At 38.1% G+C, this 72,089-nt stretch overlaps 3 protein-coding genes across 3 annotated transcripts in view; 1 reads left to right on the top strand and 2 right to left on the bottom strand.

Moving 5' to 3' along the window:
- Window positions 1-15,269: 15,269 nt before the first annotated feature.
- LOC137177382 (glycophorin-C-like) lies at window positions 15,270-28,896 on the bottom strand. The gene is made up of 5 exons (XM_067583657.1): window positions 28,789-28,896; window positions 25,238-25,499; window positions 22,708-22,831; window positions 17,281-17,322; window positions 15,270-16,461 (listed from the first exon to the last, which is right to left on the bottom strand). The coding sequence occupies exons 3-5, from the start codon at window positions 22,817-22,819 to the stop codon at window positions 16,262-16,264; spliced, it is 354 nt and encodes a 117-aa protein (XP_067439758.1). The 5' UTR covers window positions 22,820-22,831; window positions 25,238-25,499; window positions 28,789-28,896; the 3' UTR covers window positions 15,270-16,261.
- Window positions 28,897-29,460: 564 nt separating this feature from the next.
- Window positions 29,461-32,792, bottom strand: s100b (S100 calcium binding protein, beta (neural)). The gene is made up of 3 exons (XM_067583658.1): window positions 32,707-32,792; window positions 31,990-32,148; window positions 29,461-31,043 (listed from the first exon to the last, which is right to left on the bottom strand). The coding sequence occupies exons 2-3, from the start codon at window positions 32,131-32,133 to the stop codon at window positions 30,897-30,899; spliced, it is 291 nt and encodes a 96-aa protein (XP_067439759.1). The 5' UTR covers window positions 32,134-32,148; window positions 32,707-32,792; the 3' UTR covers window positions 29,461-30,896.
- Window positions 32,793-59,676: 26,884 nt separating this feature from the next.
- The window catches only part of sh3bp4a (SH3-domain binding protein 4a), a 28,422-nt gene continuing 16,009 nt past the window's right edge, over window positions 59,677-72,089 (top strand). The window contains exons 1-3 of the mRNA XM_067583643.1: window positions 59,677-59,958; window positions 69,207-69,373; window positions 70,058-72,089. The exon at window positions 70,058-72,089 is cut by the window's right edge and continues 322 nt beyond it. Of these exons, the coding sequence (XP_067439744.1) occupies window positions 69,250-69,373; window positions 70,058-72,089 (2,156 nt within the window). The 5' untranslated portion in view covers window positions 59,677-59,958; window positions 69,207-69,249. The remainder of the gene's footprint in view (window positions 59,959-69,206; window positions 69,374-70,057) is intronic.

Raw genomic sequence — 72,089 nt, 5'->3', positions numbered from 1 at the left:
TATGTAGAAACACAAAGCTAGAAAAGGTCAGAGTGATGAGTCAGATGCTGGTTAGAAACAGAATCAACAACACCAAAAAGAGCTGGCCATAGATATAAATACAAAGCCCACATTACTCAGGTGGTTGTTATCTGCTTATTGAAACAATCAGAAGAGATCAGAAAAACATCTGGAGGCCAAAACTGTGCTTCAGCAAGAAGATTACAGATTGTTTCTACAGGTCCTTTGATTCTACAACAAATTCCTGGAAATTTTCTGATTAATTAGCAGGTATTTAGCAGTTAATCTGAAAGATGTTTTAAAGAGAGGGTGGTGCAGTTTGATTCAAATTAAAAGAAAAGAATTCATGTGTTTAGCATTCATCATTTAAATTGGGCAAGAACATTATAATTACAATCTTGTGACGTGTTTTCCAGGATATTGTTGTGAAATCAAAGTCTCACCTTGAAAACAGCAGTAAGTGTTATTTAATGACTTTCTGCTATTTTTAAAAAGTCTCTGGAAATTTCCTCTCAGAGTCATCAATGATTAGGTAATGCAATACCGTTATACAAGAGGCACAAATCGGACCATGTGGTAGCAGGAGCTTCGAGGATACATCTTAAAACCTCTCCACATAAAACTATCCGGATGACTGGAAACCACTAATGTGAAGTGAGAAAATCTGTTTTGTTGGGTGAACTGACCCTTTAAGTGAGGAGTAACGCTCTCCAGCCTCAGCAGATACCACAGTCGTGCCCTTGAACAAGACACTTAACATCCAATTAGCTCGGTGGCAGCAGCAGGCTGCGGTCGCGATGAATCACGGCATTGTTGAGAAAGAGCGAACATGCCCGGCAAACCTCCCCTGGATAAATAGGGGTTGAATAAAAACCTCATCACAGACCTGGGAAGTGGAGATTTGTTTTCATGTATTTATTTGGAAGAGCCTTCAATCCATCATGCTGCTATGTAAGTAAGCGAGCATGCTGGGAAACGTTTGTCTCACTTCGTAGGGGATTCAGACAGCGGCGATACTGTCCAAACCCTGAAGTTTTGATGACTTATTCCTGGGAAGCGTAAAGCTGCCCGGAAAATGAAACTGGCATTTTTGGTAAACAATGAAATGAAAGTGTTTCATGACTGCGGAGCGAGGAAAACAACATACTGAGGTAGGGAAGAAAAACTTTAATCCAATCCAAATCCAACCAAAACTAAAAAAAAAAAAAAAAAAAAAAATCAGTTTCAACTAACCTCTGCTGTTTTTTTCTCTGTCAGATTTGGATTTAAGTGAACAAACACAACAAACCGACACCAGTTTTTACATGTTTGGCTGTTGTTTCCTGTCAGCACACAATAAAAACGTCACTTTCCTAATGAACAAAGTATGAAACTACTTTTTATTTAGTGATAGGAAAAGGGAAACGCTGACACATCCAACATGGAATACTATGGTACTTTTAGTCATCCGTCCTGCTGGTTATGATAACTAATGACTCACTGACTTCATGCTGAGATCTGATAACGTGGATACCCACGTAATCACAACCTGATTCACCACATTTAAAGCCCTAATTTGGAGACTTTCAGGTAAAAAAATGACCTAAATGTCTTGGTGAAATCTGGTGTTTTAGATAAACCTCACAAGCATTTTAATGACTATAACTTGCACTAACAACACACTGACATCAACATGTAAACCGGACGTGTTTCGGGTTTGAATTATAGTCATTTAACTGCTGTTGTAACAACGTTTATAATGTTTGCAACCAAGACATCAAAGTGTTTTTTGACCTGCCAAACCGCCGAAGCAATGGCCTCATTTCAGACCTCTGAATCTCCAATTTGGTGTTTTATTGATGGTTGTTTCCCCGGTTGGAAAAGCAACCGAGCCAATCAGAGCTATACAGGCTGTTGTAAGTCAACTTACACAAAAAAACTCTTCATATTTCTTCAATCAATTCAATAAAAAAATCAGTTTTTATACAAGAGACACAAGACAAAAAGGTTGTTTTTTATGAGCTTACGTATTTTTAATGTAATATTTAAACTAAAAGGTAACTAAAGCTGTAGTCAAGTAGAAGTATAACCAAAAATGGAATATTTAAAGTACAAGTACCTGAAAATTGAGTGAATATACTGACCCACCATCACTGAGTAACTCATAGGATTTCCCATTTCTGCAGAAAACTACAAACATGGAGTCTTAACGTCATCAAGTTGTTACTTTTTACTAGCAGCTCATTTCAGCGGTTTGTCCTGTTTGACCTCGAACGCAGCGTGAGTCAGTGATTGTTTTGGTTTAATAATTCAGTGTAAACTGAGAAATGTGTGAGAACGCACAAGGCGAGGCGTCGGGAAACAAGGGCTGTCAGTGAAGGACACACTCCCTCCTCTGAAACACACATACACACACACACACACACACACACACACACACACACACACACACACACACACACGGCGAGCTTCATTCGCACGCAAAGGTGCTGCTTCGGCCCTCGTGTCCCAGCATTCTCAGGTGGTGACTTCAGAGTGTGTGTGTGTGTGTGGTGTGTGTGTGTGTGTGTGTGTGTGTGTGTGTGTAACAGCAGTAATAACAGTCTGGGCTGGCGAGGTTCGTCCCGAGGGCCGGCCCCCCAAAAACTTCGGGTCCGGGGCCGAGACACACACACATATACATACACATACACATACACATACACATACACATACACATACACATACACACACACACACACACACACACACACACACACACACTGACTCGGCTCGTCTGGCCTCTTCGCTCATCTGGGGTTGATTAACATCACCACTTCCCTACACACACACAAGCTGTGGTGTATGACTGTGTAAATTGTGTGTGTGTGTGTGTGTGTGTGTGTTTTGGAGGATTGGGGGGGGTTCTGCAGTTCTGCAGGACTACACACACACACACACACACACACACACACACACACACACACACACACTAGCGATGTGACGACGGCTTCCCATGAACTCAGTCACCCCTTCCAAAGAAAATCTGAGGTTTGGGATTCCATCGCTCTTCTTTCGCTTCCTTCAGATAATTTCCTCGTTGACAGCAGTGGAAGAAGTACTCACATCATTTACTCAAGTAAAAGTAGCAATACCACGATGTAAAAATACTCCATTACAAGTAAAATTCCTGCATTTAAGGTCCTATTTTACTTCAGCTAAGTGTTTGTTTTGCAGAAAAATCAACCTCTGTGACATATATATTAAATCATCCAGGTGTAGGAAAGAAGAAATAAAGTTTGATTGATTTTTAAGACTTTGTTTACCTCTTTTGACCTCAAACAGTTATTTATTTGGTGGAACTGCTAACATAACATCTGTAACATGACAAGGAGCCAGGAGCCTTTTAATGTGGGAACAAAGTTTTGTATTTTACAAGCTTATCATATATTATTTAATGTGAAATCTTAATCTGAAAAGCAACTACAGCTGTCAAATAAATGCAGTGGAGTACCTAAAAATTGTACCACTGCTTGTTGACACTTCTCCGGGACTTTCCAGGACTGGTCTTAAAACTCAAGGGTGCCCCAAATATATCCTGATTTAACTCTGTTTACTCCCTGATGTACTGCATATGGTTCGTTAGTTTTATATCTTCCAAAATTGGAACAATATTGACCATTTTTATTTTCCTCTATTACTCAGAAATGCAGTTTTCTTTACTGGGAGTGTTTGCAGACCTACCTGCATGTTAGTTTAGTCCTCCGAAGACCTTCGTGCATCAGAGTTTTTGCATAAATAAGTAAAAATTTAGGATCCACGTACTAATTACGATGATAACAGAACACTTACTGTAAGTTGTTCCATTTTAACAGGTGCAACAAAACTAACCTGGAGAGTGAAGAAGATGCCCGTCAAGCTCCATCATCTCTGCAGAGTCTCTAATCAGGCTCATTAAGTGAAAACACCTGTGAGTGAATCATGGCTGTTGCATTAAAAAAAAAAATCACTTGTCACCAATACAAGTAAAAAGCTGAAGTTTACAGCTTTGTGGTTGTGATTAATCAATAAAATAATGGATGTAATTAATGTTGAAGGGAAAACAAACACATTTTTTTATGCTTACAGGCTTTATTTTCTCCAAAACTGGAAAAACTTTTCATTTAAAAAGCAGTGGAAATGTGGTACATGCTCCATTTCATGACAATGAAGAAGAGTTTATTTCACAATAAGCTGTTTGCCATTAAAACATCTTCAAAACTGCCACACCATTATGTCCGATTTCAGTATTTCCACAAGCTTATCAACCCTTGGAAATATATTTTTTAAGCCAGTTTTTCCTCTCAGGCTCATTTAATCTATTTCACTTTAACAAAGCTAACGCTAACATGGAAGCTAAAGATTCTGGTTTTTGACTTCAGTGTTTTTTAAATGCTAAAGTGTTTCAGCTAAAAGCTAATGTCACCTGTGGCAGCTTAACAATAGCAGTCAGACTGAATTTCAGCTGGTGAAATTTACTCACTAGCAGTCTACTAACAGCAGTCCACAAAGTTGTAAATTCTTATCAAACACTTACAGTAATATTAACCTCTATTAATGTCCTTTCATTCAGTTCAGTTCAGCCAAGCAGCACACCTCCTTCTCTACTGTTCAGTGTTATTTTTACACACACTTGTATAAACAAGGATATAAAAACCGTATTTCCTGAATTAGAGGTCAGCATCTCTCAAACTGGCTGGAAAACTCTATTCCTGATTGAACGAGGTCTTGATTTCACAGAAATTTATGAGGAAGTTAATCCAAACTGCGACTCCAAAAGCAAGACTTCCAACAGCTAAACAAACATACATTAAAGCTGTATTATACACAGCATTAATCGCTGCTCTTGTCTTTCCTGGAAGGACTATAGCCACATTTGGACAGAATTATCATCACAGGGGGAGATGAGGAATGAAATATTCACTGTGCTCCTCAGTAATTTAACATTTTAGCCATGGGGAAATGACAGGATGCGGTCTGTAATAGAGATGGACATTCAGCGGGACAAAGCCAAAAGCACACACACATGAAACACATATTGATATCATTCAGTGTGACTTACACTTCCCGAGGACATCATTGTTTCCGATGTCCAGTGCCAATAAAACTCCATAAATCCATAAAATCCATAAAAAGAGAATAGCAGTACCTGTTGCTGACATGACAACAGCCCATTTGATGGGGTTTTATGAGGTCTTGCTTTCCTGATTGTTTTATTTTTTTCTGTTTTTCTGTCATATTGGTTCCCAAATTGGCCTGTATGTTGGTGTTTCAACTATCAGATTCACTAGAAAATACAAGGATGTCACTTGTAAAGTTTGCTGTATAACAGGAGGTCATTTTGGCTGTAATTATTACTGAGATAGGGGTGAAAATGACCCAATAGGTTGTTTGACCATGTACCCCAGAATGACCCATTGGAGCGTTTTCTATCGGCAGTAATCAGCAGGACAACATAATATTGTATGTGCTTTCCAAAACCTAATCACTAACCAGCCACCCAACCCGCCACCTCCAAATATGGAAATTTGTCACCTTATATAGACGCCATATGAACTGCATCACCTCTATGTGTCCTGATTACTACCATGCCATGCAAACATAACTATAGGTTGATTTTGACGATGGACATTACAACCTATAGTGTTGTTTTTCATAGAAGGACAGGCTCAAAATTACCCATAAACCCATTCTAGATGGGATTCAAATCACTAGACCATGGCAGGTAATGTTACAGTCACTCCACCTCCCCTAGAGAAATAAATCCAGTCTGAATGGGGCTTCTTTAATATTTATTTTAGAGAATAAAAGAAACTGCTAATTTCTCCAAGAATGATAAAAGTTGATGGAAAACCAGATGAAACTCCAGGAAATCAGTCAAATCGCACTGGAGTCATCTTTATAGACTCAATACCAAGTTAAATAAATCACTTGACCCCGCCAAACCTCTGGAAAAAGACAATAAATTATCCGGCTCTTCAGGGAAATTTTATCTCTTTGATTTCTTCCCTCAAAACAATTTCAGCTCATTCTTTCCTTGGCTGTCGCTGCGCTATTGTTATTGCGAACACCAGCTCAGCGCCCCAAATTGTTTTGACAAACAGCGAGCATGTGACTCACAGATGAAATTTCCCACCTTGGCCGAGCTCCGAGCTTGTTTGTTCCTCGACAGTTGGAGCTTTACTGGACGCAGTTAAGAGCCGTGATGAAGAGGAAAATAAGCTGACTGTCCAAACTTTCCCTCTGAACTTTTTTATTTTTTAATGTCCCCACCTGCTCAGTTCCCAGCCGACTCCCAATAACAGGGATGTTGTCACACACAGAGCCTCGTAAAACTAAATCAACCATCACATTGCTGAGTTCAAAGGTGCAGTCTGAACTCTCTGTTTGTGTCAGTGTGAGTCAGCTCTGTGAGTTTTAGGTAAAAAAAAACATCAGCACTTCAGCAGCTGCTTGGTGTCAAGTCAAGTCCAAATACTGAAGGTGGAAAATGCCGAAAAAATAATTAAAGAAGCTTGAAAGGAAAAATATAACATGCTTCAAGTCTGAAAAATCAGTTTCTGTTGATGCACTTTGAGTTTCTGGCTCATCCAAATATGTTTTATTTTACCTGTGGTGAATCAGGTGTTTTCACTTAATCTGGCTGATAAGACCACGGCTCAGGCTGAAATTAGGGCTTAACTATCCTGGGAAGTAAAGTCAACAAAACCTCAAGCCAAGAATAGTTACATATGGGTTTATTATTATTGCACTCTCAAGTTATCATCATTTTAATGTTGCAGCTGGTCCAGGTGGTCCACTTTTAGGTGGACAGAAACGAGTTTATCATTAGTATATAAAACATTAATTTACCATGTGTCAAATAAATAGTAAACATTAAATACTGGTAACACTTTAAGTGCCCCTAATGAAGATGTAACACACTATAATGTAGTTATAAGCAGATATAATCATTGGGAAAGGAATGTTTACACCGGCATTGACCGGTGACCTCGTCCAGGAGCAGCTGGTCCTTTGTTACAGTGCTGTTGTGGCTACAAGAAATCAAGAAAAAACACATTCACTGTCTGAGGAGGTAAGATCTGGCATCAAGCCACTGGAGAGAAGAAAGAAGGGCAATAAGTCAGATCCTTCAAGAGCGAAACAAAAGCCTGGCCAGCACCTCTCCAGAAAGGAAGATCTGTGGAGGAAGATATTTGCGGAAAGGCCGTATGGTGAAGAGAGACTGAGAGATCTCATCGCCAGAAAGGAAGAGGTTGACCGTGGGCACAGAGGAGAGAGGCACAGAGCTACCGAGCACCTCTAAAAAGACTCCTTTCTCTCAGACCCAGTTCATATCCCTGGAAAGGAAAGAGAGTGACACCCACAATGAAGACATCACGTCTACCAAAAAGAAAAAGTGTCATCAGGGGACAGAGAAAGTGGCAACAGTCTGGATCATCGGGGACAGTTATGTTCAACGAGGGGAGGAGGCAGCGCACAAGAAGTCTGGCAAGAACTTCGGACTCAATGCCAAAGCTCTTTGGTTTGGCAAAGCAGGAATGCGCTGGCGTGGTGTCCCTTCCTGTTTTTATGCTGAATTGAGCACACAGAGTCCCCCCAGACATTTTGGTGATCCACGCCAGTGACAACGATCTCGGGCTGACACCCAGCCAGGAACTTGCATCTGTAATGCAGAGGGAGTTGACGCAGCTGCATGCAGAATTTCCTTCCATGAGGATCGCATTTTCCTGCATTAATGAGCGGCAAGTGTGGAGAGCTGGACGGCCAGGCAAGGTCAACCATCGCAGGAAGACTGTCAACACGTTCATCAGGAAGAACACTGGTAACCTTGGTGGTTAAGTGGTTGAACATCCACTCTTTCAATTCTATGGGAAGAGAATACTTCTGCCAGATGGAGCGCACTTCACCAGGGAGGGAAACCAAGTCTTCCTGTCCAGCATCCACTGCACCTTTTTCCAGAGGTCTTCTTCAATGAAGAGTGCTTGACTTTGCTGACTGCCCCTCTGGCTCGGAATAATGAGCCACCCTGAACTGACCAAAGGTGTGAATGTGAGTGTGATTGTTGTTTGTGTGTGTAAGCCTGATAAAAAAACATAAATAAAAAGTTGAAAAGTGACTCTGTATGGTGGTGCAATATCTGTACAGACAAAACTGAGTAATAAATCTTAACCACCAACAACTGTGCTGTATATTCACACATCGTATATTCATTAAGATTAACTGAACTGTCAGAGTTGCTGAAAGAAGACTCCCATAAATCTAAGGAACTGTGGGAGGACGATCTTGGCTCTTCAATAGATGATTGTGACTGGGATATCATGTGGTCAGAACTAGGTGGTTACTTGGGAACCAATAAAGCCTCTGAAATACAATTTAAAATACTACATCAGCTTCATATTACCCCAGTAAAAATGTAATAAAACAAATCCCTAATTGTCAAAGACCTGCTCTAAATTAACTCTTAGTCTTGCCATTCGCAACTCATCAATTCTTCCAAGGTTCAGTTGCTTCAGTAACTGGTTTGGTTGGTTTGAGTAGTCTGCTGTGGACGGATAACCTGTTAATTAATTTCTGTTAGTTATTAACTCTGTAAGACTTAAGGACCTTTCTGACTAGCAGTAGTCTTTGTTTTATGTAACCCACTGTTTCTTCTCTTGATTATGGATCAATAAAATAAACATTAACAACTGCCATTTCGGGTCCATATGGGGGTGACATGAAGTCAAACTTTGATGGCAAATATCATATTGATCCAAAAGCAGGAAATTATTGGATGAGTTTTCGGCCCTCAGGCCTTCAAGATTTTCATGATTGTTGATCTTGAAGGGCCGAAACGTCATCCAAATGAAAGAAAAATACATATGGAGCCAGAGTGTGCTACACTTTTTTCCTCTGAGTCTGCTTCCAGTGATCAGCACCTCACTGCAACCCTTGGTGTGCGTTACTTTTCCACTAAATATTATGCGGATATCAGCAAAATATTGCTGCTTTGATGTGCATCAAGGTTTTACAATGTTGTTTGCTTATTTTAAATTTGGGAAAACTTCATTTGTGAGAAGAGGCCACAAATATGAAAGCTCCACCGAAGTTCACATAAGTAAATTCAAATCTCTAAGTCAGACATTTGGGTAGTGTCAATGATAAGGGTTGTGGTTTATAAAGTATCTATGGATTTTTTTTTTTCGGTTTTATGTTTTTGTCACTTACTTTCTGTGACAGAGTGGGTGAGAACACACCATTTGTTCTGGTAACACTTTCACTTTCTTTCATACTTGCCATTTGTTTGTTTCAGCCAGTTTAACATCTATTTGTAGCATTGCTTTAGCGTACTATCCCGGCTTTTGTTTGTGTTTAGCATTGTTTTGTTACATTCACATCTGCTTTTCTAGTTTAATCAAGACAGACAAGTTTTTTAAATTCAGTTATTATATTGATTTAAGAGTTTCTTGAGTTATATAATGGTATGTTTTGTTACTTACCATAACAACCATGCTGCCTAGGAGATAAAAGGGGAGTCACCCAACCTCTTCCTACTTTAAAACTCTCGCTGACATCAGCATGATGTCAAGGGTTGGACCAAGTATGGTGGGAGGATTTATTGTATTTACTTAAATGTTTGGTTTAATATTTGTGGGATTTGAACTCAGTTTTTTGTCTCATGGTGAGGAGTATTTAGTGGATAAAGTGTGTAAACAATGTTAACTGATACAAGCAACATTGTCAGGTACCAGTTGTTGGTAGAAAGGGAGGGACACCCCTGAGAGACAGATGGTCCTGTCTGGACAGAGAGACATTATTTAAGGTGTTTTCTTGATTTAAGCCAGTTAAGATTACTTTGATTTGCTTGTTTTCATTTTGTTTTTTGGTCACACTGGTCAGAAAAAAATCACCTTTCTTAGTCATTGAACAAGTCTCTGAGTCTAAAGTGCATTATATAGAAATTATGACACATTCCAAACCTATTTGATGTATTTTAACTGAATCAACCAATTTAACCTTTATTATTACTTTTAATTCAGTTTTTAATAGCAGATCTCAGTTTTGATAACCACTGCTGCAAATAGTAAGGTTTCATGTGTTCAGATCAGGTGTTTTTGGTTATTTACAGTTAAATACATAGATTTTTGCTCTACTAAATGTCCAAACTGCCTTTTCATATTGAGCAGACTCATATTTGACAAACAACAGACAATGACTGTTCTGTTTGGCTGAACAGATGTGAAGAAAACAGCCAAATTGCGATTAGAAAAACACTTTAATACTTTAATGTTTTGTCTCCAAAATGACCAGCACTCAGCAGTCATTTTCTGCCTGCTAAGCTGTTATATGTCTGCTCTGGTGTGTGTTTGTTTGGGTCTGTGTGTGTGTGTGTTGTTTTTTTGTTTTTTTTTGTTTAAAGGCAGTTCATTAAAAGGCGTCACACGGCTTTAATTTGCAGGTTTTTATTAGCCGATAAACACACAGACACATTATGTTTTCTCTGCCACTCAGGCTTTGTTTAGTGTGTTTAAATATTTAATGAGGTAACATGATCGGACTGCTGTTCTTAAAACAAACAGAATTAGATGATAAGATCACATTAATTCACCCTTTTATATATTTACTTTACTATCTTCTATTGCTTTTCTTTCTATCCTCTAGTATATGCGTCCAGATTTTTTCCCTTTTCTTCCTCCCCACCTTATTCTGTTCTGTTTTCTCTCCTCTTCATTGGTTATTGATGACAGATTGAACTGATAATTGATTGTTGTCAGTGACAGTTTTCTTCTGTTTGCTGTGAAGCTCCGTTTTGGTCCAACAGTACCACTTGCAGGCCAGCAATGGTACTGCAGCCACATTTTCTTCACATTCTGGGCTGAAATGAATTAATCATTAAATTTTAAAATATATCATCACACTATTTTATATAATCTCACACTGGAATCAAAATTATTCATTTTTTACCCAGAAAAGGTATATTTTTTAAAGAAAATCAGAAAGGATATTGATATAAGTTGTACATTTTGTTGTATTTCCACTGGTTTATTTTGGTACTTTTTGGTTCTTTTTGTAAGATTTTTATCAACAGCCATATTGACGAAAATGTAAAATTATTTATGAGACATAAACGTTTTGGTGTACTTCAAAATAACACTAATTTGAATTTTTGAACTTTTATCTGTATATTACTAATCTTTTCATTTTACTGGCTAAATTTCATATTCATAAAGGCAAATTTACAGGCAAAGGAGGTCAAACAGTAACTTGACTTGATTTGTTTTTCTTCCAACCCAAATTCGTATTAATTATTCATTATTATAATATATTATTAAACTATGAATACTTGTTTTTTTGTTTAAAATCTTCGTATGAAATGTAACTGCTCCCATAGCTTTTGATAGTTTTAGTTTTTGATTGTGAACAGTATGATGTATATTTTATGAATTTGTAATTGTTGTTTATGTCACTAAAAAGGTTGAAAATTAAGTCTGGCTTCAACTTCTTTAAATTTATGAGCTATAGAAACAACAAATATGATAAAAACATTAGAAATATGAGGAATATACTGTAATGTTTAACTGCACATCATAAAAACTGATTTCCCAAATTATCATTCTGACTATTTAAATGTACTGCAAAGGTACAACACAATGAAATCACCTATATTAGAAAAAAAAAAAGATATTTTACACATGTAAAATAAACTTTCAAACTAATCTTTAAGCAAACATTGACAAGAAAGTGCTCAGAAAAAGTGAGAGTTTGAACTTGACATGTTTAAAATGTCTAGATTAGCTCCTAAATGAACCTTGTGGTGGGATTGTTCTGCCACATTTTCACAAATATTTTAATATTTTTGACAATTAACTGCAAATAAACTCATCATACAGTAAATCTGTTCCACAAAAATGATGAAAAACTAACACATCATGCAACAATTATATAAAAATGACATAATTTTTTGTCCTTATACCATTAGTGAGTATTTAGAAGTGTTTATTATGCACTTTGTCAGTTGGTAACTGTGGACATGAGGATGTGTTTATGGCTAAATCTGTCAGTTAACATGGTGAGAGCTCTTTAGTTTTTCCTTTCCCTCCTCTCTGTTGTTGCTTTGCCTCACTTTCAGCTCATCATGATTTCCCTGTGATTACCAGAAGTCCAGAATGAATCCCAGACACCTTGGCAAGATGTTTGCATCCAAACCAGCTCAGATCGATGTCTGAGAGAAGACTCAGAGGAATATTTTGGCGTCAGGGTCGAGAGGCTCGGCGGTAGCTTTCCAGCTGAAAGTGAAACCGGCAGGACCACACACATTTTGAGATCATCCATCCTTTAATGAGCGTCTGGCTGCACCAACAGGACCAAAAATTGAAGCTTTGGATGGAGATGATCTCTGTTACCCGAAATATTACTCATCAGGACTGTGACTTCTCAAACATTAATGACTGGATCAAGAAGACAGATAGAGGAAAAACAAAACATTTTGTACTTTTTCCACTATGACGCATCTCATCGCTGGTCAGATAGGAACAAAGGAATAGATTCATTATTAAATGGCAAGTACAAGTGATTACAGTTTTTCTCGATTGCGTACTCACTATAACTGAGCCTATTAACTAAACATCCCAAACCATGATGCCATCTACTAAAAGACAGATTTCCCAAAACTATAAACACTACTCCCCTGTTTTTACTCAGGTGCTCATTTATAAAGCATTCAATATCATTAACTCAAGTCATCACAGCTGGAACCCAATTAACACATAATTCCCCAGGTGGAAACACCAATCAGAACATCTGGATAAATATATAAAAAGGTCATGGGTCAGTTCACTTGCTTGAATGTGATTTCTTCCTTTATGTACAAACTGTTTTTTTTTCAATGGTTTATATTGTTAAATACATGGAAATTATTTTACTGTGTTCTACGCTCTTTATCAGTTGCATATTTTTACAGTACCTTTGCTTTTTCACTCAATTTCAGTTTATTTTACTACAATGAGGAATTAAAAATGTTTGAAAATGTATACATGTGTTGCGTCTTTATATTATGTTTATCATGTGAACCATGAGCACCGTTGTTAATTGCAGTATCAGGTTTTTACAGAAGTGTTTTGAATTGATCTCGCCAGTGTAATGGCTGTTTCATAGAGTGTGTGTGTAACAGGGTCAACTGTGCAGCATATGTATTATAATTACACAAAATTTGTAAATAGTTAAACCCCAACGTGCTACTCCTCCAGGGTCAACAGGTGGAACATTTAAGGCTCAGTTCATTGTACCCCTACGTTCACTTTTGTGGGTGCCCCCCCTATAAATGATGTCCCCCGCCTTTACCTCTCCCCTTTTGTTGTCATACTTCATGGGAGAGGTAAGCGACGTTGTGCACTCCTTTTTGAAGTTTGTTTATCAGTTTGGACTTATTGTACAGTATGGTAACAAAATTCTGTTATTTAATTTGTGTAGGATCCTGAGTTAGAGTCACAATTGACCGGAGGATATTTTCTTTTCATTTACTTCTGTCAGTTGCCGGAATAAATGGTGGCCTCCAACGAAACACTCATCTGAGCCTCTTCCTTATGACACAACGCAGAGTCAACCAGTTACATGTGTGTGTATTTGATGACTTTTGTGTGACGTCTGAAGGCAAAGTTTGGTTTAGATGTAAGATTACATGGTTCTGAGTGGAGAGTTTGGTTTGATTTTGAAGATGAGTGTACGGTTATGCATTTGAGTTTTGGGAAATGGAGCATAATTTCAAGAAATGTTTGTGGTATAGACCAGTCTTCTCATACTTATAGGTATGAATGAAATTCACAAGTGGTGCAGAGCTGTCCTCCAAGTCATAAGCAACTTTCTCAGCTGGGGTAAAACATTCATTTGACTTGAAATCATAGTGTCGTAATCTGACTGAATTTGGAGTTTATGATGCCAGAATGAATTCCTGAATTCCGCTGTGCCGTAGACATCTGTTATTGCCCAAAAACGATAACAAAAAAAAACCACATCAGTGAGCCACACTGCTACACTGGGTGACATATTCCTTCATCATGAAGAGCTTGGTCACGTTAGTTTGTTTAGAAACGGCTCCAAAGACTAAAGACTAATAACAGCAATCACATTTTCAGTCTCTGGAGAGTAGTTCTGTGTTATGACGCTACTGAGCATGTGCAGGAACGCGGTTCTGTTTACAGCTTCACTAGCTTGTTGTGCTACGAATCACAACCTCTTGACTTTGTACTGAAGATCTTTGATATATTTACAATGTAGAACAAAGTCAAGAGGTTGTGATATGTAAGCTGGTGTTCTATGAAATTGTATTGGGACTATCATTGAGAGATTTTGAGAAATATTTTGAGAGGAAAGTCATAACCTTTGAAAAAAAAACCCTCCTCTTCTCTACTCATGACATTTTATCAAAACAGTCTCATAATCTTGTAGATTCTTATTTAGAGATAACTTTTTATTTCTCTTGCCGACAAGAGAGGAAAAGTTTGTTTTGACTGAAAGTTAGAGGGTTTATTCTTCCTGTGAAGTTGATTATTTACAGCACTTTTTTAGATTAGTTGATTAATTGATTGGTTGCCAACTGTGAAAATCAATCTCTATCACTATTTTGATAATCCATTAGTTGTTTTGAGTCATTTTTAAGAAAAAAATGTCCAAATACTCTGGTTCCAGCTTCTTAAATGAGAATATTTTCTGGTTTCTTTAGTCCTCTATGACAGTAAACGGAATATCTTTGAGATGTGGACAAAACAAGATATTTGAGGACGTCACCTTGGGCTTTGGGAAACACTGAATGACATTTTTCATTATTTTCTGACATTTTATAGAACACACAATTAATCAATGAATCAAAAAATAATCGACAGATTAATCGATAATAAAAAATAATCATTGGTTGCAGCACTAATTATCTTTTTACTATTTTATCTAGTTATTATTTAAAATTTATCTTAGTTCTATTTCTTGATTTTATGATTACATTTATTATTACTTCTGTCTTATTTTCAGCTTGTCAGTCACCTGTAAAGCACTTTTTTGCACTAACCTGAAGTTTGATTAATTTACACACATCTATTTTTTTTAAACTGCATATTTGGATGTTGTATATATTGTTGAGAAACAACACAGGTGTCTGTCACACACAGAAGCATCAAAAATCACTTTTTTGTAAAGAGTGCAGTACATCTTTCCGGCCACTAGATGGAGCATTTCAATTCACTTTGATGAGGCACCTTCATCAAACTGAGTCACTGAAATCACAAAAATCAAGACCATGATGTGTCAAAAAGTGTCAAATTTATTCTTATAAAAGTGTAAGTATGCAGAATTTAAACAAATTACTTTGTAAAAAAAGATAAGCTACTAAAATTCTTCTTCTTCTACACTATTTTTAACTGTAGAAAACGGATCTTTCTTTCTTTCTTTGACCTCTAAAAGCCTTTTCAGCTTTTTTTAACTATTCTATCATCATGTCTTTCTATTTAGCAAAAAAATGTAAGAAAAATAGACAGAAATGCAGAAAAGCATCACTGAAGGCTGCATTCAAGTTGGAAAATCACCACATAAACTCTCCTGGCTTAGTGTTTACATGACGCACACACACACACACATTTCACTTAGCTGATTCAGAGCTATGTGGTGTGTTAGTCAGAGTCCAGCCTTCAACCAGTTGGTCATTGGAACAAGCTTCAATTATTACAACAACCAGGGTGGGAATTCACCGGTTAAAATGCCGGTAAATGTTTATCCGCATGTGGTAGCTTCTCCTCCTCCTTTGGCCGGAGGTTTGCTCTGCTGTGAAAGTCAGATTTGTCTGGTGGAGGAGTCACAGGAGCTGTTTGGAAAAGGTTCAGAAATCTAGAAACCAGCAGCATCGTCAGGTGGAGTTTTTCTTTTTTAAGATATGATGTCCAAGAAATTGTGAAAATACATGAAAAATTCAAGATTTGAAGCAGATTTCTTTGCAAATTGGGAGATATGTGAGATATGACACTGTTTTAAAAGGGAAGTGCAATAAAAATCTTATTCTATTATTGCTATTCTGCCAAACTAGACTTTTTCCTTTAATAGTTTGGAGTTATTTAAAGCTGCACTGGGTGTATTTTCATGAAAAATTCTGCTGTTTTAGGAAGTTCGACAAAGCTGACAAGATTTCAGGGTTCTCTGATTGCACATTTGGCGGTTACTTTTGGAAAATAACAACCCTGAAAAACATTTCCACGTCACGTTTCAAAGCTACAATGGTCCATATTTTACATGTTTTCCTCCTCTACTCCTCCTCTTTAATCTGCAGAGGTTCTTTGCTTTGAAGAGCCGTATCAGAGCGGACAGATTCATCATCGTCCTCGTCCTCATCATCGCCATAGCCGTCTGTCTCGTTGGTGACATATGAGCCTTTATGTCTGGACAGACACCACAGCAGCACAGCTAAAGCGACGATCAGCAACAGCAGCACTACACAGACGATTCCTAAAGAAGATGGAGGACAAATGAATATAATATCAATATAAATATTTAAAAAAAAGAATGTATAGTAAGATCTGAAAATCCTAAAAACCATCACATTTATCACATTTAATCACTGAAAGAAACTTTGTGGTGGTTCAAACTACAAGATGACATATTGACATCTCCACATATAAAAATGGTTGTTTTGACCTCAAATACGGAGGCTGGAGTGTGCCACTTCATCACAATTTAATTATAATCAGATAATGAACTGATATATTTAAATTAATTATTCAATTTCCATTAAGTGTTGCATTAAAAAAGTTGGTTCAAAATGTATTAATTCTATTTCCTTTAGTTTGTCTTTAAATTAACTAAAAAGGAAATTATATTTGATAATTTAATAATTTACTTCTAAAATAACTGTAAATTAATCTAATTTTTAAAAAAAATTCTGTTCATTCATATGTTTCCATATAATATCTTTTCCATCTCACTTATTGTAATTAAACACTGAAAAGGTCTATCGTTTTTTAATCATTTTTACAGCGCCACCCTCGAGCCTCCATACATGACTGGTCTCAATCCGGAAGCAACATATTTGAATATTTGAACTCCTGAACTCTATAAGATAAACCGTAATTTAGAAGACATTTATGCAGCGATCATGTGTTGAATAGTTGGAAGCGGTCCAAAATCTCTGACATCTTCAAAATAAGTTGCCATGGCAACAGTCACGGCTGCAGACAACCTTTATCTTTGACTTCATGATGAAAACTATTTAAAAACTGAGAATTCAGCTACTACTGTAATACTGAAGGTAAAAAAAATTAAACTTACCTCCAATTAAGGCTGCAAAATCTCCATTATCAGTGTGATTGCCTGTAAATAAAACACAATTAGATTAATTCATTCTTTTAAAACATCAAGTTGTTATCAAATTGTTAATTGTTAATTGTCTTGGCTCCATTTATACAAACACCTGATGACGCCAAGAAAAAGCTTTCGTTTCCAACAACATCAAATATGTCAGACTGAATTTTTAGAGAAATATGAACAGATTGGCATCATTTTAAGTATTATATAGTGTTGGAACAAGCAGAAAATGCATATTTGTTAAGTATTTTCCAACAATGTGGAAGAAACACGGTTCATTTCAGTTGAAAGAAACTTTATTTAAAGCATTTAAGATGTTAGAAAACAAAATCCTCGACTACATCCTGTATTTGCAGGAAACAGATTGATGCACTCCTCGAAAGCAGAAGTCAAATTATAAATGTTCCTGCAGAAATAGTAATGTATATCAACTTTTTTTCTTTTTTTTTTTTTAAAAAGCACTTTTCTTAACAAAGTTACAAAGCGATTTACAGAAAAAGCACAGAATTAACATATAAGGAGACACCACAGCCATGCAGTGTTAAGCTCACACAGTAAAGTCAGAGGACACATGGCAGCTCATGATCCAACCATGCATGGTATTCAAACACCCCTCCGCCTATTTTAGAGCTGCAGTGTGTGCAGAGAGGAGGTGACAACGGCTGCAAGGCTCCACTCAGAAAAACTCTGCTCATTTACACATCACAGTCTCCCAAAATGTCACAAAACATCCTACAAAACTCTTCTTCTTATGTCTAAAAACGAGAAAACTAAAACCACAGCTCTTCCATCTGATGAAATGAGAAGGTTATAAGATAATAAAAGCAAGATTATTGATAGATATTTCAAGAAAACAACATAATAAAACAGTTATTTTGGCATAAAGGGCTTAAAAAATGACATAAGAACATGATTTATCTTGAAATAAGAAGATAACAGCCCTAAAAAAATAATAAGCAGCAACCACAGCTGGTCTTGATTATTAAAGAAGTGTGTGAGTTTGTAAAAATGATAATAAAAAACATCCAGCTGCCTTCATGTCACTCTGAGATGTTTTAATAGTGATTTTGGAAGTTAAAAAGAAAACAAAACGGTGCTTTTAGGTGATTTTGTTCAGAAAACCCTTAAAGTGGTCTTTTTGTACATTTTTACTGCTGTTGTTAATATTTAAATTTTTATTTTTTTTTTGCCATGTTTTATATCTTCATTGGACAGTGACAGTTTTTAGAGGTGACAGGAAATGAGCAGAGAAAGAGACTCACATGCAACAAGTGTCCACTGCTGGAACTGAACTGCAGATGTTGTAGTTATGTGTCAAACTTTTTCATGTAAAAGACCCCCAAACTGACACAGATTAGACCAGGGACCCCTGTCTGATAACATTTTTGCTCTTAGATGTCCCCGGGATCAGTGAAGCAGCGAGGGCAACAGATATTTTGTACTTCAGTGATAAAATAAAGAAGATTGTACAGTTGTTGGCCATAAATCTGACCTGATTTAATCCTAATCTGTAATATCTTTGTACCCTTTATTAATATATTGTAATATAGTCTGGGTGAGTACATTTAACCTGAACTCTTCACGAAATGTTTGTCAGATTTTCAACAAATCTTTGCTTCCCATCGGCTTCTCTGTTTCAGGAAACTCAACATCTGACAATATATGATATGAATGTTTTCCAGATGTGAACTTTTATATAAAGATACAATTCAAGGAGGGAAATCATCCAGATTAAGGTGCGGTCACATGACGTTTCCTTTCACCAGAATTTCCCAGCAACTGGCTTCAAAAGCGATGTGATGTCATGTTTCTGATGCGGGTAATAAATAAATATTAAAAACAGACAAACTTACTGTAAACATTGTATAAAAGTAACGCTACAGTTTGCAGTCTGGTAATGTGATAATGGACTAAAAATGGTGATGAAACACATGAGAATGAGAGTCATCTAATCTTAATTTTCAAGCAGAGATTTCAGTCTGATACAGATGTTCTAACTTGTTGCTCTTTCTTAAAATCCATCAGAGCGTATTTAAAAAACACTTTAATCTAAATGTTAGAGTGCTATTTTTAGGAGTGTGAATTGTTTTGCTTATATGTGGTAGAGGTAATAAACTCATCTGGACTTTTTTCACATATTTGCATATTCAGTTTTTATTGTTAGTTGTGTCTTTGTTTAATCTGTGCATTGTTTTTCTCATATATATATTTATATAATCTAGGTAGGGTTAATCAATGAGCTCGTTGGGACTTTTTTCATACATTTGCACATTAACCTGCAAATAAACTAAAACTCAAACAAACTCAATATTTAATCTGGTGTTTTATTAAAGCTATAATATGTAACTTTTCCTCATTAAAATATCTAAAAACGACTAAACATATGTTATATATTTTGTTGAGTTGTGTACTTAAACGCACAATATGTAATTTCAGCTAAAATCCTTCTTCCGGCTAAAAGATATAGTTAAAAACCACCTAAATTTATCATGAAAATGTGGCTTAAAACTGAATAAAAGTCAATTTATAACAGTTTGTGTGGAACAACCACAACGCCGATGTATTATCTTGTATGTGTGTAAGTTACTCTTTGGTAGACGCCATTGTAGCAGACAAACACAGCGCCGCCGTATGAATCTTGTGCATAAGGCGGCGAGGAGGTATGACGCCATCGACAGGCGACCAAATGAAACGGTCTGTTACTTTGATTAAATTACAGATTTTCTCTGAGTTTGAAAATTGTTGGAAACATTTGGGATAATGTAAGAACACAACTCAACAACATATGTTGTTTTTAGACATTTTAATGTGGAATAATTACATATTACACCTTTAAAGCTATAATATGTAACTTTTCCTCATTAAAATATCTAAAAACGACTAAACCTATAATATATATTTTGTTGAGTTGTGTACTTTTTTATGATACATTTTTTTGATCTTGGTAATCTAACATCTGGATCTTACATTGTCAGAGAAACAAGCTCGGCTCGTGGCCCCTCCGGACGTCCTCTGTCCACCAAACAGTGTCGGAGAAACACTAACTTTTAACGTGAAACTGTTTTATTCAGTGTTTTTCTCGGGTCTCCTGAACGATAAACACTGAAGGAATCCTAACTGGGAGAAGCTGGTTGTTTAACAGTGAAGACAACAATTCCCATGATCCCACGCTACTTTATGACATCATCAGACGCTGTTATTTGTTGTTGTGTTGATTGAGAGACCCCTAGTGACAGAAATTACGTATTGTGCATCTAAGTTATTAAGGCAAAAACAGCAGAATAACTGCTAAAAGCTTAAAATTCAATAATCACTGACAGCATCTGATACTTTGCAATCAGACTGCAATACAACCTATTCAAAATTAAATTATTTATGTATCAGAAAGTGTCAGAAATCAGGACACTTTCTCTTAATTCTGACTTTTTGGGTCACTCTTGTTCTCAAATCCATATTTTTTGACCTAAGCAGAGAGCTCATAGTTAAGTTTAATGTGCAAAAAAAAAAGTGCCTTATAAACGGGAAATAAAAATGAAATTCAGTCACAGCTCTGGCCCTGTTTGGCCCCGTTTGGCCCTGCTGTGGAAACCAGGGCCAGCGGGTATCAGTGTGTCGGCTCTTATCTCCACGGCGACAGACCCTGGAGGCGTCACACTCGCTCCTTCCCATGCTCCTCTCTGACATCAGGCTGATAAGACACTCCCTGCTAAACACACACACACACCTCGGCTGTGTGTTAACATCCTGCTAAGATTAGCCCAGACTGTTTTTGATCACGTGTCAATTACAGAATTGATCAATACTACACTGCAACAGCTGCAACGATTAGTCTATTAGTCAGTCGACTAAATTAATCACCAAATATTTTGATAATTGATTAATTGTTCTGAGTATTTTTTTAAGAAACAAATGTAGAAATTCTTTGGTTACAACTTCTTAATTTGGATTTTTTTTTGTTTTTTTTAGTCCTCTATGACAAAACAAGACATTTCAAGTCTATTTAAAAGAACAAACAACTTGATTAATTGAGAAAGTAACTGACAGATTAATTGGAAATTGTTAGTTGCAGCCCTAAAACAGTTTCTTCCACACAATCTAAAAATATAATCAAAAGATTTCATCTTTCCGCTACGCAAATCCAAAAATATTAGTATCTGTACTGAACTTGGGTCTGCAATCAATAACAGAGACAATTAGGCAAATATATATATATAGATAAACTATAAATGGATAAATATTCAAATGTCAAAGTTGAAAACAAAACAATTACACAACATGAAGATTTCTGCAGACAGAGAAAGGTGCAGACTGGAGCTACAACTTATTGTACTGAAGCTTTTTACAATATAAATCATATTTGACACCACAAGGTATCATCAGGCAGCAAATTCACAATATTTTGCACTATCACACTCATGCCAATGTTCAATTCTGATCTCACAATTTTATATTTGTTCAGTAAATTATTCTAAAACGTTATTTTTCCTCACTACAGCTCTTCCATAAATCCACCCATTTAACTGAAATACAATGATTTTTAACATTAATCCTCACAATTTGTTTTTTAAACATGTAATTTTCTTTTGGGTACTTTCAGGTAATTTGAGGTCATTGATTTTTATCTCCATACATGATTTGAACCATTTTAACTTGTGGAAAACAGTAGTTTTCTTTTTTTTTTGTTGTAATTGTTGTGTAGTTCTAGTTTGCATTTGTGGTTAATCAAGTTGACAGATTTGACTAACCCTGTCTCCTAAACTACAGTTAATTTACAGCTAATTTGTTTTGTCAAGTACATTTTTTTAGGGAAATGAGTCGAGTAAAGGAAGTGTATGTGTTTTTTATACTGCATGCATGTCGTGTCATACAAAGTGAAGAGACTGAAACCGGGGTTGTTATTAAGTTTAGACAACAAATGCACATTTCAGGCAAATGTAAACTCGTCCAGTCTCGTGCTTCAAATCATTGTTGAGTTTTTCAGTATTTCATCGAGAGCGCAGTGTTTCCTGAAACTTAACCAAGTACTGTGAATGTCTTAATATAACCATAAAAAAGTTTTTATCATGCTTTGGTAGCTATGATGCCAACATTTTGCAGATATGTTTTGTATGAACATTTTGCAACATTGAGATGTTATTTCATTAAGTTAACAAAAAACATAAAGCAGGTGGCATCATGTTTTTGCAAAAACATATATATATGCTGTATTATACAAATATAATTTCTAGAAGAAAATGTTTATTTCACGGTTTTTACATCCACAAATCAAAATTCAAACCGCTTTTCTCCAGAATAATCCCAAACTGGAAGTGGAAAGTAGTAGACAATAGTTCTCGTTAATTTTTTTTCAACTCTCTTACAGGACTCACATGACCACATTCCTGCACGTACCAATTACTAACATCTCCGTCGTGACCTCTGGAAGATGAGTCTCGGTTTGTGAGGGATGTTCAGTTGCCGGGGTAGGTGTGAGGGGAGGAAGAGGAATCGTGATAGCTTCCATGTTTACGTCAACCTGAGCAGATAAAAAAAACAAGACATGCTGCTGATCAGATATGTATAAAAACTAGGGGACATGCAGGAATGAATAAAAAAATCTTAGTTTGTCTTTCGCAATGGATTTAGCGGATATTCCAGAAATAAATTAATGGATACATGAATAATTGTATCAAAACAACAATAAAACCGTTCACTGTGATGGATTAAGTCTCTCCAAAATGTTCTTATAGAAGTGATCTACAGTAAAAACCAATGCTTTGAACTGGCTGCATGTTGAAGGAAAAGATCTGCAGTGATGTAAAGTTTGTAGAATTGGTAGTAAGTGGAGATTAAATATACATAATCCTTTAAATGTTAAAGTGGATAAGCAGCTCCAAACATGTCCAACAAGATTAATTCTTTCTTGCAAAAATTTAAGGAATAATGGACTTTTAAAAAGACAGCAGGAAACTTAAAGACACCATGTGGAGGTTTTTTTTTTAACCTCTAGTAGCTCTATTGAGCAGTTTTTCTTTTTTAAATGAGTGGATCACCAGTTTGTTTGTTGTGTTTGTATTCTGTGTGGTGACTTGATACACATTCCTACCAACGCTATACACAGAAACGCAACAACAAAGGCAGAGAAGAAGAAGACTGCAAGCTAGTAAACACGGATGTAAACACTGTAAACTTTTCTCGGCTTTACAAATATTTTATGAGAAAGACACTTTTGTTGTGGTGTGTTCAGACAGAATATGAAGTAATTTTTCTTTCTTTCTGTTAATTTCTTGATGAAGCACATTCATTGCGTCTAACTGTGTTTTTTAATTGACTTTGTAATGTAATCACACTACGTCTAAAATTCAGTTTGCATTCTGTCTGAACACACAGTTAGACCAACATACCATGTGGTTTGGTGATTAACTCTATCCACAGGTTGCTTTTAAGTCTACAGACTCTCTATAAAGCATTGAAGTAAAAATTCAGCAAATTTTCTCCAAAATTTATGAGAAAAATTTGATGGAAGTTTAGAGGGAAAAAACATTTTCAAAGCTGATTTGCTTTTCCCAAAAAAAAAAAAAGCATGCTCGTAGACCCGCCCCTTAGAAATCAGATTGTTAATGAGCGCAGAGAAACTTTCCACTTTCAGCGGATGAATGTGAAAACAAACTCTGCACATACATCATCCTGCACAGTGAAGCTCAAACATTCAACTGTAGGAACGAGAGAAAAAACGTATTTTGGAGCGGAGCGGGATTTAACTGTACTAGCTTGCTTCTTCTTCTTCTTTCCTGCCTTTGCTGGCACATTTCTATGTTTCTTGGTGCATTGCCGCCACCTGTAAGTCAGTGGTAGAGCCCGTCCTCCCAAGAAAAATAACACTATAGGTTGTAATATCAGTCGCCAAAAACGACCGATAGTTAGGTTTGAGGCCATCTAGCGGCTGTAGTAATTAAGTTCAGATGACGTCTATATAAGGTGAAGAATTTCCATATTCAGAGGTGGTGGGTTGGGTGGAAGGTTAGATCCTAACTGAGACCGTTGTTCACTTCCTGTTTCCAACTGCAAGTCAGGACAGTTTTTTAAAAACTGTAACTACGATTGTTGTGGTGTTTACTGTAAGGAAGTAGTAACTTTAAACCACATCACGTTTCCAGTGATCACTTTAATACCAAACCATGATCTTTCCCTAAACCTAACCAAGTTGTTTTTGTGCCTAAACCTAACCAGACCTGAACCACAGTGTTGTCACACCATAAAACATAATTATTTTTTAACAGCGATGAGTAACAATTTTGGAAAGCACAGACAATGATGTCCTGCCGATTTCTGCTGACAGAGGCGCCAGATTAGAAAACGTTCCTATGTGTTGCTCTGGGGTGTGATCAAACAAACTTGAGGACTTGTTGTAGAAGAATAGCGTGAAATAATTGGCAACAGCAACTGTGTATTGCATCCAGTGTCATCGTGTTCATGCTCGAAACAAACAAAACGGGGACCCACTCATAAAAAAACATCTCTATAGCACTACTAGAAGTCAGAAACTGCACAGGGAACCTTCAGTTTTTCACACTCTGAATCATGAACTCGAGGGAATGGATTTAAAGTGTCAGTGTTTGTCTGTATAACAAGAGTCATGTTTCACAAAACTATCTGTGAGCTGCAGAGCATTAAGGTAAAACAGAGAAATGTTGTTGTTATTTATTATTATATAGGAATGTAGCAGAAGTGTATTTGTACATACAAAGTTTATGAAACAAATATATGCAGAACACGCATGTAAAGTTATATTTAACCAGGATATGTGACGTTATCAGCATCATTCCAGACAGTCTTGGTTGATTACTAAAGATAACATGGTGCAACAACTTAGTTTGGATGCTACATTATAAAAAATTAAAAAAATATATAAAAAATATATGAAAAGCAAAACAAAACTCACCAGTTCTGAGAGTCTGCAGGCAGATCTTCATTCGCAAAGAACAAGAAGAAGAAGAAATACAACAGAGCGTATGCTGGACAACACACACACACTCACACACACACACACACACACACACACATACACAGATGGGTGTGGTGTCAGTCCCCAGGGTCGGGATCTGTTCCCCCTCCGGCCAATAGCGAAGCAGACTCCACCTCTCTGGTGCTAAACAGCCTGCAGATGTCTGAAACTGTGCAGCTGACAACGCCTCTTACATCATCTGTTAACACACACACACCCACACACACACACACACACACACACACACTGGATTTCCGAAGTGGTGGAATAAGTACTCCTTTAGTTAAGTAAAAGTACCAATACTACAATGTAAAAATACTCTGTTGCAAGTAAAAGTCCTGCATGAAAAACCTACTACAGTAAAAGTACAGCTTATTATAGTTTCAGTATTGCAGTAAAAGTAGTGGTTTAGTCCCTCTGACTGATATATTATTATATTTGACTGAAGCATCAGTGTGTCTTTCGAGGTATATTTATTAAAAGTAAGTGTGGGAAAGTACAAATAGATACCTTGCACAAGTTACATTTTTCCTATTAACCCAACCCTAAGAACCCTGCTGACATACGGCAAACACAAGCGTACAACTCAAACCTACACAAGCAGATAAATATTAATCCACAAATAACAATGATCAAAAAGGTTGTATATGAAAGTTGCCAACAGAAATGTAATTAAAAGAAAGACCCAGAGCAAAAGGAACTTGCAGTCAAGTAATAATAGTAATCTCAGGTTTCTCTAAAAAGGATAGGAAAGGGCCCCATACTCTATATAGAACTTATTCACTGACCTTTCAGTGGAATAACTCATTTTTTCAAGTTTCTAACATAGCATAATGTCCCTAATCCAGTGAGAGTGAGAGGGAGGGACAGTGTCTCTCCATTTGAGTAGTACGGTGCATTTTAATCACCAGTAAGGAAGTGAAGGATTGTAAGATTTCAGAGAGAGTTTGGAACACTAATTTCCAAAATTCAGCCAGGCAATGGCATGACCAGAACATATGAGGAAGTGAGGCAGGGGCACATTTACATCTGTCACAAATACCATCTACCTCGGAGTTAATTTTAGCTAGTTTTGTTTTGGAAATATGAATACGATGTACCACTTTAAACTGTATAAGTGCATGACGCACACAAATAGAAAAGGAATGTGTGTATATATATATATATATATATATATATATATATATATACATATATAAGAACAAGCTCTCAAATGTCATCTTCCCATGCAGTTCTAATTTGAAATGGAAGAATATAGAGTTGACCGGCGACCCAGACAGTTGTAAGCGGCTTTAGCATCATCCAGTAATGAATAAAAGCAAGTGGCACAATTTGGCCACTTGGAGACGTTTTGGAGAGGTTTGGGGACACCAATGACACCACAAACTAAAAACTTCATAAATCCGATAAGGTTAGGTCTAGTGGTCTAGAATTTTATACAGGCGTGGTTGACAGGATGTAGAAGGGACGTGGTGATTTGCATAGTTCTGGCATGAAGTTTGTCCTAGTTACTTTTATTCATATATGACTCATTTTGACACCCTTTTTTGAGTCATATTTGAACTGATGTAGATTTGCTTTTGTTTTAGCCACATGCTAAATATCCAGAAACTAGAAGATGTAACCTTATACATGCATTTTGGCCTCACAGTTCTTCTGTTATAAGCTTTTCCATTGGGGTATGTTAAGAGGCTACAGACAAAAATGTATCTATAGGGTTGTACGGGGGGGGGGTTCTGGGAACTGGGGTATAAGACGTTGCACAAAATGACTGACTTGTAAGTATTTAAAATACTAGTAGTTAGTTGTGAGAAAGATGCGAAACAATTATTAATACAAACTAAACATTTCAAGCCCTTATTATGGAAAAACCAGTATGAGCTGTCAAGAGTGGATGGAACAAACAAGTGGTTTCCTGCAATTGGACTATGAAGAGAGGAAGCCTGAGAACCAAAGTTCTTCTGACATTGGATGAAATTGGCAGGGCCTGACTAATTACTGGAAGGCCTTTTGTGTGTCTGAGGTGGAGGTAAGTGCTGCAATCAGAAGTTCTGATACACAAATCTGTTTTCAGTTTCTGGACTTTTTCTCTAAATATTGGATCATTTGAACATTTATTGAAATGAAAGCATGTGAGAATCATTACTCGGTGGAGCTGTTAACAACTCATAGACATCTGAAATGTGACCCCGACTACACACTGCTTTTTGTAAGACGTCAAAAGCCAAAAAGGTTGGAAACCACTGGTTTCATCTTTAATAATGCTCCCAATGGGAAAATCATCCAATGATTTCATCTTTTTTCACTGCTACACAGATGATACTCAGATCCACCTCCCCCTCAATTCCCAAAATCAGGCCAAAGTAACCAAATTACAAAACTGTCTCCAAGACGTCAAAGACTGGTAAACTCATAACTTCCTTCAGTTAAATGAGGACAAGACAGAGATCATACTCTTTTGCCCCCCACATCATAGCACTGTTACTGCTCAGAACCTCAATCACCTTCCCGCCTACATCAGACCTCACGCTAAGAAGCTGGATGTTATATTTGATAGCAATCTAAATTTCAACAGGCAGGTAAATTCTGTTCTTCTAACTCAGAATCATCTCCAGAATTAGGCACTTCCTCTCACCCTCTGACCTAGATCCAACACCCTTTACCTAGGCATCTCTAAGGCTATCATTTCCTGTTTACAACTAATCCAAAACGCTGCTGCCCGGTCATTAACAAGGTCCAAGAAACGAGACCACATCAACCCTATCCTTGCATCCTGACACTGGCTTCATTTCAGGATAAATTTTAAAAAATCCTCTAATTGTTAATAAATCTCTTCATGGTCTCACCCCTACATATATCTCAGAGCTTCTCACCCCTTACAGCACCAGCAGACCCTTCAGATCCTCCCACCGTGGCATGTTGGCTGTGCCCCGTTCATGGAAAACAAAGGTCTGGAACAGGGCTTTATCTGTAGTGGCTCTAGAACAGCCTGCTGGAGGCCATTTGACAGGCTGAGTCTGTTGGTGCTTTTAAGATGCACTTTAAGACCCACTTTTATTCTCTGGCTTTTAATTGTATTTAATCTGTTTTTATTTCTACTTGATTTCTTGGGTTTTAAAGTGGATTTAAACTTGTTTCTACATCTGTTAAACACATATATGTCCATGGTACAAAACCTGTTTGCGTTTTAAAGTGCTCTACAAATAAAATAAACTTTAAACTAAGTAAATGTTTCTTTCCACCGCTGCTCGTAGGCCTAGTCGGTGAACTACTGACTAACTAACTACTGCACCAGCTAACGGATGATGATCATAGTGATCATGAACTGTGCATAAAAGTGATGCTACAATTTGTAGTCTGGTAGTGTAATAATATACTAAAAAATGATGAGTAATAACCTCTCTATTTCCAAACACAGAGAAGCAGTATTTCCATTGGCCGACTGAGCAAATCCGCCAGCTCAAAGTTGAACAAAAGTGAACTCTGACCTTCAAATCCACCGGAGTCGACAGGACATTGCAACGAAACAAATGCTTGAATTTTTCCTTCGGACGGGTTTCAGTTGAAGTGAATGGGAAACGGAGCGAATGTATGACGGAAATATGATGTGACCACACCTTTAGGCTCAGTCTTCCTACAGGTGAGTCTAATCATCCTGTTAATTAGGTCTAGTTCAGTACTTTTACTTACCTCACTTCTGATTGATTGAGCTGCAAATCAGTCAAAAGATTAGAAAACAATCCACTGTTTCCTTTTAGTTTTTAGTCATTTTAAGTTTCAAACTCATAATATTAGAGCTGTAATATGGAGTTACAGCTACAGTTTTGTGTCACATAACAAAGACTAATGAGGGAAAATCACATCACCTTGCATATAACCTGAAGGGTTCCATGTCTATATGTGTATCTTTGTAGGAAAGATGATAAAAAATTAGATTAGTGCAAGAAAATACCGTCTCTCTTGTCTTTTTGGGAGTTCAGAGTTTCACATAAATCCTAATTTCTTCAATTTTGTGAGTTCTGTAATCACCAACCACGAAAAACCTGAAGCCCAGTGTAGAAATGAGACATTTTAAGCAACAGAAAAAGAAGCATTTTAATCACAAAATATGTTATCTCTAATCTATAACTGCTTCCATCATTAAAATCTCAGATGCAGAGTCACATATTGATAATTTATTTCATTTCATATAACCAACAAAAACCAGTGCCCCCAACATTTCATAATACACATTGTCACAACATTGCAGACAAACTGTCCCACATATTTTTTACCGTTTTGTCTCATTTATATTTTTCTTTGCATGAAGAGAAGAGTTACAAACTAAATGTTTTATTCTAACAGCTTCGTTCAGATTGTTTGACAGTTTCTACTGCGCTGAATATAAACTCTAACAGGATCAAACCTGCAGCAGAAGCAGGGAAGGAAACTATATACCAACATTTCATCATTATTTTAGCAGCCAATTAGCAATTTTGAATATATTATAACTCATAATAATGATTTACTAGCCACTTAAATGTTAGCAACTAGCAAACAAGAGTTAAGCCCAGTGGTTTTTTTGTTTTTTTTTACAGCATCAAAAAATGTGTCACATCCAAATTTTACCAGTAAGATGTTTTTGTTATGAACAGATAGATAATGACTCCAAACGATGGTTGGCTTTCTAGCAAACTGGCTGCTAAAGCATTTTACAAGCCAATTAAACGATTGTAACTTCAAGACACAACACATCATTTTTTAAATTTAATAGTCAACTAGATTTTTAAAAATGTTGTCAATTGTACACCTGAATCTAACGAAGTGTCTTCTAGAGTAGAAAATACTCACAGGCCATTTTGAAACTTTTACAAGCCAAATGTCAAAATGTTTTAAAAGGTTACTAGTCATTTTCAACGTTTGAACACAGTTCTTCCAACGTGGCTATATGAGTTAACTTGTTAGCCACATTCATAATTTTTCATATATAAAATCTCAAAAAGAATGATTGGTGGCTGCTTGACTGATTAATGGCCACATTTGAAATCTATCAGCCACAATCTAACAGTTTTTAGAAAATGTTCCCGTTCCCGTTTTAAGAGAAGAACCTCAAATTAATGACTAAAAACTTGGCATAAATCTAGTCAACATTTTCCAAAATTTACCCGCCAGTTTGATTTTTAGGATTTAGTCAGAAAGCGGCTGTACAGAAACAGAAACTTACTCGCCAATTTCTGCAGCAAGCTTCTAAAAATCTGTTTGACTTGCCAAAATGTTGTTAAAGCTGTTCAACTATTTACTTTACTTTTATTTTAAAAATCAGTGGCTAGTTTTGTTAAAACTTTGTGGCCACACCAAAATCTCAGAGCTGTTTTTTAGACTTTACAAGCCACCTAGAAAAGGACAGAATCTCTAAAACATGTTAGATTTCAGTCAAAATGACAAACTAACTGGACTAGTTGGCAGCCAGCAGCCAAACTTTACCAGCAATGTTTTGGCTGCTGGCTGCAGTTTCCCACCCTGCGCTGCTCTCACGGCATCGACAGGTTGTGTGTTGCTAGGCTTCTGCTTCTTTATAATTTACTGTAGCTCCCTCCTTCTTTGTCCTCCCTCCTCCTTACTCGTCCTCGTGCTCAAAGAACTCATGGCAACAGACGGTAACCATAGAGATGAATGTCATGAACTCCTGGAAGTCACACTCGGCGTCGCCGTCCGTGTCCAGGCTTTCCATCAGGCCGTCCAGCGTGGCCTGGTCTTTCACATGCTGCAGGGAGGACAGAAAGTTCACATCAGGACATCAACAAAGATGACTTTCTACTTTTCCTACACTGCATTTTTAGACTTCCTCTCTTATCTTTCGCCCTTGCTTCTTTCATTCTTTCTCAACTTCATTTATTCCTTTCCTTCCTTCTTCAACTGTTTAGAAAAGACAGACCTGAAATGGGGATTTAAAGTTTTACCTTACAGCAAAACTTAACTCAGTATTTCCACTGATTTAGTTGTTTTTACTAAAGTCAGGATATGAGTACTGGTCTTTTCAACTACAGTACTTTCGCAGTAGATCTATGTTCCTTTTGCTCCAATTTAATACCAGTGCACCAGTGGGGAAGGGGAAATATTGTGGAGTAGCTCAGTTAATTTGATAACATACAATTTACAATTTCATTTAGAAAATATATCCACATATTGAATCAGCTATAACAGCTGAACGATGCTGCAATTAAGAGTAAATGATAAATAGTTGGCAAAAGTTATGTAAAAATGATGAATACATGGTGGAAATAGTGAGCTAAAAGTATTAACAGTTGAAAAAGATAGCTAAAAGTAACCAATAAACAGATTAAATAGTTTTAATTAATGCACAAATGGTTGAAATAGTTAAAAGTTAATAAACTATCAAAATAATTCTCAAAATAAACAGTTGAAACAGTTAGCTAAATGTTATGTATAAATGGTTTAATATCCAGCTTCTGCCACTTGAACGTGACAAATGTAAACTGACATAAAAACTGACAGTTAAACTCTATGAAAACATCTATTATATAATGAACACATTTGGAAAATGATGAGTCTGTGTTGATAAATGGGGTACTTAAGTTCATCTGACAGGACTGTGGGTGCGAGTCTGACAAATAAAGGTCGGCACTGTTCTACTCTGTCAGTATTTTCTCCTGAGGTCGACATCTCTTTGTGCTGAGTTTGTGTCTCACCGCCATCAGATCTGGCAGCTCGTCATGAAGCAGATCCTTCAGCTCGCTCTTCTTCAGTTTGTGCTTGTCGCCTTCTCTCTCTGAATACTTCTGAAACACTGCAATGATGGTCGCCATTGAAGTCTCCAGGTCAGTCATCGTCATCTGCAGGCTTTTCACCTATTCAGTAAAAAATACATGAATACTTAAAGTATTGATAGTACAGTATCTGATATATTTTAACACAGCAGAAAGAACTTTGCTTTGGACTTTTATCATATGCTGATGAGAACATGATAAAAAGTCATTTCTTTAAACAAAGACAGATGATGAAACAATCAGTATGTCAATTTTTTATTATTTAAAATTAATCACTAATATTCAAATTCTTATTAGATGCATTAGAAATAACAGTACTGCCTATTTGAATACAAATCAGATTAATAAAAAGACAAAACAAGATATTTCTATTTTTGCATCTTTACCATTCAGTAAAAGTATATGAAACCACTGCAACAGTGCATGCTTGAAAATACAAAATACTTGATATATAGTATTAAAAATGAGAAATAAAGCACAGATTTTAGTTGAAACTGATGTTTATTTACATTGTTGTTCCCTGAAATTGCATTTTTAAAAAGCTTTTCTTCTTGTAGCTCATATTTTAAGAAGTAACTAAGCTTATGCATGAATATTTATCCAGGCAAAAAAAAAAAAGACTGTTGACGGTAAACTTACCTCAGCGTGAGTCTGGACAGAAGATGTTTGTTGTGAATCCAGAGAGTGGAGGCTGAGGATGAACAGCAGACTTTATACTGGGGCAGTTTGGTGGGAGGGTGCAGAGCTGAGGTCAGCCGGCCTGTCAGTCAAACCGCTGACCAATCCCGTCTGTCCACCTCCCCTCACTCCACTGCAGCCCTGCACTAACCAGCAATGATGGGGCATATCTGGCCCTCACACTTTTATTTTAACACAAACTACTCTCCCTTCAGCAATGCAGAATCTGCTTCACATCTTTATGCTCACACTGTACGGATCAATCGATCAGCCACAAAACCTTTGGTCGCTGTTGTGCAGTGACTTTTCCAGTAAAGTTTATTCGAACAAGGCGACTGCATCCTCAAGAATGCTGACAAAAAGAGAGAAAGGCAGCATTACTTTGTGCAATTCTACTATGAATGTAAAGTAAGAAAGTTGCAGACAATAAACCGTTCAGTTTTCAGTCCAGACTACAGTTTTACCCACAACATGTATTAGCAGTTTCTCCATAAATATTAAAACAAACTCTCTACAGTTTTAAATGCATCTTTTGTCAGCAGCCATGTAGGAGATCAGACTGTGGAACTGTGAAGTGCAGGACAGCCGTCCAAACTTTCTGACCTGCCAGAAATCCAACTGATCATGTGACAGTCAGGGGCCAGTTTCAATGAAGCGGTTCACGAGCACCGCTTACACACAGATAGTAAATGGTGCCACTGTCCCGTTTCACAAATGATCGTCAACTCTCAAATTGCAGATAAACTTGCGAGTCCTACAGTCCTCTTGCATGTCTCTGCACAGGTTGCGAGTATTGTGATTCTTTTGTTTAGTTAAATGTGTTAAAATTAACACGAGAAGAAATAAGAACGAAAAGTCGTAGCTTTGCATGTTGTAAATTTGGTGAAACGGGCCCCTTGATCGCTGATCTTTCACGTAGTTAATCACGGTCACCTCAAGCTGCTCGTCCAACAACAATCGATCTGGCAGAAATTCGGCCTGATTGTAAAATTAGTTGATGGCGACCAATTCGTGGTTAAAATCGGTAAAGTGTCTGCCCAGTTTAACATGCTGGAGATAACGGCTCTCCTGATTAACGTCCTATGTCCTCTTATATGTTGTGTTTGTGTTTTTACCCTCTACTGCAAATCAAATTTCTCCTCAAGGGACAATAAAGATCATAACCGCTGTGTGATGCTACGAATATGACAAAAAATACTGAAGCTAAGCTACTACGCATTGGCTTCACTGGGATGTCACTGTTGCAGTTTGATTAATAGTTGATAGACATACATTTCTGTTATATTTCGGAGTTGTTTTGTCGACATTTTTTGTATTTTACAGGCATAAATAGATGTTTTCAGCTTGTTTAGATGTGGTAATAGAGTGGCGCAGGTGCTTTGGAATAACTGATAGTCAACACAGTATTTATGTTCCAATATTTGACAACAGAAACAGAAAAATGTATAAATAGAACAACTATATCTTGAATTTGGTCACTTCAAACCTCAATCTATCGAGGTTTAATGGCCATCTCCCTTCCTCGCCACACTCTCACCAACTACATACATGGAAAACTAGTGAGAAACAATTAAATTGCATCATTAAAAATAATTGTAAGTAATTGCCAGTAAATACAGTAATTTATATACATTTATAAGTGAATTTCTTTGTTAATTTATCATTTAATACTGTTCGGTTGAATCCACATGCACAGACAGCCAATAACCATGCATGGTTTACCAATCCATTCCCTCTGTCTTTTAATGTGTTTGTACAGATTTCCACAGCAGTATTTTTTTGTTGTTGTTGTTTTTACCACATGACCCTTGGGGGCCTCCGTACGCATCTCTAGCAGGTTGATATTTTTGGTTCAAAGTGATATCTCGGTAACTATTGGATGGATTATCATGAAATTTGGTGCCAGCATTCTTATCCCCTGCAGGATGAAGTGTAATAACTTTGGTGATCCTGGGAGTTTCCGTGTTGCACCATCATAAGGTCAAAATTTACATCTGTCCCATATTTTTATTGTTGTCTTGCAGTTGTACTTTGCCTTTAGTGCTAATTAGAAAATGTGAGGATGCTAAAATAAGACGAGGAACATTGTAAACATAATACCTGCAAACAGTCAGCATGTAAGCATCGTCATTGTGAGCATGTTAGCATGCTGACCTTAACATTTAGCTCATAGTGCTACGCCGCCAAAGTACAGCCTCAATGAGCTTGAAAAATATATTTATCTTTGTGTTTAACCAGCAAATGAACAAGCATAATAGCCTCAGAAAACATTAGGAAAACTGTGAATGGTTCTATAATATAACACAACAACAAAACATAACATGCAACAGCACAAAACTCAACATAAATCAGTGGGTAAGAAAGTCACTTTAATATGGAGATTTAAACCAACAATCCTGTCAGTTTTAACTTGCTCTGTTTGTTTAAACATGCAGGAACCTGTTTATTAATGTAACTTCATTTATCTCTACAAAATGATAAATGGATAAATTACAGGGGGTGCAGCAGGTCTTTTCCACTTGAAGTACATTCACAGAATCTTGCCAAGCACCTCTGAACTAATTAAGATGAAGTGAGATGAACAAACAAAGTGTAACAATGCCAAACCCCTCCCTCTGCGTATCTCTCTCTGGTCATCGTGGATCGTATAACATCTATCTGCGTTCTCCCTTTGATCCGGATCTGCTTCTCCTCGTTTGTGCTCGGGCATCTGCGAGGCGACAAAGGCCCGTTTCAGAGGAAGCGGATGGCCGTGCATGTTAATGAAGACGTTCTTTTCACTGTTGAAGTTGGCCAGACGTGTGCCCTCCGCAGCCCAGAGAGAGAACTTAAACACTGCATCTGCTGCAGCCAAATAGGCAGAAGTTGAGTCGTCCGGATGCCAAGTTTTTACTCTAAATTGCTGTAAACAAACTTCAGACTTTTGGGGGAAAATATACACACATTCAAACCAGAGTGATCAGTTTGTATTCCAAAAATATGTAGCATCCTATAAAGCTTTCTACTATATCTTTTATACTTTTGATATGTTTTCGTAAATTTCCTGTGTAGTACTGTGTAATTTGGTACAAGGAAATAATATGTAACCATAATTTTTTCAAAAATGTTCTCACTTGCTATATTATTATGGTATATAAATGTGTTAGATTTGACAAACCAAACCATGGCCTTCATAGAATGGAAGTATTAAAAACCCGGGTTTTCAGATTTTGATAAAATCTTCAGTTTTGGGTCGTAGTTTGGTATGTTTTCGGTGCAGTGTAAGTGGGTCAAACTCACACTTGAAACACTTTTTTTACGTTCCTCAAGTGCTCAGACGTAGACTGAGTGTATTCAACTAATTAGATGGTAATTATTGGGTTCTCAAGGCGTACCAAAGTTGATAAAGTCGTGTACTGAACTGTATTTTAACACCATCATACAACAGATGAAAACAATCCGGCATGAGATAAAATCCCCCCCAAAACACTGGATTTTATGCATGTATGAATAAAGGCAAAACAGGAAATGTAAATCAAAATGAAAATGGACGTTTTAATACTAATGTTTTGTGCACTTTGTTGTTCTCAACATTTTCAGCTTCTGATAAATTCATCAAAAATGTGAGATATTATGAAGAATGGTGAGTATACTTGCAAAGCCTTACAGTACATAATGAGGGTCAAAACATAAGATATGTAAGATTTTATTTTTGTCTTGAGTGTTTAGACTTTCAGCTGCAATAAAAAGCCTTCACATACTGTTTTTTACTGTATTATTATGACACAGCAGGTATATCTCGTCACCAATAATCTCTACAATGTGCTGAATTCCCCAGCGCCCCCTCTGACCTCTGACCTCCCTCCACTCTTTGTATTTTCGGTCAGGCAGCATGCTGGAGAACAGAGGCATTTATTACATGATAAACTGTGTCTTTGTTTGATGATAAATACACTCCTCACGCGGACCACGACAGACTGGTTCATTGTTCGCCTCAAACACTGAAACTCTGTGCAGCCGAACAGGCCGAAACACAACGAGAGAAACTGCAAAAAAAAAAAAAAAAGCCTTATCATCGGTCACATCTCTCAGTATTTATCTGTCAATCTGACTGCTGGTGTGTCAGATGTGAGATTCACTGTCAGCTGGCGTCAAACTGAGAAATCTCAACTATTGGACGGATTACCATAAAAATTTCTACAAACTTTCATGTTTCCTGGAGGATGAAACCTTACTATAACTTTGGTGATCCTCTAAATTTTAAATGTTATACTTTTATATCTGTAGACTCTTGTTTTAGTATAAACATATTTAATGAATAAATTCAAAATGATAAGTCCATTGACCAGGTAAGTAATCATTTTGGTCAAAAATGTCAGTTATTGTATTTGTATAGCACAGTGCAACGTGCTTTACATAATAATAAATAAAAAATAACGTACATAATTATAAAAATTATCCAATCAAAATTACATTATACATGTTATAAGCTTTTTATTATAATATTAATAATTATACAATGATTCAATAAAAATACATTTACATTATAATAAATAAAATATATATTATTATAAAATTATTATAATATCTATATGAGATATAATTATAAAAGTATTCAGTAAAAATACATTTACATGATACTACATAAAAATATGGTATTACAAAATATTTATTAAGTACTAAACAAAAAAATATTTACATTATAATGAATAAAAATTATGACTTTTTGAGTTTTAAGATACAGATGGAAATTAGATTTTTGCTGTATCTGGTGCAGTATTGTGTAACTATTATAAATAATAAATAAATAAATATTCAAATATTAAATATTATATTTTTATGTAAAATATTTTACATAAAAACTCAAAATGTTGACATTACTTCATAGTAATTGTTATTTATTTTTTTGTATTTTTTTTTACTCTTTACATTTCACCGTTTCTCACCTGCAGCAAAACTCCTGACAGATTTCACATCTCAGTCGTCTATTTCATGATCAACCCGTCTCTCTCCTCCTCCTCCTCTGTTGTGTCTCCTCCAGCATTTTTTCTCCCGGGAGACGAGCATCCAAACGGCCTGAGGAGCCAGCGGGGGTCCCAGAGCTGTGCCGTCACCGTGGCAACAGGTCAGCGCCTCCTCCTGCTGAGCTGGAAAAGGTTTGCCAGGCCGCTGAGTCATCACCTGGCAGCCAATGTACACACACACACACACACATTAGTAAACTGGTTTTTGTTTCTTCACCTTTTTCCTCCTTAATTTTTGCTTTTTTTCCCCATTTTTTCATTTAGTTTTAAGCGTTTCTAAGCTCAAATAAGTTGCTGTATTTACTGTCAGCATGCTGTGACCTCTGACCTTTGACCTCCTCATTATCAGGCCTGTGTTTTCAGCTGGTTAGGAATTTCTGGCGCCCTCAGTTCAACTCTTTCTGGGAGGAAAAAAACAGGTCTAAAGAGTAAAAAAAAAAAAAAAAACTAAATCATGCTGTATTCTGTTTCTACTTGTCATTCTGGTGATTCACCATTAGAGAGCAGCAGCACTTCATGTACAAGCATGAAGCTCCCAGCAACCTCATTCTTTCATTAACAATCACATCAAGTTTACTGATAATCAGACTAAATTACCAACTATATTGGTGATCGGTTAATCGTTTTGAGTTTCTTTTTTAAAGAAAAAATAACAAATTTCTCTGGCTTCAGATTCTCAGATGTGAGTTTTTCTGGTTTCTTTGTCTTCTGTGACAGTAAAACAAGTATCATTGTGTTGTGAACTGTTGATTGGGATGTCATCTTGATCTTTGGGAAGAATTGATCAAGTATTTTCTAAGATTATATTGACCAAATGACCAAATAATTGATCAATTAATAATGAATATAATCATCAGCTGCAGCCCTAATCAAGATCTCACTATATGAACAAAACCACATTATTTTATCCCATATAATTGCCATAATTTTTCTAATAAATCATTATTATCTGATTTCATCCAAGAAAAGCCACAGTCTTAAAAACTTAGGGTCAGTTTTATGGGTTTTTTTTTTTTTTTTAATGGATTCATTTATTCATGGATTGAATCATGGAGGCAAAAGTAATTAAGGGGTTTTATTGTACCTCTTGTGGATGATTAGTAGGTTTAATAACAGGTTATTAAAGTGAAAAAAAATGTATGACTAGTGTAAAGTCTATATTATCTTATAATGAGAATTTGAAAATAATTTTACTTAATTAAAGACGTGACAAAGGGTCGGTTATAAAAGTTTAATTGGCTTTTAATTTTACAAGGCATTTGGCATTCATTTGGAGCAAATATAACATGTAAAGTGAGTTTGTAGTTTTGCTGGTGAACCCTTCCTCTTAGAGATGAAATTTGGCAAAGCAAATTTTTACAGAAGGACCACCAATCACAGAGCTCCCCAACATATTTTCTGCCTAGTAACTAGCCAAAGTAAAATCCTGATTGGGTGGGAAACAGGAGGATTTATTTTCTGTTTTCTGTTCTTGCCAATAAAGACAAATTATAGAGATGTTTGGGAAGGTTAATTTTGACTTAGAAACATTTAGATTGTATAGTTAATGACTTTGAAAATACAGTATATATACAATAAATATAAAATGGGGAGAAATGCTTTTAAAAATTAGATTTTGCCTCATTTTTCCCAACTGGTTTGAAGTATATTCTAGAAACAAGTGTCTTGTGTATCTTAAAGAGAAAATTCTTTAAACAGAAACAAAGAAAAATACAGCTTGTCAACTTGTTTAGAAGGTAGACAGCTAGAAACTGTGACATCACGGCAGAGCTAAAGGTGAGTCAGAGCATCTTCAAACTGATGAGGATTCATGTCTGCTCCACATGTCTGGCAGGTTTTTATCTCTTTCGTTTCACTGAGTTGTAACAAGCTTCTGACGGAAACATGAAGTCCTGGTTGCATCTTGGCCCTAGCACTGTTGACATCATGCCCGGCCGTATCATGGCGCCCACCCTGGCTGGTGTTTCCCTCTGCTGGATTATTTCCTGGCAGTGCGCGCCTGGCTGCTGATCACAGCGTAATCTGGACAGATCCTCAATCTGTCAGCCAAACCCAAATCCAATCTGGCTCATTTTGTTATTCACCTTGCAGCGGCTGGCAAACGGTCGTAAACCTGGATAACCCGGAGGAGGAAAAGTGTTTTCTGAAGGGTCATGGCCGCTGTGAGTGTGACTGTGACGGGCATTAGACTGAGTTATGGCTGCAATTGAGCCACTCAGGTGATTCGTGAAGGACGGCGGTTGTCGCCTGGAGCTCGGAGGAGATGATTTTCTGTCGCCTTGTGCATCTCCAACACGCTCTCACTACAAAACAACATTCATCTTGACAAGTCACTGAGTCTCACATTTACCCTTCAAATCTGATTTTTGTTAAAGCAAGAGAAACATGAAGGGGCATAATTTAATTTTTTACCAGTGAGGTTCTTTCAAATATTTTCTTGAAAGAAAGACCTTTATCTCTTTATTTAAGTCTCAAAAACAGATAAAGATGGACTGTTTTTATAAGATGAGTTATTTCAACACGTATATTGCACTCTGATCTGATTTAAACAACCTTTTTTCACATGTTTAATTTCATAAATCTGAAGGTTTTGGTGTTGTGGTGGTGATGTTTTCACTTCATAATGAGCATCGTACATGGACACTTGGCTGATTTCATGAATTTAACTGATAATTACTAACCAGTTAATGCCTGGAAACACGGCTGAGGAGCTACAGACGCCAACATTTTACAGTTGCAGACCAGTTTAATAACACACACAGAGCTTATTCACTTATCAAATAGTACAAGGCAAAAAAAAAGCTTCCAACACTTTAGTTATTCATATTTGTAAATTATTTGCTGTTCTTAAGTTAAACAAAGCCTTTATCTTAACCCAAAGGTGTAAAGCCAAACAGCTTGTAGTTATTACCAAAATTCACAAAGATAAGAAAACTTGTGTTTGACCATACAATAATCCATACTGTACATGGCGTCGATTATGTCACCCTTTATTTATTGAGAGAAAAACCAAGTTTGGACAAAGGCAAACCATCATGGCTGTCTAAAACAGGTTGTAAACACCTGTCAATCAAGCAGACATGCATAAAAACAAGACATAACATTGTGTTAAAGGAAATTTCTTAATAATTTTCCTGAAAAGAGCTACTAGGTATGGTGGAAATAGACTGTTCAAAGACAGTACAGTATTTTTTTTCTAACATTTTTTTTTGAAAATAAATAGCCAGACAATTGTACAGTAGTTGTATAGCAGATGTTGATTTGGAGTTTTACAGTTTGAGAGTTTCTCTAAAACAACTGCTCAAATCTAAATAACTGGAAAACCTGACAGAAATCTAGAGTAAATATTATTTCCATATTTGTTGATTTGTGTGCTTAACTGTAATTAACAATTACACAGAGAAGAAAGAAAGAAAGATAGATTTTACATTTTCACATGTTCAGCTGATCTGCTGTGCACCAAATTGAATTAAAAGCATTTTGAACTAAATCTGGTTACACTTCCAGTTAATTGGAATTAGCTGAAAATGACAAAGACTGTATTGTTTGTATTGATTGTATTGGATGGAAATTAACAACAAGAAAAGCTGCAATAAATGTTCATATCTTAATATCTAAGAACACTTCAGTATGCAGACGACATTAAATTATATTTTAATTATAGAAAGTGACAGATTTAAGCTTCAGCAGACACTTTTAAACTGTCTGAAGGTCTTTTTTTAGCATCATATCGAGCTACTGCATGCGGCAGATTTGAACCGGCGCCCTCTCTCCGTCGCCATGGCGACCTCGAACGTGCCAGCGCGCGGGGCTACAGCTGCAGCAGCCAGAGTGGCCATCTCATGTCACATCTTTCCCTCCCTAATCCCATAATCCTCTCCTGCCTCCACTCTCACCCCCCCCGATCCGATTAGAGGCTCCTGGATCAGAGCGCCCTGTCCTGCACACACACACACATACACACACCTCTGATGGCCTACATATCCACTTCCTCTTTCCAGTTTGGGCTAATTGGACAGACGGGTAAACGAACTAGGAGACAACATATAGGTTTACAGGATGAGCACAACAGACTGTAGGCTGAATAAAGGTCTGTGATGACTCACAACGAACAACAACAACATCCATCCTAAGCTGTTTAGTCTCGTACTGATCCTTTAAATCTTATTTTTCCCACAAAATCTGTCTGTTGGGTGAAAGAGAGACTCACTTGTTTCAAATACAAATCAACCTGGTTCAAGATTTTTCTTGAAACAGTGACATTTTCTTCATACACCGCGATTAATCCATGAACTGCCTCTATTTCACAGCTAGAACTTGAAACGATATTTATACAAAAAGTGAGTCTCCATCCACCTGTTTTTATTTGCATTTTCAATTTATGCATCTCCTAATATTCACATAACGTTAGCAGTTTTCTTTTTGTCGATTTTCTGGAAATCAGGTGAAAACTTCAACTTAGACGTTCCCCTGTTGCCATGAAAACGTGAGGTTGAATGAAACGACGGCTGCAAGCTAGTTCAGCCTCCATGTGAGTTGGCTGACTGAACTGAACTTAAGTTGGATAATTAGTTCAAAGTTGTCCCGTGAGTTGTGAAGATATAAAACTAAGTGAGATAAGTCAACTCAACTAGAGATAACGAGTTCAATCAACTGGAGGTATTAAGTTGATTCAACAACTGTTCAGTCACACTGACAAAAGTTCACAGTCAAATTTGCTATAGGCCCCTTCTCATGTCAGCTGATATTGTGCTTTAGTGGAGGATACACTTAAAATGATCCCAATTAAATAAGCAAAAACCTCTTCTTCATTCTTGAAATGATGCAAATAATTGACTGTTTAAGCACTTTAAAAACAACAGAACAAGGAAAAATTCATGATTTATGATTGCCTCAAACCAGCCATTATTATTCCATCCCAGTAAATCCTGTTTCAGACATATTTTCATTGATTTTTCAGCAATTACACCCAAGAAGAAAGAATCTTTTTGCAGCACATGAATCAAGCAAGCATTTTGACATTTAATAGATGCTGATTCAGGTCTACTCCGTTGCAGAAAATCTCTTAAAAATCCTTTCAAAAGTAGAGAAAGAATAGAGTTCCATGATTGCTGGCCATGTCAGACATACTTTAGCACAGTTTTTAGGTTCTCCACCTCCTGCACATCACTGTCTGTCCAGCACTGGCTGGGTCATCAGAGCCAATTGTAGCTTGTTAGTCAGTTAATTAATTGAATTAGATCACAGACAAATCACACAGCTGGTGGAAGTCCTGCCGCCTAGGAAGGAAGCATCATGTGTGGAGAAAAGCTCCCTCTTCCTTTTAGCCTCGATAAAAAGACACCGCGTCTTCAGACAGACCTGATTTATTTGTCCCAGACAGTGTTTTCAGGTCCGAGGTGAACGTGTCTGAGCTGAGCCGTCGCTTGTTACGTCTCAGTGAGTCAGAAAGTTTGACTTAGTCTGCAACACTAAATGTAGGTCAAGATATTCAAAGAAAAAGTTTGAGAAGCTCATGAGAAAATTATAAAGTTTGAATTCAGGATTTAATTTATCATCAGTAGCTAAGTACATTTACTCAGATGCTGTACTTCAGTATAATTTTGAGGTACTTGTACTTTACTTGAGTATTTCCATGTGATGCTACTTTCTACATTTCAGAGGGAAATATTGTACTTTCTACTCCACTACATTTATTTGACAGCTTTAGTTACTTTTCGGATGAAGATTTGACACAATGGATAATATAACAAGCTTTTAAAATACAACACATTGTTAAAGATGAAACCAGTGGTTTCCAACCTTTTTGGCTTTTGACGTCTTACAAAAAGCAGTGTGTAGTCGGGGTCACATTTCACATGTCTATGAGTTGTTAACAGCTCCACCAAATAGTGATTTTTCCCTCTAAACTTCTCACATGCTTTCATTTCAATAAATGTTCAAATGATCCAATATTTCAGCAAAAATCAAAGATTAGAGAAAAAGTCCAAAAACTGAAAACAGATTTGTGTATCAGAACTTTGTTTTTTCTTCTTTCCTCTCCCATTAATCATCTCACCACCCCTCAGATTTATCTGCTGACCCTTTGGAGGGGCCCGACCCCTAGGTTGGGAACCAGTGGACTAAACTAGCTAACTGTATATAAAGTAGTGTAAACTAGCTCCACCTCCAGCAGCTACAACAGTAACATGCTGCTCTAACACTGATGCTTCACTATTAATAATCTAATGATGTCATATATAATAATATATCAGTCAGAGGGACCAAACCGCTACTTTAAAGATCTGAATACTTCTTCCACCCTGTCTATCACCATCTATCTCTAATTTTCTCTCATTCTTTGCTCTGCCATGTCTGCACCATTAAACTACAGGATAGAAAGTCAATCTATGAAGCGGTGTAGACATCTTGTATGTTTTGACAGCCTTGTAGTGAGTACCCAGCATGACAGCGACCACACAGAGCTAATCTTCCAGCGAAACCTCCCCCGCACACACAAAAAGAGCTCCTGACAACCACAACACCATATGTTGAAGTACTAAGCTCCCGTCAGGTCATAACAGCAAAGCTTCAAACTCTCAGCGAGGCCGGCACGTCGTTGCTGTCAGAGAGGATTACTGTTGTCGAAGAAACGATGAACTACTGTACACCTCAACGAGCCACGACTTCTCACTGAATAAAATAACTGACACAGTTTAAAGAAGCAATCCTGTTTTTGACAGGATCAGAGATGCTTAAAATTTGGACACTTTTACAGTCTTTTATATTTTGTAGATTAAAGATCGGATGAAGTCATAATTTTACATTTCAGCTATTAAGTTGATGGTGATAAATGTTGCAGTCAGAACAGAAAGGATTTATCTAATGCTCTTGGTCTGACAGGAAAGACTTTTAAGCAGCTAAAAGGTCATATCCAAAGATCTGTAGTGACTGATGTTGTTGAAGACTCAAGTTATGTAATGAAGCTAATGTCAATATATCCTTTCCCATGCTCCGACAACATCACATATTTCAACAAATAAGTCATAAACAGGTTTATTTGAGCTGGAAAAGAGTCAGACTTTCTCAAAGAGGAACTAATAACACTCATTAAAGATCCAAAAACGCTTCAAAGCTGCTGCTTCTCAACAGTTTATGGCTTTTATTATAATAATGAGCTTAATTATCCAACAGAAAATGTAAAATCAACTCTGTTTGAAAGCAAGGGGTGTTAGATTTTCTTGTCTGCACAATAATACATCCTAATAATTACAGCTAAAAGCTAAAAATGATCTTGCTGCACTCATTCCAACTTAAAGCATGATGTATCTCATCTCTTTTCAAATATAAAACTATTCATCAGAGCAAATCCCAGGACTGGATGACTGTTGATATAAGTAAATACTAAAATTTTGGAAGATTTCCTTCTAGGACTTTGCACATACAACATACAATAAATGGAATTACAAAAGGAGATTAAAACATGAAAATCTCATCCCACTGGACAAATTTAAATGTTTGATTTCTAACATTTTTAGAGATGTCTGTGATTGTGAGCATTTTTCCTTCCTTTTAATAATAAAAAGCTATTGAAGATTCCCCCAGATGTGTTTTAAGATAAAAAAAAATACTTTATTAAAATTAAATTTTTAGCCAGAAGCTGCATATTCTGGCTGAAACTTTTCAGGACTTTCTCAAGGACGTCAATGTCTGTTTTACTCGGGTTGAAAATTCAACCTCTTAGCAACAGGAAGTGACCTCCATCGCAGCGCAGCTCTGATGTGAATGCTCAAACAGCTGGTGCGGCGAGGACTTGAAACAGAAACGAGGGAGCTCATTATGATAATATGAATCGGCCGGGGTGCTTTTCAACTAGAGATTAAAAACAACTTGATTAACCCGTCTGTCAGTCACGTAGCCCCGCTGTAAGTTATCCTACTTTGAAATCCTGTGAGTGAAATGAGAATCGCAGCGTTCATAGATGGAAACTTGATCAAGAAAATCTGCTCCTGAAACATGACAGGAAGTGTTAACAAGTCGCTTTGAACAAGTCGCCATGAAGTAACTGTTTGTAACTCTGCAAACATTAAACTGAGAAGATGTTATGGTGCAAATCATTTAAAAAGATATTCAAATGTAAGTGTCAAGTTAGATAAGTTTGTCATCTGATACAGACAGACTGCAGACAGACAGACTTTTATTCATACCCAAAGAAAAATCAGTATGTAGAGAAGATTAAGGAGCCACAGCAAAATTTTTCTTTAGTATCATAGTTTCAGATTTTATGAATACTAGAAAAGAAGAGTATGATGTTTCCCCCCCAAATGTGAATGTGGAGCATTCGTCCCACACTTATCAGTGTCAGAAATCTACTTGCTGAGTGAGCAAGGTCTTATCACCAAACATCAGCGGCCGACTTCACTAATGCTCGGATCAGAGGCGTCTTATTTCTTTGTGGTACAGGAGGGTCATACGGGACTCTAACCTCTTGCTCTACTTGTTGAGTAACACGTCAGCTCATTAAATATCATCCGTGTCAAAACATCTCCATATATCAGCTTCCCTGCTCTGTCTGTCTGTGTACACGGTGTTTAGTCCAGAAGTCAAGTGACCGTTGAACCTTTTTATTGAGCTTTAATTGTCTCTCGGCCTTCTGACAGGTTCCATGCATCACTAGCTCGCCCAGGATGCTATACTCCTTGTTAGCAAAATGACCAGAATGCATCCCCCTTGTTAAGCAGCCATCCCCACCCCTCTCCATCTCCTAGTAGCAGAGAGAGAGCAGGGGCAGAGGGTTTGTTTAGTTCAGTATGTTAGTCTAGCCTGCCTGACTCATTGATCCTTTATCTGACTGAGGTGTGTGCAAGCTAGAAACTATGGCCCTGACCATGGCTCTGAAATATCAGTAGCCTAACTGTGCTGTGTATTGATAAATCCATGGCGCTGTCCATGGTGCTGAAGTAGCAGATGGATTTGTAATTGCACCTTTTTCTCTCAGTATCTCCCTGCTCTCAGTTTCGTCTTGGATCTATAATATTCTCTAAACTATACACTATAGATATTCAATTCTGTACTATACTGTAGCCTATATACTCAATATAGTAGTGTCACCTTCATGATCAAAGTGACAAGTGGCGGGAGGATCATAGAGACACACCGCTGCCTGTAGCATTCCTATAATATTCCTACAATATTTCTATAATCATCAGCTGCTAAGCTTAGATAATTCCAGGTAAAGGCTACATCCAGTAATAGGAATAGGCCTACACAAAATATGTATTTAGCCTAATAGCAGTTCTATTAATTATAATCACAATTATAATATCAAGAATAAAGCTAGGCCTATATGATAACCCTGCAGTCTTAACCCTAACCTTAACCCTTCCACTGGGCAATCCTCCCTGTTGAAAATGAACAAATTACCTACTACTACTACTACTACACACACACACTCCTGATGAAACGAAAGCAGAGTTCGATGACTTCCCGTACCTACACTGAAAGTGACCGGCCTCGTAAAGCGGAAGTCCTGTTTCCTCGGCAGCTTCATCAATCATGGATGATAATTATGATGGATGGGGGAGGAGCTCGGGCAAATGAAGGCTGAAAAACATTTAGGCGAGGCGTGGCAGGGAGGAGTGAGATTAATGGCGATAAAACTGACTAAGCACGGGTGAAGGTGACCGTATAGCTTTTTAACATCAGTAAAACATTACCGTGTTAATTCTGAGACATCACTGTAAGTACCATAAACAAACGAGGCAGTCACTGAGCATAGAGATTTGTTTATGGCACAAAACTGAAGTGATCCTCTAGAGCATCCACACTCAGTAGGCAGACTCTGGTGTGGATCCAGACTAAATAATAATTGAATCTCCATTCAGCCGCCCGCTAGTTGCCACAATTAGTAAGAGTAAAATGTCTTGTTCAAAACTAGCTGATACATAAAAAGAGAAAGGTTGACAGTGAAAAACATTTAAGGATGACTAGACTGAGAAATACATGCATTTTGCCCTAGTGAAGTATGAGACCATTGTGCTTGATTGCAAAGCCATTACAACTCCAAACATGCCCGTTTTAAACAAAACTATCCCCAAAAACACAAAGGTAAGAACCACAAAGCTGAACTAGTTGAAGTCGTGCTATGAAGACTCCAACTGAATTATTGTAAAATCATTTTCAACAATGAATGCAGTGAAGAACTCACTAATGAACACTTAAACCAGCGTGTCCGCCGAGACGTCATGGCTTTTTATGCTCAAGGACTTGGTTACACAATGCAGGAGTCACATTGATACAGAATTGCAGTTCATGTGCAGAGCTCTGGAGTTTTTGTGCTAAAATATCATCATGTAATGCAGCTTTATTGGGCCTCTGATGCAGTGGAAATGTATAATGTGGCCCTCTAGGACTTGTGTTTGAATGTCCCTGCTCTAGAGCAAAGTTTCTGCTGTGAAAACTACTTCAGACATGTATGTTTTCCTCAGGAGGGCTGATGGGAAATGTGGTGTTCCCGAAGTTACTCCTCATTGTAAATGTGGGCCACCAACTTTCTTGTGCAACTTCAAATTCATGAGTCAGACTTCAGCTCCAAAACATCTGTGAAGAGGAGCTTGAAGCTCTCAAACAGCTCATTTTAAAGGCTAAATCTGTCTTTACAGTCTTCTGGATATTGAAACAGCTTTCCAGCAGTCACTTCTTGCTTACCAACAGCCGCCAAAAGCAGCTTTAAATTCATTTATGTACATAATGTTTTTTATGAATAATTTAGCTTTAAAATGATTTTGGGGGGAAAGTGGCTTCAGCTTTAAAATGTTGATCAAATTCATTTTCAAAGATGAAATTTGTCTTTTACTGTGTACTGCACTCCAGTCTGAGGTGATTACACACAGATACTTTACAGCTTGGACCTAAATCTGGTCTGGGGCTCCACTAACGACACCAGACGATCAATCAATAGAGAGATAGATACAGAGAAGCGATGCGATTCTACACTGCAGAGCTGAATCTGTAGGGTCTCCTTTGTAAAGTCATTATCTCTGAACCCTCGCCGTCGCCCACTTCAGCTCATCTCCAATTACCCACAAGCCCCTCTGTCCGCGGGTCTCCCATGGCAACCTGCAGCTGTCCGCCTGCATCACATGTGAGAGTTTGAAAAGGTTGAGAGCGCCGAGTTTCTGCAGGAGGGACCAGTTTCTCATTCTAATGTATAATTTATGTTCATTATCACACAATTATACAGTCTGATTGTAATGTGTGAATGTGGAGTGCTCTGTTACTTCAGTTCAGTTTAGTTCAGATTGGTTTGGTGCAGCAAACAAAATGTCTTCCACTCAGTAGAAATAATGTCTTAGACCCATGAAACGAGCAAAAAGAAACAGAAAAATGAATGCAACTCTTTTGTCATGGCTGTATCTAATTATCTTTTATTTGTTCTTTGTTTTTATATCAATTTCCTTTTTTCAGTTGCTTTTTTCTACATCCAGCAGTTACGGAGCAACATTATCATTCATTTGGAGTCGTGTTTCTGTCCACCTGGTGAATGTAAGTCCAATATTCACTCTGCTTTAGCTCTGTTTCTGCTCTCTACCAACTCCTGAGGGAAATATCTGGCTCTTTAGCTGCTAAATGCTCCATTATGTTCACCAGCTAGTCTACAGCTAACTGTGTCTGTTTGTTGTTTGGTGCTGAGCAGGTAGTGTACAGTGGCTTTTTAGAGCTTTTTCTCTGAAAATGATGCTATGAACGCGCTGAGAGTGAACCAAAATGTAAATGTAATGTTTTTGTAATGTAATATTTGTTTTACAGGGGATAAAGTGTTTGAAACCTCATTTTTTTACCTTTTTGACTGACTAGCATGAACTTCCACAGACAACATATAGCATTAATGCTTTTAAAATTTATGTATATTACTTTGTTTTTTGTAATGCTTTATTTCATTAATTTTGGTAAGCTGCTGCTTTTTGCAGGAAGTGTTGTATAGGGATGTTTATTGATTGACTCAGTGCTGAAACAATGACAAATTTAATCAACAAGTTTGATAATTGAATCATCTTTTTGGGTCATTTGAAGCTTTTCTTTGTCATACATGATAGTAAACTGGATATCTTTGGATTTTAAAATGTTTATCAGACAAAACGAGACATCTGAAGACATTACTTTGAACTTTAAGAAAGTGCAGCTGGCATTTTTCTCTATTTTCAGACATTCTATAGACGATTAGTCGAGAAAATAATCATCAAATTGATCAATAATGAAAATAATTGTTGGTTGCAGCCCCAGGTCAGACAAAAAAAGAACATTTAAAGACCTCACCGTGGGCATTTTTCACTATTTTTTTACATTCAATATGACAACGATCATTTTATTAATCAAGAAATGGAAAACAACCAATAACCGGAGCATAGATAGTTTAATAATGAGAGTTTAATTAAGACGAACAGAGAATCTGAGGCGTCATTCTGCTGCAGAAACACCAAAGAATGAAGGATTCGCTTTTTTACATGCATAGCTGCATAAATCTATCGAACATATCAAACCTGCTCCATCTTAAATGGCCATTTACAAGGTTGTTCTCAGGATGAATAGTGAGTTTTTACTTTGAACTGAGTGAGCTGTAAAACATTCGACCCTATCAATAACAAGACATCCCTCATTTCGTTCTCACAAGATGAATCTGTATCATTGAAGGTGCTGCCAAAACACTCATCATCCATTTCTGAAGGGAAGACATCATTACCCTCTGTTGATTGTCCTGTATCTGGTCTGAGTGTCCTTGAGCGAAAACACTAAATCCCTTCCTGTTAGCTCTCTTTGTAAGTTGAGATGAGAGCGGCAAAAGATGAATGCTGTGAAAAACATGGTTGGCGCCGGCGGACGCAGGCAGTTAAACGGTAATCATCTAGTAACCAGGGATTTGGGGATTTACGGATTTAAAGGCTTCAGAAAATAGCAACATTTGGTTTCATCATTACAAATGGCAGAGTTTGAAATAAACAAGATCAGGAGCACAAACAAAATGACAACAAACTACAAGAAAACAACCTTTAAAGACAAAGAATTATAGCTAAAAAAAGCTGTGGAAGTGCAGCTTTTTTCCTGGAACTGACCAAGCCTCTGAAGGATTACTGCAGAGATTTATGGTTTGCTTAAATGCAAAAAGTTTTCGAATTTATCATCAGCAATTAACACTAAATCCTAAAAATGCTGCCTCAGGACTGAAGAGGCTGCAGATTTCCAGGTGTGTGGGTGTTTTCCTGAAGATACAGTACAGCCAGCTAATCCGTGGCCTTTTTCCCGCCGCCGCTGCAACTGGGGAAATGATGAATAAGTAATTAGCCGTGAACAGGTTGTGCAGCCTCAGGGGTGGAGTAAACGGACAGATGGAGGCGAGAAAAAGGAGAAATAGGGGGGGAAAAGGAGCAGAAGGAACATAATAGAAAGAGGAAGAAGAAGAGTGCTTTAAGATGAAAACTCCAGATTTCCGATTTGATTGTTTTTTCTGACAACTTTTTCTGTAAAGTTATGATGTGTTAGCTTAATAATGACATTATTGTAGTTTTATTGTGCTTTAAAGATTTAAGGGAGCAGAGGGAACTGGTTACTGACAGTCCGAGTCATGCAGTAAATTGAAATAACTTAGCGTTATTAGTCCCGACTGGACAGACGTTCTCAATCCCAACTTGTCACATATTGAAGCTTGGTCAGGACCCTGTGGCGTCACTTTTTAACACACTGGGTACCCCTTTAGCATCATTTTTAAACATGCAGGGTAGTCTGATAGACTTCTGCTGTCTGAAATAGACGCTATGAGACCGATGACGTCTAAATAAGGTGACGAATTTCAGCCTGGTCGCCAGAATAAAACGTTGGCATTGTACGTTTCTGCAAACCACAGATACGTTGAATATGCACATATACACACCTGTAATACGGCGCATTTTAACATTTCAACAATACGTATCATATCAACATTTCTGAAGTGACATACTTCACATGACATCTATATAACCTGACTTTCTTATTAGGAGGTTGGTAGAAACTTGGAAATCAGCAAAGAGCACGGTTCGAGACCACCTCGCCGTTTTAATTTTATTTTTTATTTGAACCCTAACCAAGTGGTTTTTGTGCCTTAACCTAACTAGACCTTAACCACCGCGTTGTCACACCATAAAATATAATTATTTTTAACAGTGGCTGCTGTGATACCGCACGTTGGAAAATGACGCTAAAGGGGTATCCAGTGTGTTAAAAAGTGACGCCAGGGGGCCCTGACCAAGCTCGACAGGTGGAAACGGGTTGAAAATGAGGCATCATGTGATCAGCCGATAGATCTTGAATTCATATTAAAATACAGAATGCAACTTTATTGCATCTAAACATAAAAGCAGCATAAGTAACATATGGTCACAAGATACAACTGAGACAAAAAAACCCTTATGAATATATATAAAAAGGCAGATAAAATACCCAAAACAAACCATAAAACATGAAAACATAAGTCATGTATCTGCTGTCGTAAAATCCGGTGGTTAGTTTATTTAAAGTGCATAATAACCAGTGTCTGAATGTACTTTTCACACAGATGACTGAGTGTGGTAATTTATTCCACAGAGAGGAAACGCTCTCTCTCTATCTGTGGTATAATGAGATCTGAGCACACATGAAGGAGTGTTTAAGAACCTGTATGAAGCAGGAACCCAGTGAAGTGAGCGCAGAGGTTGTTTTGGCACTGGCAAAAACTCTAGCAGCTGTACTTTAGTGTAGTTACAGTGTTTAAATGCTGCATTGTGGACGGCCTGCCAACCAAGACTAATTTAAATAAATGCATGAGTTAAAAATTCTGCATTGTACAATGTGATAGAAGTGGATGAAAGCCAGTTTAGCAATCTGATCAGCTTTCTTGATCCTCCCAGGAAGTATTTTCAGAAGTTGGAAGTGATTTTAGGGCATTAAAAGGCAGGAATTTAGAAATGTACATTCAGGTAAGTAACGAGATCACTTTCAGGGTGTTTGTGATACTCAGTTTAGTATTTTTATCTCCAACAACATGCACTCCAGCATCACCACAGCTCTGGTTGTTTGAGAACAGCTCAGCTTCTTCTTGCCTTTGTTGGTATTTTAAGTATTTAGAACAAACTCTTGGTCATCACATTTTTTAGGAATTCCTGTATTTGCATTCAGGCAGCATCCGAAATCAACTAAATTCCTGCTGTTTCTTCCCATAACCAACCTGGCTGACAAGAGTTATTCTGATGCAAAGCGAGCTGCGCTGATACCGAAGCTCCTCGATACAGCAGTGAATAGAAGGTCCCACAGCTCCCATTCAGCCCAGCTGAATAGACGCGTCAAACCCAGTCTGAGCCTCTAATAAGAGCTGAACTACGGGGCAGCAACGGCCGCGCTGAGCGAGACGTGTCTTTGTACAGCTCTCAGCTTTTTGTGCCAAATTTCTCAGGAGGCGTCTGACAAAGACTTTTAGGTTTATGTGTTCTGAATTGTTAATATTCTTTGAGAAAGTGTTAAAATTCAAACTGCTCTCACAATGTAATGATCAAACTCTTTGCAGGAAAAGTAGGAGAATTATGTTGCCAGGTCGAGGTTGATTTTATTGCCTTCTGAGAGGGAAAACTGTCTGTAATTGGAACTTGAATATCATGAAATGTGCACAAATTAACATCTTACAACTTTGCAGATGTTTAATTAAAAATGTAATCAAGAGCTTTCTTTCAATGTATCTGCTGTTACAAATTATTAGTATATAAATGTAATTTTTAGGAAGCAGAGTTGGTTGCACTGGGATGTTGTGGTAAAGAAGGAGCTGCTGGGTCTAAAGACTTGATTTACCAGGTTTACTACATCAGAATCACAGATATAATCAACCAAAATCAGTTTAGATATCTGCTCAGATGGTTAAGACTGTCCTCCCATGTAAAAAGACATAATCAGTCGTTTTAGCAGCTGCCCCAAAACAACATATATTTATGTTTATGTGACAGATGCTGTTCAGTGGATGTAGTACAGGAATAGGAACACAGAGAGAAATCAGATGACGTAAATATATAGTGAAAAAGTCCAAGTAGAGACAAGGTTGAGGTCAACAAAACATCATACTTCAAAGAGGACATATTTAGCTTTTTATGATGTTAAATAAGGTCAAAGGTCCAAAACTTGAGGTGAACATATGTAAAAATGCTGCCTGCAAGTCAAAAGTCAGGGCTTCCACCTGCTCTGAACGCTTCATTTGCAAAGTTACCTCTACTTCCTCCTCATAATGACATCAGATTGTTTGCAAATGCCCACAAACAGTCAGTTGCCTCTATGGCTTGTTTACGTTGTCCATTCGCATATTTCAGATTTGATTCAGGCTCAAAGTTTCCATTTTGAGTAAAGAACGAGAAAAAGAAGTAAAAGAGACAGGAGCTAAAACAGCCTGTTTCAGACGGAGGCTGAACTGAGGGGCTGCATAAAGGACCAGTAGAAGATAAATAAGGAGTTTTAAACTGTAAATCATGCAAAGATATTCAAGTAGAGACCCAGAATATAAATACAGAGCTGGAATATGCAGAATATGTCCCCTTTAAGATACTGAATTTACAGTGATATAAAACAGCATCTTTGGCTGTCGATTACTTTTCTGTGAATCTACTAATCGATCAACAGTAATAGATGTTATCTGAGTTGCTGGAAACACATGAAAATATAAAACAGATAGGGGAGGTGTTATATTTGTCTTAACAGCAGCAAATTAACACAAGAAAGTGAGGCAGATGAGAAAAAAAGAAGATGTAGTCTGGAACGTCCTTCACTAAATTTGTGTCAACATGTTTTGGAGTAGTTGAACGTGTTTTTGGGTCTGTGGAGAACTGTAGTTGTCTTACTGAACTTTTGTTTGAAGTTTCTGCTAAAAAAGTGCTTTTAAAATGTGAAATTATAAAAGAAAGACATCTAGTATTTAAATAACTAATATTTACTCCCTCACAGAGAGCCTTTATGAAACAGTTGGATTAAAAATAACTGTCTTCAAATGAAGACAGAGGTGAATAATGCATGATGCAGAAAATAACGATGGTGCTTCAGTGCATCAGACTTTCCGTCATGTGGAACAAATGAAAACTTCAGCCTGTTTGATTTAACGTCCGGTCGCCTCAGCCTGAGAAGATGAAAAAGTTTTGAGAAATCGTTCTTTTTTTTTTTTTTTTTTTTTTAGAAAAGTGCAGGTCCAAGGTGACATCAGGCTGCAGAACGAATATGCAGACCTCCAGCCACTTCATAACTCGCCTCGCAGATATCCATCACGTCCCCTCCGGCCCCCCCACCCCCCACCCACCCCCCCGACAGCTCCGAATGAGAAAGCACGTGGAGGGCAGTCAGATAAATCACAGCTGCACTTTCTCAGCATTCATCATGTGTACCAAATGAAAGGTGGAGAGTTTTCCAAAATCCTTGACTCCTGGGATTCGATTAAACACAAAAGCATGAGCGGAATAAGATAAGAATTAATGACAAAAAAGCCTAAAATTGAGAGTTTTTTCAACTTTGACACAAGGCCTTTTTGAGACTTTTAAAGCTACAATTACTAATTGCAAACTATGTTGATTCATTAATCATTTAGTCATTTTTTTTAAAGAAAAAACATCCAAACTCTCTGATCCCAGCCTCTCAAATGTGAATATTTTGTAGTTTCTTTAGTCTTTTATGACAGTAAACTGAATATCTTTGAGTTGCAGATTGTTGAAAGACATTTGAAGACGTCACCTTGGACTTTGGGAAACAGTGATCGACATTTTCTAACATTTTACACACTTTGCACAATGATCATGGTGTAAAAAAAAAAAGGAAAAGTGAACACATATCGCCTAAAAAAAGAAAGGATTACAGGAGGAGACGCATTTCATTTCAATTTCTTGTGAAAAAATGCAACAAAAATCTGATTTTTATGGGATGAAGTGAGAGCTCCTCTCTTGTCATTCTCCAGCTGTTGCCAGTTGCTCTAATTAGCGGCCTCGTTGGAAACTTTGGATGCTGCCTTTTAACAGCATCCCTCAGGCGTGACAGAGGGGGGTAGCAGAGAGGCAGCAGCAGCAGCAGCATGCGGTCTCTTTATATTTTGTGCTGTGTGTTTTTTTTTTTTTTTTTTACTCATGTTCCACATTTTACAACTTTCTCTGGACGAGTTGATCAAAGTCATTAAAGTTTTCTTTGAGCTTTGGTTTGCGTATTTGATGTTTTTTGAAGTCAGACAGCTTAAAGAGTTCGATTTGATCTACTGCATGTGACGGTGGATTTAGGGGGTCAAAGTCCAAAGTGTCAATTAGAGGGGAAAACTTTCACAGTTTCAGTTAGATTTACTCAGTAAAATCTCTTTAAGCAGTGTCCTCTTACACCTTGAAACACTCTGATTAACTCCCTGAAATGTTGATACAACCATCTGTGCAAAAGTGTTTGTATTTCCATCCTTTTTGTTGTCGATATTTCTGTCTGAACCAAAGAACTCTCACCTGAAACTGAACATGAAGGAAGGACAGTGTAATGTTTTAATGCATGGATATTATCAGATTCACGAAAACTTCCTCTCTTACGTGACTCACGTTACGTTACGTCACACACGTGCTGTCAGGAGACCGTTTCGTGTAGCTAGCAGCAAGATTAATGTTTGGAAACTATGGCTAAACAGCTATACATCTATACGAGGATGAAGCATGAGAAGTCTCAGCAGGATGGTTGTGAGAGAACGAACTGGATCCAAACGCGTCTGAGATCATCTATGTTGACTGGAGGCCTGAACAGCTTTTGTCTTTTGAAAGAGAACAAAGAGAGAGAGAGAGAGAGAGAGAGAGAACAAAGTCAAAGCTGCAGGGCCGTCCAGATTTATCCAGGCCCAGTCATTAGCCACGTTCTGTATCTGCCGCTGATAAGCAGCATGTGATCCGTCATCTCATTTTCAAGAAAATCCTGCATGTTAAATGTGGAAAATGTTACAGTGCGCCTCACCGTCAGAAACGCTCGACTGAAATCAGAAAGGAGCTCCTGCAAAGTTTTTACTTTCCAACTCATCACCAACTGAATCTTCTCTCTACGAGCTTCACATTTAGAGACGTTTCGTCTTCTTCTTTGTCTTTTTCGAGCCAACACCTTCCCGCTCTGCAGTGAGAGCAGCTTTATAAAACCACTGAGTGGGTTTTATCATTGAGATGAAAGAGGACGGGCCGTCTATTACACTGATGAAAGCTGTTTTTCTTCTGAGTGTAGAAGAAACCAGTCATATATATACATATATACTCTCAAGCTGCCTTTTTGGGGCATGTTAAGTGTTGTTTGAAATACTGTGATTGTCATTTAAATGTAAAATATCTCTATCAGATGTTTAAGAAGTTATCATGATGCTCTTTAAAGAGCATTTTAGAAATTCTCATTAAAACATCATCCTCTTTTTCAAACAAGCTCCGACTACTGTTATTTGTATTAATGATGTCACACAAACCACAGCAGGCGCGGAGGGATTTTAGCTCGCTGACAGCGTTTCAATGAACTGCGCCTCATTAGCAGAGGACCGTCCTGCTGCACGAGCCATTTACCCTTCAGCTCCACTCAACGTTATTTATGGAGGCGGTTCAACACACACGGCTCCGCAGAGAAAACTCGCTCAATGTGCTGATCATTACTGACTCCAGAGGCAGCGTTATATTTGTTGTTTTTGTGCTTTCGAATGTAAAAAGAGTTTTATTTTCCTTACTGATAATAGATAAGTTCCAACAAAAGCTACTGAGTATGATTTCATTTCAGTTTGCAGCACTATTGACTGTTTTTTTACTAAGGATATTGGCAGTGTTGTATCTATCTGTGAGGTTAATTATAAGTAGTAATTATTAATGAATATTGACAATTAGAAGGAGAAAAGATAGAAAGGAGGAAAGTTTGAGAGGATGCACAGCATGATGTTATATCAGGTGATGATTGCGCCTTAAATTTGTAGTTTTATTTCACAATCTGCACATCATGAAGAGACAATTAGAATGAAATTCATGCAGCGTGTAGTGGATGTTATCATCAGTTCAGATCTTTATTTTGCAAATACTAACACAGTCAGTAAAGTAACATTAAAGATAATACAAGTACAATGAAAATAACACAAAAACAAGCTGTTTCTATGCTTCAATTTCAATAAAAGATGTGTCATTAAAGATTAAACTACTCATCAGTATATTAAGAGGTTAAAAATCAGCCTTTACTAGCTGCATCATTGAAGTAGTGTTTCCATATTAATGTAACAATGTTAATCCAATAATATATGCTATTCTGAAACAGGCTGTTATGCATAATGAATACTTTAAGTATACTTTGACGCCAATACTTTGTAAAAATTTATAATGCAAGACTATTTATAGTGTGGTGTTGCTTTTATGTAAGTCAAAGATCACTGCACACAATTTACATAATACAATAAAAATATACATGTGTTTATTGCACTTAGAATAATAGATGCAATAACTGAAAATCTGACACATTACGCTTAATTTTCTGAAATCTGAGGGGAGGATGATAAATTCCTTTAATGAAAGATGGAAATGTTGCCTCAGTGTTCATGTCGAAACTGAAGTACTTGTCAATTTAAGATGCAAAATACTTCAAATTTGCAACATGTTCCAGTTCCTGCTCTTTAATTGTCTGTAAAAGTGGAAAATATGTTTTATTTTGTTGTGAGTATGGATTTGGAAAAAACTGATTAGTTAAACTAATGAGTCTTTACATCCATCCATCTGTCCGTCCATCTGTTTTCATCCATCTGTCCATTTTCTGTCACTACTCAGCTGTTATGTAAAACTACACATAGAAAAAACTCTAAAATAGAAGTGAACTCCTCTACATCTCAGAGGGAAATATTGTACTTTCTACTCCACTACATTTATTTGACAGCTTTAGTTACTTTTCAGATGAAGATTTGACACAATGGATAATATAACAAGCTTTTAAAATACAACACATTGTTAAAGATGAAACCAGTGGTTTCCAACCTTTTTGTCTTTTGACGTCTTACAAAAAGCAGTGTGTAGTCGGGGTCACATTTCACATGTCTATGAGTTGTTAACAGCTCCACCAAATAGTGATTTTTCCCTCTAAACTTCTCACATGCTTTCATTTCAATAAATGTTCAAATGATCCAATATTTCAGCAAAAATCAAAGATTAGAGAAAAAGTCCAAAAACTGAAAACAGATTTGTGTATCAGAACTTTGTTTTTTCTTCTTTCCTCTCCCATTAATCATCTCACAACCCCTCAGATTTATCTGCTGACCCTTTGGAGGGGCCCGACCCCTAGGTTGGGAACCACTGGACTAAACTAGCTAACTGTATATAAAGTAGTGTAAACTAGCTCCACCTCCAGCAGCTACAACAGTAACATGCTGCTCTAACACTGATGCTTCACTATTAATAATCTAATGATGTCATATATAATAATATATCAGTCAGAGGGACCAAACCACTACTTTTACTGCAATACTTTAACTACATCAAGCTCATAATACTTATGTACTTTTACTGCAATACTTTAACTACATCAAGCTCATGATACTTATGTACTTTTACTGCAATACTTTAACTACATCAAGCTCATAATACTTATGTACTTTTACTGCAATACTTTAACTACATCAAGCTCATAATACTTATGTACTTTTACTTAATTTTCATGCAGGAGTTTTCCTTGTAATCGATTACTTTACTACAAATCTAAAGTAATGAGTCACCTGAAGTAAACCTGTGAACAATATTTTCAGTATAACAATAAGGTCACTGAGTGCAGGAACAATGCTGCAGTTTGGACACACTGTACAGGAGGCTATATACATAGCTGTGTGTGTGTGTGTGTGTGTGTGTGTGTGTGTGTGTGTGTGTGTGCCCCGCCCCTCGCCGTGACGTCACCCACTCCCATCCAGCAGCAGAGCAGCTCTCCCCCAGTCCTCCGGCAGACCGGAGCAGAGACGGACGTGAACCCGACGTGTCGCTTCATCTGATACCCTTCACCAACTTCTGGGACTGTGGAGCTTTTATCTAATTTTTTTTTTAAATTATTCCTTTATTTTTTCCTTTTATTCCTTTTTTTTTTTTTTTTTTTTAAAAAAAACATAAATGACGCAAGAAGAAAACGAGAAACAGAAGATGAAGTGACGGCTCTCAATCTTCAGCTTCTTCTCACTTAAAGCACCAATCAAGCATCAAGCCAGCAGGAGGTCAGTTCACATTACACTCAAATTTAGACTTTATCACTTCTATTGACCTTAAAAACAAATCCTACCATCAGTTTATTTACTCATGTAGCAGAACGATGTGCGGAGAGAAATTCGGCTTCACTATATTTATGATATTTTTCTTTATAATAATCTCTGTTTGCTTTATGATAATTCAACATGGTGTTATCATTCTGCTTTGTAGTGAGCTTACACTTACATCCAATACACACTGTGACTTTTTATGGCAGTGTGTGACATTTAAAAGGTTTCTGTATTCATGTGAGGTTGGTGGTGGTGTTGTTTTTAATGTTTTTATGGCGTATTGCGACTTTTTGATGCTGAAGAATGAGCCTTATCGTGCTTTTCAGTGTTTTATGATGCTTTATTTGTATAATATGGTAACAATATTCTTGTAGTATAACATTAATTAGCCTATAAGTGTAAACTGAAAGCATTCCTTCCATTCCTACCACTTTGTATTCCTTTCTTTTATCTATCTGGCTGTGTGTATTTATGAATATTCATAAATTATAATAAACACGAGGCTGCAGAGGAAGGCTCAGCAGCAGATGGAGGAAAACGACTGGAAATGATAAGTTGACAAGGAGCGTGCATTGTGTCACGTGCGCGTGCACGCGTGTGTCTCCAGCGTCACCTTAGCCCTGCCAATAAGGTCATCTGATAAGCTGAAAATCCTCTCTTTGCAGCCACACACACGCACACACACACACACACACACACACACACACACACACACACACACATACACACACACATTGTCTTACAGCCTGAAGTCGTCCACAACTCTATTTAATTAGATGGATTTAATTAGATGGATTTTTATGTGTGTTTCCTGAAAATATTTTCAAAACACACACACACACACACACACACACACACACACACACACACACACACACACACACACACACACACACCTATCTTGGACTGGGTCAGGAAGGAATGTGGGGTTTTCCAGTTGGAGACTTCTTTTCTTCCTCCTCCTCATTCCTAACCTTTCTGCCTCCTCCTCCTCTCCCTCGCTCCTGATCTTTCCACCCTTTTCCCTCTTGTTCTTCTTCCAATTCTCCCCTCTCTCTTTCCTCTCCTGCTCCTCCTCCTCATCTTCCCTGATCCTCTGCCTCCACGTTGTCTTCTTCTTCTACATCTTCATCTTTTTCACCCTCTCTTCTTCCTCTGAGACTTTCCTCCTGTCTCACTTGCCTCCTTCTTCTTTTTTTATCCTCTTCTCCTTCTTATCCTCCTCGTCTTCCTCCTTGATCTTCTGCCTCCTTGTTGTCTTTTTCTTCTACCTCCTCCCTCTCCTCCTCTCTCCTTTCTCTAAGACTTTTCCTCCTCCTCTTCACCTCACTTGCCTCCTTCTTCTTTTTCTTTTTCCAAACTCTGTGAGCAGCTATCTTACTCCTCTTCCTCTGTTCGCCGCCTCCTCACCCTCTACGTCTTCATCATATCTTCCAATCTCCTCCTCTTCCTCTTTTAACAAAAACATGAACACACACTGATGTGAAAGAGACGCTAAACACCTCCTACTTCACACACACTAAACCCATCTCAACAGCTCCCCCCCCCCCCCCCCCCCCCCCCCCCCCCCCCCCACACACACACACGACTGACGCTAAGCCTGAAAACTCACATGTCATCATTTTCCAGATCCCTGCGAAGGTGCGCTCCATTTTGTAATTAATGGCAGCTCAGCACAACACACACACACACACACACACTGTGGAGTTAAGTCTACACACACCTCTGTGCATATACGTATTCGAATCATCATGTTGTCTTATACACTCACAGAAACAAACATCTCTACATCTTTTTTGTGTTGCTTAATTATCCATTAATGAATATACAGCAGCATCTGCAGAATATAGTAATTATCTCAAGCTCCCAGTGTGATTTTAAAAGCCTAAACAGCAGCTGACGAGCTCCAGTCAGAGGGGGAAAGTAGAAAAAAACCCAATAATTTAAGTATTGTAATTAAAAATGTACAGTTTTTATGTGCTAGTACTTCAGAGTGAGATGTTACAGGACTTCTTTCAGCTGCAAGTACTTATCACTGTCAGGATTAAGATTTTACAGCATGCAAAACATCTGATAAACACATGAAACTATAAGCGTTGCCAGTTATGTACATGTATATGATTCATTTATGGATGACAGACATGAAATAAAAAGTGAAAACACATACTTCCACATGTTTCCAAGGACACTTTGATGTTTCATTTTCATCACATCAATTATCACAACTGCATCTGAACATCCTGCAACCTGCAGCTTCAGTGTGAAATCTGATGGATGAACCCACGAATGCTCGTCAGTTCAAGGCCAACTGTTAATAAAACAAGTCCTCATTATCTAATAACTTGAAAAAATGAAACTTAAATGTCTCTTTAAATGGTTGAAATGTTATAAAGTGTGTTGACTCGTTAATCAATATTGGTACGTCAACAGACAATTAGCTGCTTTTACATTTTCCCTAATTTATTACAGTAAGAGCCTGTTGCAACTCATTTACAGTATTAAGAGTATTTTATAACATAATCATCAGCTAATGTTTTATGATTTTCCACTCAGCTGTTTTTCCTCCTGCAGATAGAGTCATTGGAGGGAAATTACAGCATTCAAAACCCTTAATGTTGAAAATTAAACCATCCGCTGCCCTGAAGTCGACCTGTTGACGTCGTCAAAATGCCGCTTCCTCTTCCTGAGTGTGAACCTTTTCTTCTTAAACCGTCAGCGGAAGAATCTCCCTCTGCAGCGGAGGAGAGGAGGATGTGGCACAAAAAAATTTAGTACTTAGTGGGCTCATCTAGCTGGAAATCCATCCTGAGGGGAGAGAGGAGCGATTGTTATATTTTACGGATGAATTTCTCCGTTGATGAATGGTGGCGGTCGAGGCAGAGCACCGCCGCAGCCTAATGTACTTGACCACATGCCAAGCTGAGGCCTTTTTTTTTTTAATGTGTTTATTTTCTCTTGCAGCTCTGCAGGATAAAAATTAAAACCCTGAACATATAATAAAGCCGCTGTTGGACAGTAAGAAAGATAATCAGAGAGGAATGTGATGTTTTCCTGTGTGGCAGCTTCAGTTTTTGCCACCAATCAGCCTTATAACTGTGGTTTTCTGTGAGTGAGTGATAAAGTTACACCATTGGTTGGCGGCTGAGTGTTGGAGTTCCCTCATTGGCTGTTGCTCTTTCAAAATGAATTGGTGAGAGATGATGTGACTAAGACTGTGTTTCCTGCTTCGAGCTCTGACTCTCACAGCTCCGGTGTTAAATTTAGAAAAGTCAGCTAAACTCTCGTTTAAACAGACGTGTACCAGCATCTCTGCATCTCCTCCTCCACCGCCCGGTGTATCCGACTCTTCGGCTGGCAGGAGAGACGCTCCGCAGTGCGTTTGGATTTTATAACTGAACTCTGAATAACAAGCAGCATTAAAACACGAGTCTTGCAGGTAAAACATGAGACTCGTGTAGCTGTTATATCACTTTAGTGTGGGGCGTCTGCTCTGCAGGTGCGCTTGATTTGACTGTAACTGCGGTAACCAGGCGGAGATAAGCCTCCTGAATTTGCACCCAAAATACTGTCAAATCTTCCATGATCATCAATCACGAAAGAGGCAGAAAACTGACAAAACATTTGATACAGTGACAGGAGTTTAAGTTCCCAGGCACAATACCTGATTTCAGGCAGTTTTAAATTCATATAATATTTAATTCAGTACATTGTACACATTTCCTCCTGGACAACTTTTCAGGCTCACAAATCTTTTCTTGCTTTAATCCCTGCAGTGAAAAAACGAGAGACATTCGCACAGTGAAGTAGATGAAAGAGCAGGGGGAGTTAACAGATAAGGACAGGTAATTAGAATAGTTATAATTAAAGTTAAAATAAGTTCTCTCTCAAATCAAACATCCTAAGATATGAGTGCAAAGTATTGTTCTTGCAATTACATTCATACTCTTTTTATGACTCAAACGTAGCTTAACCATGTCATGTGATGCTACTACAGTACACTTTAGCAACAAATATTACTTGGACCACTACAGTAAATAGGCAGTAAACTGGCACTTGGAGGCATCCAAAGGCGAGGGTAGGGATGGAGGTGAAGGGTTAAGCTGAAATTATACCTTTCGCGTTGTGACGACCCTCTCTGGACAGTACATGAGGGTCTGCTAGGATCCATGTGACGCAAATTTCGTCATTAAAGGGTGTATGCGTAGGCTCTGTGCCTCCAATTTGTTGCCCAGTCTGCGCGGTCACAACACTGCCTTCCTGTAGACACCGATCTACTGCGTATGTGCGGATTATGTCCTCCGAGCAGACTCAAGAAAGTAGTATAAACAGAGCTACTACGCGTCTGTGGTGTCCGTGTATATGTCCGCTTGGGACTATATCTGTGGCCTTAGGGTGGAAGTGGAGGTTGTGTTGAGCTGGAAAAAGCTTGGCTTTATTGTCAGTCCGGTGGAGTGGAATGTGTTGGAGGCCGGCATCTGTCCATGCGGAGATTCTAGTTGTGTCAGGAGGAGCTGGGAGTTGGCTGCTGTGCGGTTGAGGGTGTAGCGTTGGTTGGACATGCGGCGTCTGGAAGAGCGGCCTTCTTCTGAAGGACAGTGATGGCGACAAGGGCCTGTATGTGGATGCGGTGGTGTCTCGCTGGAACTGCTGGATGGAGAGCTATAGACAGTGCTTCACTGAGGGACGTAGATGGCGGAGGGCGGATGTGATGGCTTAGTGGCTGCCTGCGATAATTGGAGGCAGCAATGGACGGAGGAGATTCGGAGACCAGATCAGTCATCAAACACATCATTGTCCAAGAGGCTGAGAACCAGAGAGACATGGTCTTGTTCCTAAACCATAGTTATTATAACTTCATTTATCACATTCCTCTCATAGCTGACGTGATGTTTTTAAAAGCAAATGGGTTCAATTTGTTCAGTTTTGATGGTACATTTGCAAATCGGGTTGACAGCATGCTGAAGGGTGAGACAATATTTTTATTCAGAGAGCACTTTTTGATGATCAGTCTTTTTTTTTTTTTCTCCTGCAGGAGGTTTTGATGAACAACTTTATTTTATTGTAAACACAGTTGTGTTTACAAGCAAAAATGCACTCACAGGCTTCTAGAAAGCATCTACAGTGGCCCACAGGGGGCTGAAGTCAAACTTGTGTGATTAAATGAACTCAACAGGAATATAACTGCTAATTATAGGTGAGCATCTTCCTCCATCACTTTTAATTTCATGAGCAGTGTACAAATATTCAAGGACATTTTTTTTCCCCTGAGCTCTTGTTAATTTCTGCTGGTTCACTGCCACTTCGTCACAGGTGTAAACGCATGCCCGCAGGCATGCTGGGAGTAGAGTTGCATCGCCGCAGGCCACAGCAGGGCGTCCAGTTAGGTAACAGACTCGAGTAGATCTAATGTGTGTCTGTCTTTAAGGTCAGGACTGAATTAAGCACAAGTGCCTGCACTCTGTTTCCTGCAAAACAAGATGAAAGAGCTGACCTTTTCTCTGAGTTTAAAGTTAAATAAAGCATTTTTTAGTGGTGTTTTGCTCCTTTTAACCCTCTTTTTTTTTTGGTTGTTGGACCTGAGCAAACATGGAAAATGAGCTACAAACAAGTTAAACAAACATATATTTTGTTTTGACAGACTTTACCGAGAAAACTTGAACAAATTAATAATCAATCACAATTTTTCCACCAGCTGGAGGACTGTGATTATAATATTGAAATCTGAGGAGATTTTGTTGTTTTGTGAGTTTGTTGCTAAACAGATGCACATTAAGATTTGCTAACAAGCTCATAAAGTTGTTTCCACTTCATTTTATTAAACCAATACTGAAAATCAGACAGAGTACGGTGTTCAGCTTCCTGATTTGATCTGGGATTACTCCCTGTTTGCTAACATATGAAATTTAACTGTGAATTTGACTAAATATTATATACTGTTGGTTAATTTTAAAGTTTGGCATGATTTTGTTTTCTCTGCTGCTGTGTCTGATTCTCTGCTCATTTTAAACAGCTGCGATGGAAAAACGATAAAATCTACGCAAGCATATGGCTGCTGGAAATGGTTATTACAGCAACATTCATCCAGGGATTAGGACCGCCGACTCTTGGCTAATTAAACTTTCGACTCCCTGACGTCCTCACCGCTCCTCCACTCTGTCAGTCTCACTGAAACGAGTTAATAACAGAGTATTTCACTGACTCGGTTATTAATGCACCAGAGGGGAAAAAAAAAAAAAAAAAAATCCCTGATTCCAATTTTGAGGAACACACAAGCCCTCGAGCAGTTTGCTGCAGATCCCCTGAAAGCTCCTTTTTTTAGTCTACTCTCCCTCTGTAATTGAAATTTCTCTGCTAACGTAGAGTAAATCAAAAGTAAAATGGAGGTCACCCTCCCCCTCCCCCATCTTCAGTATCTCTGCGATCTGTCTGTGAAAGTCTTGTTTTCTCAGATAAGGTCAAACGCAGGGTATCACAGTCTTGTTTAACTTTTGTGTTTTTTTAATGTCTCGTGCTGCTTTTCGCTCCTCAAATCCTGGATGTTTTCTCTCGGAACAAAAGTTGTGAGCTTGTAGGGAGGCTCAGCGTGGATCCGCAGGGCTCTGAACTGAACCTCCTGCTGCGAGTCCCGTCGCAGAGAAGAGAAGCTTCCAATTCCTCTTGTTTTCTTTCTGTCTGTTTTTTTTTTTTTTTTTTTGCTACATCTGTCAGAGCTGTCCTCACCTCCTGCTGCATTTAGCGGGGGATCGCCTTGGCGTGATATCAAAGTGGGTGACAGTCTCTTTGTCTGCTGGCTTGTTATTGATCGTAGGCTCGCTCCGACTGCCCGCTGAGTGCTCATTTTCGTGCCGAGGGAAGGATTTTATCGACGGGCGACACGCTCCTTGTAGAGCAGAGAGGGTGCAGGAAAATGAAATGTCGCCTTGGAGGAGTTTGACGGGCTTTCAGCTAGAGCTCGCAGGTGAACAGATGCCACCATTAAACAAGACTCACTTTGTCTTCCCTGCATGCTTTGCAGCCCAAAGTGCCGCAGTTTCCTTCAACTTCATGAGACGATCTGCTCTGAAACAATCACAAGATTTCACTTTTTTTGCCATTTTCTGGAATGAGAGACAAAAATCTCAATATATCTGCTTAATTCTGTCTCACCAGTGTTTAAAAACTACAGACTAGACTCGACTACTGTAGTGTGAAGGAGGCTCACAGGGGAGCAATGAAAGCACAGAAAGTAAAACTTTGTCATTTTGCATGAAACTGTGCCAATTAAGTGGAAGAAGGTTGAATGGCTCACATGGAAGTAGGTGGAAAGTAAAAGTTTGACGAGAACTTTTCATTCTTTTACATAATTTTAATATTTTTTAAGTATTAATGTCTTAAAACACAAGTGTCTTATCATAGTATGAGGGACAAAACTATAATGCAACCTGATTTCTTCAATGCCATGTTAATAAAAAGCCCAATAAAATGCTTAACAGGGTTTCTAATTGGTGTATTTTCATGTGCAAATGTGCAAAACAAAGACAGGAAATGTATCAGTTATGATGATGAAAATGGGCGATGCCATGTTTGTTTACATTGTTGTTCTTGGAAGTCGGTTCCCAACACCTCCTTCATGACTCCATAATTGCCTAATTTTATACTGTGTCATCTCATCAGACAAAAATAAACTGTGCTCTTACTACAAAGTCTTCCTATGAAAAATCAAGCAAGCCATGGTTACAAATCTAGGCCGGGAGTAAAGGAGAAAATATAAACAGGGATTTTACTGCAGCCATGTTATTACAGTTCATGTGAACATGTTGTTCGATATCGTGCATAACCTGGTTTCTCTGAGTAACCTGGTTTCTTGTGTGTATGTAGATGTTCTCATTGCTGAATATCCTGCATCATGTGGTATCTTCATGTAGTGATGTAGTGAAGCTGAGAGATGGAAGTAGTAAGAATCTTTACAATAATACTTAACACTTTACCATATTTCTGTTCTTTCTGGTTGTTTGCATTTATATAAAAACAGACAAAAAGCTGTGTTGAACTGATATCCAACTTTACTAATAATAGCTCAATTTCTGTGTTTTATACTCAGTTTGGGATAAAAATAGATTGTAAAGCGGTGTGGCAACTTCATGGAAACAAACACCTGCACCTGAATCACAATCCTCAGTGTTTAATGTGAAAACACTGAGCAGAGTTTCAGCTCCAAACATTAGAGCTCTAACGAAGATAATCAGTGAAAGGCATTCACATGGCGGCCTCTACAGTCTGTGTTGCTTTAATCAGATTAAAATGGCATCATTAGTGTGCAAATGCAAATGTTCCCACTGTCGCTGCTCGCCACATCCTGCAGGAATAACAAAGTCTCTCGTGACCAAAGGGAACAACGTTTTGCTGCAAAACAATTTCTCGCTGCCACTCTAATCAGATTACAGCCCTCTGCTGACTGTGTTTTCATACACAAAATTGAATCACAGCTCAATTCTTACAAGGAAATTGGTACCTTGGTTGATATAATCAGAGATGTAAATAACCAAAATGCACATGGCAGTGCAGGATGTCGAGCCAGAGCAGGGAGAGAGACTTGATTTTGAGATTATAATGGTTGAAGGTTAATGGTTGATTTGAATCACCTGAAGGAAAAGATTTGAGACATTTAAACCCTTGAGGTCGGGTATGACCTTTAGATTAAGTTTTTTTAGCTTAAAGGAAGAGATATTAGATATAATTTTATAAGATTATACAATATATGACAAATGTTGAAAGGCTTAGTTAGTCATTTAGGTCAGTTTCCAGTGTGCAAATTGCCAAAATGTTGTTTGCACTCTCCATTTTTGCTTCCTGCTTTACATTGTGTTTCTGACCTTCTTCATTGTCACTTTCCCTCAGGGCTTAAATCTCTTTGGTTTAATTTATTTATTGCTTTTCAATTGCTCTCCCACTAAATCACATCTCTCTCTTTCTCCATCTCTGAGCTCACTACTCATGCTCTTTGCATCGATTTAGAAAAAAAAACCTCACTGTGTTCCGCTGGGAGCTCATTTCTTTCCCCTAACCATCCTTCATACTGAGTTCCTTCAAAAATGCGGTGACCTTATTTTGACCTTTTCAGCCTGTAACTGTGTTAGCGATCTAGAAAATTAAACTTCCTCCTCCAGCATCGAGTTGGGGAGTCACTTAAGATCAAACTCTGAACTCCTTTTTGTGCTTGTTTCCAGATGAAAAGCTGCCAATGAGCGAAAGCTACGACAAGGATAGGCCATGGCTGCCCATCGAATCATCAGAGTGACCAACAACAACCACATCCTCCCTCGCTGTAAATCTGAGGGGACGCTCATCGACCTCAGCGAGGGGGTGACCGGGGCGAGTCTCACTGATGTCAAAGGTCAGTATGTCATTGTTGTAAAAACACAGGGGAAAAAATGTGTTCTGTAAGGCAAAAGTTTCAAGATACAAGATTATGGTTAAATTTAAGTCCCAATTAATCAAAGTTCACATAATATCTCTAGATTTTGTTTTAATTTTGTTCTTTTCATCTTTTGCAATCAACATATTCAGTTATCTGCTGGAAACTGGCTCTTTCACTTCACTGGTTGCACCCCATTGCAGCTTTGTTTACATGCTCTGTATACGCTAATGAGGTGAACCAAAAATAGCAACTTATGTAGTTCATCTGCTCATACATTTAACTTGTGATCTGAAAAGGTGTTTGGTTGCATTCAGAATCATTGAAATATTTGTTTTGCTTTTTTGGTTGCCTTTGTGTCCAAGATAAAGGACTAAACATTTCTTTTTCTGGTTTTAGGCTTTTCTCAAAGTTTTAGGTAAACAAAGCAATAAAACCATTTAGGCAAAAACCCTAATGTCTGATCTGTAGCACCATCACCTCATTACTTTAACTGGTCCATTATTTCTGTGATATGCACCGTTAACCGCAATATTTTGAGTAATCAGCAAATGAGTGATTAAGTGCACTTATAAACCACTTTGCAATCAAGACAGAAGCTGTCACTAACAGTTTTATGAGATAGAAGTGCAATTTGGTCTAACATCTTTTTTTCCTTTTCAGTGCCTTCTCCCAGTGCCTTAAGGCTGGACACTTCAGCCTCCTATGGAGCGGCGCAGGAAGTGGTCGCCATAAAGGATTACTGCCCCAGCAGCTTCACCACACTGAAATTCTCCAAAGGTGATCGCCTCTATGTGCTGGACACGTCAGGTGGAGAGTGGTGGTACGCCCACAACAACACAGAGATGGGTTACATCCCAGCCGCCTACGTCCAGCCGGTCAACTTCAGGAACTCTTCGCTCAGCGACAGTGGGATGATTGACAGTCTTGGGGAGGGATACGAGGAGGGGTCGAAGGAGTTTGGAGGTTTGGGGGAGTGGACAGGGATGACCCCTAAACCCTCCCCAATTTACAACAACAGTCCATTCTCTGTGAACCCCTTTATCCGCCCGTTAGATCAAAACTGCAAAGATGCAGGTGTAAGGAACTCAGCAGACCTTATTCTCTTTGATGCCTTGGCATCACCGTCCACTGGCTCCACCTTTAACACAAGTACAATCATGACAAATGGGTTTAGCAGCTTCTACATGAACAGCACCACCCCCATCAGCCCAAACCAAGAGGTTGCACCAAACCTCCACAGGGAGAACCCTTTTTTCAGGAGTAAACGTTCCCACAGTCTCTCAGAACTGTCCGTCCTGCAGGCTCAATCAAATCCAACCTTACCCTCTTCTGGATTCTTCACAGGCCTTAAGGCTCCTGTGCCGGAGCAGTTTCAGAGCAGGGAGGATTTTAGGACAGCTTGGTTAAACCACCGAAAGCTAGCCAGGTCTTGCCATGACCTGGAATCCCTGGGTCAGAGCCCTGGGTGGGGCCAGACACAGCCGGTGGAGACCAACATCGTGTGCAGGTTAGACAGTAATGGAGGGGTTGTTCAGCTCCCAGACACGCACATCAGTGTTCACATCCCTGAAGGCCATGTCAGCCATGGAGACTACCAGCAGATCTCCATGAAAGCCTTACTAGACCCTCCTCTGGAGCTCAACAGTGACCACTGCTCCACTGTTAGCCCTGTGGTGGAGATCAAGCTCAGCAACATGGAGACCAAGTCCTTCATCACACTGGAGATGAACATATCAGTAACTGTGAGGAAGGACAGTTGTCACACTGCTGAGGTGCTTTGTGTTCGAAGTGATTGCAAAGAAGGGCCTTACACGCCGATCCCTAATGCTTACATTTACAAGGATACAGTCCAGGTGCAGTTGGATAGTCTAGAGCCTTGCATGTATGTGGCTGTTGTGGTTCAGTCGCAGTACATGAGCCACAATACGACTGTTTGGGACTATGTGCAGAGGAAAGTAACTCTAGGTGTGTACGGACCCAAGCACATCCACCCTTCCTTCAAGACAGTCGTGGCCATGTTTGGGCATGACTGCGCTCCCAAGAATTTGTTGGTGAGCGAGGTGGGTCGGCAGGCGAGCTCCACCCCAGCGGTTGCCCTCCAGCTGTGGGGGAAGCACCAGTTTGTACTGGGGTACCCTCAGGACCTCCAAGTGGGATTGTACTCCAACATGTCCAACTATCAGGTGAAGGTGAACGAGGGTGCCAGTGTAATTCGGGGATTTCAGGTCAAACTGGGGAAGGTCAGTAGGCTGCTGTACATGATCTCATCACACAACCCCAACAGCATCTCAGACTTCACTCTCAGGGTCCAAGTCAAGGATGCTCTGGACTGTATCCTCACCCAGTTCTGTGTCCAAACTCCGCAACCACCTCCAAAGACTGGAGCGAGAATAACGGGCCAGAGGAGGTTCTTGAAAAAGAAAGAGGTGGATAAGATTGTTCTCTCACCACTGGCTGTCACCTCTAAATATCCAAAGTTCCAGGATCGTTGCATTACCAATCTAAAATTTGGCAAGTTGATCAAAACGGTTATCAGGCAGCACAAGAGCACCTATCTGTTGGAGTACAAGAAGGGGGATGTTATTGCTTTGCTCAGTGAGGAGAAAATCAAATTGCGAGGGCAGCTACGGACCAAAGAGTGGTATATTGGATACTATCAGGGGAAGATGGGGCTTGTCCACGCCAAAAATGT

Source organism: Thunnus thynnus, chromosome 24, assembly GCF_963924715.1.
Source record: "Thunnus thynnus chromosome 24, fThuThy2.1, whole genome shotgun sequence".
NCBI lineage: Eukaryota > Metazoa > Chordata > Actinopteri > Scombriformes > Scombridae > Thunnus > Thunnus thynnus.
The sequence above is the reverse complement of the archived record's forward strand: the minus strand, read 5'-3'. Positions and strand labels throughout refer to the sequence as shown.

Coding starts and splice junctions, on each gene's coding strand:
- LOC137177382 (XM_067583657.1), bottom strand. CDS start 22,819: ATGGAAGCTATCACGATTCCTCTTCCTCCCCTCACACCTACCCCGGCA. Junction 17,323..22,707: donor GACGGAGATGTTAGTAATTG/GTACGTGCAGGA, acceptor TTTTATTTACAG/GCAATCACACTGATAATGGA. Junction 16,462..17,280: donor TTTTGCAGCCTTAATTGGAG/GTAAGTTTAATT, acceptor CATCTTCTTTAG/GAATCGTCTGTGTAGTGCTG.
- s100b (XM_067583658.1), bottom strand. CDS start 32,133: ATGACGATGACTGACCTGGAGACTTCAATGGCGACCATCATTGCAGTG. Junction 31,044..31,989: donor AGCTGCCAGATCTGATGGCG/GTGAGACACAAA, acceptor TCCTCCCTGCAG/CATGTGAAAGACCAGGCCAC.